Here is a 72,089-nt window from a genome sequence, read left to right on the forward strand (position 1 = left end):
CCCCTGACTCCCCCCTAATACAAAATGAGTGGTTCTCCTCTCCATCACCTCCCCCCGCTTATTCACCGATCGGCTGACTGGGGAATAAATTTTTCCTCAAAAACTGGACAAAAAATAATAATAAGCGCTCTTAACCCCCCCCCCCCCCCCTTCCGCTTATTCACCGACAGGCTGAGTCGGCGCTAAATTTTTCCTCAAAAACTGGACCAACAAAAAAAATGTGCTCTTACCCCCCCCCCCCCCCCCCCCCCGCTTATTCACCGACCGGCTAAATCGGAGCAAAAGAAATTCCTAAAATCTGGACCCCCCCCCCAAAAAAAAAAATGTGCTCTTACCCCCCCCCCCCCCCTCCCCCGCTTATTCACCGGCTGAGTCGGCGCAAACAAAAAAAATCTCAAGATTTGGGCCCCCCCCCCCCTGTCGTCGGATGGATCCGCCCCTGGGGGGGGGGGGGGTCCTCGGTGCAAGACCAATGCAACTATCCCCATTTCTTTTCAATCACGGTTATTCCCCCATAAAACTGGAGTAGGCCTTAAGTAGGCCTTAATTTGAATTTATAATCATTTGGCGTCTTGTGCATATATAATCTAGAATAAGTATGTGCGCTTATCAGTCTCAATCTCATTTTACGAGTTCGTGGCTCTTCTTCTGAATCTTGTCATTACTAAAAACGTAAAACTGCCTATAAAATATTATGTGCATGTAAGTGATGATCTGATATAATACATTAAAGGAGAATACATGAGCCTTTCAATAGTATTTATGAATGAAATGATAACGTTTGCCCTGCAATAATCCCGAGGCAAAATTATCAGCTTATCATGGGTGCCATCAACTATTTGCAATCTTTGAAGAACGTGCTGTTTCATAAAACTAAAATAAATTTTCATGTTTTTACCTTTCAGGATAGGATTTATTTTTATGGCTATTGGTCACATATTGTTCTTCAAACTGGCAGTAATATGTTTTTTTTCTATTATTGCTACGATAGTTCAATGAAATGAAATGTTTCTGACAAACTACATGGGCGAGGATGTTGTCAAAATCGAGGATTTTTTTCTCAAATTTTGATCGAAAGACAAGGATTTTGAATCTCTCAACATGTTGCCAATCGAATGATTTTAAAGTATATTTCTTTTCTTAAAATCCCCGGCATTAAACACATTATATTAATGATAAACGGAAACGCAGTGTGTGCAAAAAATTGTGCCCTCTATACTCGTGCATCTAGTATATTTTTAAGGCTCTGAATATAATGAACCAAGCAACAACATGTGGAATGATTGTCGCAAAAGGGTCATTTCGTTATTCCTAATTACATCTACAATAATATCAGAGAGTAATATACTTACACTACTTCGAGCTTTCGTCGATAATTACTGACACGGTGTCAATTACCCCATAACTAAAATGGTTACAAGATTCTAAACTGAAATATCAAATGAATTACTTACATAAAATCAAACCTCAATCTCTCGTCTGAAGAAGCAATGCAGCAGCTAGATAGCTATTATGCAACTGTAAGGATTCGTACATACAAACAGCTAGCTGTCTGTCCAGAGAGGTGGGACTCACCTGGTATGTCTTCCTTTCGAGGCGATTATAGTATTACGTAATATTTTATGAGCACTTGCAAAATTTATGATTCAATTGTCAGTGCCTGGACTATTTCCGCGAACCCCTATAAAGCTGTGAAGATAACACACCCTTATCACACAACACGCAACGCTAAACACAGAAGACATATAATTCTCTACCCTATGCAGATCTATGTCGTATAATGGAAAATGACCAGTGTGGTATATGCATAAAGAAACAGAAACTACTTTTCAAGTGATGTTTAAAATCTGTTACATTTTAGCAACACATGAAAAGTAGTTTCTGTTTTGTTACATTTTAGCAACACATGAAAAGTAGTTTCTGTTTCTTTACATATATCACACTGGTCATTTTCCATTATACGCCATCTGCATTGGGTAGAGGCAAGGACTGTCTAGACTGTCTAAAGTTTTCGATAATTTTCCCCAAAAAAATCAAGGTTAGAGTTTTTTGGAAAATTATCGAAAACTCAAATTAAAAATTACTTTCATGAACAAATAACTATTAATGAAAAAGCATTAGTATATAGGTTATTTCACTGAAAAAAAGCAAAACTTTGTGATAAACTTCATGTTAATTTCAGGCCACTACATAATATACATAATGCCTATATCAAACTTCGGTGTGATGGTAAAGAGTACAATAGTAAGGTCATCACGACAAATACATCATGCGGCTATTCAGTCTCATAACATAGCTAGTGGATATTCTCTATATCTCTTTCTCTCTCTCTCTCTCTCTCTCTGTGCACTTCTCTCTTTTTTCCCCCGCGCTGCCTTTCTCTTTATATACCACTGTCTCTCTCTCTCTACTTCTCTCAGCCTCTCTTGTTATGTGCGTGTCTGTGTGTGTCTCTCTCTCTCTCTACACGCCAGAATGGATACATTTCAAAACACATTTACTCTCGATAAACTTTATTCAATTGTAAATCCTTTGACCAGTCTCGCTATCTAATCTTTATTCTATAGCAGGCGCCTTTTTTTTTTTTTTTTTTTTTTTTTTTTTTTTTTTTTTTTAAATAAAAAAAAAAAAAAAAAAAAAAAAAAAAAATTAATGCCATGGCTGACCTAAAAAAAGTGACCTTACCCCCCCCCTACGGAGCAAAATTTCAAATTTTCAAATTTCGACCAAAAAAAAAAGAAGAAGAGTGTCCTCTTTTTATTCACCATGCCAAATGGGAATACTAACATTACATGTGAAAAGATGGGTATAAAACTGCAACATATAAAAGGTGCATCTAAAAACTCTGTATACTGTATATCAACGAATTGTTCTAATTAATAAATTAATAAATTCAACAAACAACAAAAAACACTTTAAGGAAAAAGTCTTGAAGTACATTACGAAGTAATCGCGAAAATAGAGGAGGGGGGCTAAATCAGCCTCCCCCCCCCCCCCCTCGTCATTTTAAGGTTAACTCTCTCACCGCTTTCTTACCTTTCCTCCATTTTCCTTTCTTCTTTTTTCTTCCTTTTTCTGTCCTTTTCTTTCCCTTTTATGTTTTGTTTTCTCTTTTTTTTTTTGCTATTCGATCTGTGGGGTGAGCGCCCATTTGTGCCGTTATAAAGCTACGCCATCGGTTCGTTGTACAGCAAATTTCCAATTTGATAACTTCATTATTTTGGCTACAACTTTCCACTGCAATTCATAACGCTAATAATGTGTGTTCGATATACGCTGATTAAAATTAGCATGTGGAGAGAAATAGGGTTTATATTGAAGATAAACGATAGAAGGGTTGTTGTCCAGAAGGTCCGCAGAATTTCTTACTGAAAACAATATAGGCTAGGCCTATATTTACCATGATGCACGTCGTCGGATAAACAAAATCTAATCTTATACATAATATTATTTTAATTGTCTTAACAATTAATAAACATGATAAAAGAAGAAAATAACCATCTGTCGATATATGGGAGATGTTAATTCGTTTTGATATGATAAGCCATCACATACGTACATTTTAGAAGAATATGAATAATGCACTTTAAAAGCTGCATGGTCGAGCAAAATGTACTCCATAGATCGTATATGCCCCAAACGCGAAATTACAAGTTCTCAATTAATATAGGCCTAGTCAGAAAATACTCTGTTAGCTAAATATTTCTATGTAATTGGTTCTTTATTGAATTGAATTAAACTGATTTGAATTTCATATCATTAAAGGTAAAGACCAGTTATGGTCGCATGCGATTGCATTGTGAAAGAAACGTTGTGGAATCGATCAGAAAAGGTTGATCATCTAGCATCTAGCATCTGCATGGTTCTGGAATCATCAAAATGATAAGAAATTTGGCCCATTCTTCGTAAAGTTACAAGCACTATACACAGAAAGATGTATATGGGACTACCCTATATCTCTCACAGACCATGAGAGAAACAAATTTACCAAATATATGGATTAGTAGGCGGTTTCCCGGCAATTTTTTAATCATCATGTATTAGTCAAAACATATTCTTTCACATGATTGGTAATGAGAGCTTCCATTTCATTTTTTGAAATTGGGGCATTTCCAATACTGGTCTTTACCTTTAAATTTGAAAAATGGTAGAAACAGGCAGAACAAGGAGAAGTACAAAAATCGGTAATGTACTCACGTTATTTTCGTCCAATCAAGCTAGATATCTTTGAGGAATGTGATGACGGCCTATTTACTCAGCATCCCAACGGTTCTCTTTTAGTACAGGTAGGTTATTCAGTCTCAGCAAACCTCTCATATGCATATAATGTACCAGCATAAATTAATGTGAAATCAAAAACTCACATATCCCTGGTGAAATATAAAGCCCAATACCAGGGTCGCTGCCATAAAAAAGTATCACATCTCTTTTGACAAGGCCGTGCAGCTGGTACAGCATTGATAAAGATTTTCATGCACACGAATGTGCCCGACCATGGACCTACTATTATATCGGTGTGTTAATGTTACATTGTAGCGATGGCGGTTTAATCATGGACCTACTAGACATGGACACTATAGTAGGTCCATGGTTTAATCATTACGTTAGATGGGGATTGTAAGTGGTCAAGATTATAGATATACGATACAATCAATCATCAGCATTGATCGAAAGTGCGTAGTCTGCAAACACAGACTAGAATTCGAAACTTAACGAAATGACATGCGTACCCCCTCCCCGAATCCGCCTGTATACAAAGTGTAATAACCCCTTGAATTGGTCTGGAGTCAGCTGTAAGTAGGAAAGGCCTATGGACCGACGGTGGTTGACTCTGGTTTGGTCCATCCCATTCAGGCCGCCTGGTCGGGTGCAAGACTGTATATGAAATGTCATTATGTTGTTCAATAATTTGTAAAATTGTTTTGTTTTGTCTTCCTTTTGTTTGTTTATTTTTCACTTTTTCTGCTTAGTTCCTTTATGTATCTATTATATTTTTTAAAATATCATTCTATTATATTTTATTTATTAATCAATTTTAATCATTTTTTTATTATTCTTATTAATTATTTATTCATTTATTATCATATTAAGATTATTAGCATTATTACATTTAAATATAACCCAAACTGGTTTATTACTTTAACCCTAACCCTAAATTCGGAACAATATAACTAATTCAACTAATGACTAGTAAATAAACCTATTGTTTCTTGGAATACCTATAAGTTTCCTCTGCCTGAAAGCGTACGTAAATGGCAGTAATTCTTTTGTTCAATCGTTAACAGGACATGAAAGTGACTCTTTTCACTACATATTATGTCCGTCTGATGACGCTGTAAGGGTGTCATGCTTCGAAAGTGCCAAGTTAATGATTAACTACCTAGGAGCAGCTCTGACAAATAGTCTTAAACTTGGATCATGCAGACCCTAGTTTCGACACTGTGGTTAATATTATGCCACGTACCATAAACCGTAGCCTTTTGACAAGGCCTCGTGACTCTAAGCGGCTGAGATGAGTCTAGATACCCGGAGTGAACGCGCGACCGAGTGACGGAACGTCACGAGGCCTTTTGGAAAGTGGGTTTCACTGCTGTGCATGAATTATTCATAGATACATATTAACATGCCAATACGCCTACTTTGGATTTATTGACCAATCAGAACGGCGATCTCCCAGTTGGCTTCGTTCGTGATTCGTTCCATGTAGAGGTCAGTGGTCTTAGCACGTACGTAATAGTTCATAGCATATAGGTCCATGTTCGCACTACGTAGAGTTTACTGTGTGTGTGTGTGTGTGTGTGTGTGATGGATACTACTATGCTGACGTCGTGCGAGGATACGTTCGCTGATTGAACGCTCCATTTTCTGGAGCGAATTCTAGTCGGAAACAATGGTTAACATAAGAAATCCAAATCAGATTGATAAAGGCCACTAGGATGGGCTCCTCGCTCTCGCGTTCACTTGGGTTTTCGCGATTAGTCTCGTTTTAGTCGCTCGGCGTCTATCAGACAAGTGGCCTTGTTTAAAGGCTACATAAACCGCAGTCCGCCCAACAAAGGATTGTGCTTGCACACTGCACTGCTTATCGGTCTTTGCAGTTTTGCAGGACTGGAACAGCCCTCCACCCCTCCACCCCCCAAAAACCTAAAAAGTTATGACAATAATAAGCTGTTAAACAAGACTAAATTTCATTCTTAATCCATATTCTGCCTATTTTGTCAAGATGACAACGGATGTAGGGCTTACTGCCGTTTTAAAATGAATAACTCTGTTTTTGATCAAAGTCCGTAGCGCAGATGTCTGCATCCCATATTTTATCAATAATCCTGATAACAAAACGAGTTTGGCAGCTTAATACCCCTTTCGCAAGGTTATACTTATATATTTTTATAAACAGAAATATATAACTTATCTCAGAAACATACTTCATGTTATAATCTTTTTATAAATATGTATATATATATATATATATATATATATATATTAATGAAGACTCTTATATTACCACGGTTACATGAGGGTCTGTGACTTCATAGCCTGAACCATTCTTTGACTCAATGTTGTTGTGGTTAAGGATAATGATAATGTTATATGTAATGATGATGATAATGATGATGATATTGATGATGACAATGATGAGGTTGAGGCCTAAAAAAAAAGATTTTGTATTGCCCTTTAGGTGCCAAAACATGGGTCGGTCGTTCGGAAATCTTTTTGCTTTTTTAACTTCCTCTTTAGGCTTATATCTTTAATTTTGAATGCTTTAATACATTTTTTTTTCTCTAAAAAACGGTAGTTTTTTTTTTTTTTTTTTTTTTTTTTTATTTTTTTATAAAGCCTACCGGAGATTTAATTAGGCCTGATTGTGATGATGATTATGATGGTGATAGAATGATGGTGATGGTTAATTAAAGATAATGATGATTATAGTGATGATGATCAGTGATGAGGTCAAATGATGATCTATGATGGTGATAGTGATGGTCATGTTTAAATGAAAGTGATGATGATTTGATGATAATGATGATGGTGTTGAGGTTAAATGGCGAAGATCAGTACCGAATTTTGCAGTTTTAATCTTAATAAACCCCACCACCGCGACCTCCCCGTAGGCCTACTTGCTGAATGCCGACTTATTGATTGATTGATTGATTGATGATAACGATATAGGACATGGTGATCGTGATGGGTGGTAGATCATTTCATGCCATCTGTTTGGGGTTCCGTTACCATGGTTATTGGTGAAGAGTCAGGTACAGTTTATGTCATATAGGATATAACCTGGCAGGATATATAACTAAACCAAACGCGAATGTATAAAAGCGACGACATTATGGAATTAAAAAAAATGTAAAGCTTGACGGGGAGAAAGCACATTCTTCCATTCCATGACATTGACATTGTTTTTGTTTCTAACTGGCACAAGTCATCAATAGATCTAGAAATGTGATAAGGAGAAAATCACTCTAACAAAGTAACGCCATACGATATATAAGGACTAATAATCACTTGATTATGTTTATTACTTATGAGTAAATGATTATTAGATCATATGGATATATAGTAAACAAAATTGGCATTGTACAAACTGGGCATTAGACCGACTGGCAATTAAACCAAATTGGTAATAGACCTATTAGAGATTAGACCAAATTGAAATTAGACCAAAATACAAATGATTGTTAGACCATGTGGATAGTAAACTGACTGGGTGTAACCCTTACGAGAATAGACCAGTTGTGTAGTAGACGAACTGGCTGTAGACCAAATGGCAATTAACCGTCTACATGTTCTACATAGTCCCCCCCCCCCAAAAAAAAAAAAAAAAAAAAAAATGAAGAAAAAAAATGAAAAATGAAAAATGAAAAATGAAAAATGAAAACAAATTAAATATGAAGAAAAAAAACCTATACACAAACACACGGTTACACATACCACACAAACCTATCTACACTTGAATAATTAAATTGCATAGAAACACTTTGTGAGGTTCATTCTGTGTCCGGACGCTTAACTAAATTGAATTATAGTCTTTAGAGAGAGAGAGAGAGAGAGAGTGAGTATGCGAACTGGCTCAGCGGTATAGCATTGGTTCATCATCTAGTGGATTCGCTGGTGCCCTTCGCATTCGGAACTGTCGCGTCGGTCCCCTGGTCGCTTACAGTAACACATACATAACACAAATATGCTTTCTTTGATAACAGTCAGGTAAAATAAACCATCAAACAAAGTTTAAACAAAAGCTGACACTAAAGACTTATGCATTTGAATTTAACGAAAAATATGCATAACAGAAACATCACTATAATTCCCTACAGTTTTTTAATTTACAATATTGTCCAGCTAATCTAATGAAAGATTTATGAGATATTATGTGTAAAATTCTTCAAAACTGTTTGGATGACCCACCTGTCTGGACACACGACATTAAAATAACTCTGATTCTGAGAAACATCTGCCTCTGAGAAAATGAGATTCATTGACAATTAAGCAAAAATAGCGCTTCGATTGGCACGTTGAAAAAGTCATACCTACATAAAATGAGATATATATGTCTGAATCTTGTAAAGAGCAATTTACTTACAAAAGTAGGCTTAGCAGATATTTTGTTTTCCTATGTCCTCGGTTTATGAGATGCAGAAGAAACTCCTTTCAACCATGTGCCAGTGGCGCACGACGTGCTGTATCCGCTCTTGTGCCTGACTTGTGGAGCCACTTAACGCGCGCGCAAACTGAGCATCGGCATTGTCACACGTTCATGACGTCATACAGTGGGGTAGTGTGGCACTGATTCCGGGGGGGGGGGGGGGGGGGGGGATCGGAAATAATAGTGGATGAAATACAAAAAGGCAGTGCCATATAATGAGGAGAGAGTGTAGAAGGTTTGCTATCTTATGCATTTAATGTTCACTTTCTTCTTTTCTCATGCTCTTTCATCTTTTCTTTCATTTTCTTCTTCTTCTTCTTCTTCTTCTTCTTCTTCTTCTTCTTCTTCTTCTTCTTCTTCTCATTTATTGACACATTTTTTTATTCGATGCAGGGGCATGTGACATCATAAGAGTGATGAATTGTGAGAGCTTGTTTTCAATTGATTATAGTCATACCCTTGAACAGCTTAAAGGGAGTGTAGCCTGACGAGACTATATACGTGTCTTTCCCGTGGCCTGACTCTGGGCCAATCGGGTATACGGACGACGCGAAACCGAAACGTGAGGAGAACTTCGGTTTGTTTCGCGAATGCAGACCATGTAGCATGGGTGTCGATCCCCGGGGGGGGGGGGGGTGGCCTGTACAATCACCCCCCCCCCCCAAATAATTCACCATCAAAAAAAAAAATCAAGAGAAAAATTAATGATGAGAGTAGTTAATGATTATTACTCGCAAGATGACCATCAATATACACATTTTGCTATCATATTTTTTCATTTTCTCTATCTCATTATATACGAGGTAAATGAGACATCAGTATATGAGACAAGAATAAATTGAGTTATCGCTCATAAGGCTTCATCAGGATTATTGATGAATTTATTCAATTTGTTCAATCAACAGCATCATAGAAATGCAGTGCGCCAAATGCAAAGACGCAGCGTTAAAAAGCGACGAGCTAAATGTTGAGCGCGAAGCGCAAAAGTAGCAATCTGCATTGCACATCAGACAATCCTGGACAGTGTAAGCATAGATGAACTCTGTGACAAATTCGTGATGAGATCGGAGACAAGGAGAAAGCTTCCGCGCTTTGCGCAGGAGCAGGGAAACTGAATTCAGACAAGGATTTAGAGTCGAGAACGGTACAACGCATCGTCTCCTTCTCTAATAATTTAAAGAAACGTCAAAGCTTCCGCGCTCCGTACGCGGGAGGGGGGGGGAAACTGAATTCAGACAAGGATTAAGAGTCGTGAATGGTACATCGATCGTCTTCTTTCTTTAATAATTTAATGAAACGTCAAAGCTTCGGCGCTTCGCGCGGGAGGGGGGAGGAACTGAATTCAGACAAGGATTAAGAGTCGAGAATGGTATATCGACCGTCTTCTTTATTTAATAATCTAATGAAACGTCAGAGCTTCCGCGCTACGCGCGTAGGAAGGGAAACTTAGTTAAAACATTAAGGATCAATAGTCGAGAATGGTACATCGAATCGTCTTCTTTCTTTAATAATCTAATGAAACGTCAGAGCTTCCGCGCTTCGCGGGGGAAGGGGGAAACTCCCCCTCCCTGCACCCAACCCCCTAGGAAACGCGCTTCGCGTGCTCACTACCGCCCCCCCCCCCCCTAAAATGAAATCCTGGCTATGCGCTTGGGGAGGGGGTGCAACCTGCCACACGCTTCTACCTCTTGGTTGCTTTGATCCATTACCGAAAATATTTTGGCACCTATCATCCCCCCCAACCATGGATACAAATCGACACCCTTGCCATGTAGAGATTAAGTCGCTGACTAACGTAAATCAAGTCCATTCATTTACGTTCAGTTGTCCAAAATGAGACGTAGATGGCGTTAACCAGTATGTGCCAAGCTGTGAACACAATATTGTGACGGCACTCGCGGCATGATGCTCTCCAACGACACAGCAGCTGAATATGCCAATGCATACATTAACTCTATAATGTAATCTTTCTTTTTCTTTTTCTTATTGAATTGAATAGAATTGAATTTATTTGAATTTGAATTGAATTGAATTGAATTGAAATTGAATTTGCATCTCTTAATTTTGTCTTAATTTTCAGCTGTAAAGCCTACTTTACAGGTGACAAAGTAAACATTTTGGCTTTCTCAAAGGCTTAATTCTCATATGTCAGTTATATTGATCAAAATAATGCTTGTGATCTAAAGGTTTTAAGTCAATAGTATCTTAGATGAGGACGAGTGGCGGATCGGGGGAGGGTAGCATTTCGGGTAGACTGCCACACGAAATTTTAATCACCAACAAATAGGCCAACAAAATCCCCTTCAGTCTTTTATTCAGTTCCCAAACTGTCGGGTGTAGTGGTTTATTCACTTGACTCCCAATGCAATAGTTTGGGGTTCGAATCCCAGCCTAATAGTTAACGTCCATTGGCAAGAAATTAATCCACATTTGACAGTCTCCATCTATGTGTAAATGCGTACCTGGCAATTGCTGAGTGTAATAATTATTATGCATAATTGAAGGCCTTTGGCAAGAACAGCACAGATGATGAGGCTAGTTCCATGGGTAAAACAAATTATTATTATTTTAGAATTCACGCGTTGTACCTATCCACTTTATGAGATATTTATTGTTAAGTTCATTAAAGCGGGACTGCACCACTTGTAGCTACTTCCGCCCTCTATATATTAGCCAACAATGCCTAAGCGGTACCCGTTGATCCCTCATGGTCCCTTTTTTCTTATGTTAATTTAGAGCTGATTTGATGAGATAATCACCTGCCAGTGACCACACAGGGAGGTCTAATCCCTCCTGGCCAAACTAGTGCAGATAGGCTTAAAGGTAAAGACCAGTATTGGTAACGCCCCAATTTCAAAAAATGAAATGGAAGCTCTCATTACCAATCATGTGAAAGAATATGTTTTGACTAATACATGATGATAAAAAATTTGCCCGGAAACCGCCTACTTATTCATTTATTTGGTAAACTTGTTTCTCTCATGGTTGTGTGAGAGATATAGGGTAGTCCCGTATACATCTTTCTGTGTATAGTGCTTGTAACTTTACGAAGAATGGGCCAAATTTCTTATCATTTTGATGATTCCAGAACCTTGCAGATGCTAGATGCTAGATGATCAACCTTTTCTGATCGATTCCACAACGTTTCTTTCACAATGCAATCGCATGACCATTACTGGTCTTTACCTTTAAAGAGAAGGTTGAGTTCTGCATGGGAAGAGGTGAAAAATAACTTGTGAATATTACTCATTCTTATTATGCAAGTATGGAAGAACATCAGTTAAGACATGTTCCCTGAAAAGCATGGCTCTTCAAATGCTTTCATATTCTAAATATGCATGTAACATCGTAAAAATCGGGGGGGGGGGCGGCTTTTTACGCCACGTGTTCGTGTAGTCCCATATACATCTTTCTGTGCAAGTGTTTGTAACTTTACCAGGACTTGGCCAAATTTCTTATCATTTTGATATTTCCAGAACCTTGCAATACACACAAATTCTTATATGCTAGCTAGATGATCAACCTTTTCTGGTCGGTTCCACACCGTTTCTTTCACAATACAATCGCATGACCAGAACTCAATTTCATCTTTAAGTTATTGTTCCATATATCACATTTTCCAATACAGGGCCCTGTCTTATAAAGAGTTACGGAGTGATCCGAATCAATCGCAAGCACTCTAATCTATCGCAAGTTTGCAGTCTCTTATCTCTTATGAACATAATTAGGTGCGATTGATATAAATCGCAAATTAATCGCAGCTGTTTATCAAACGGGGACCTGGTTATAGAAAACAAAAAGTGATTTAACGGTAAGTTGTGCAAGAGTAACCAGGGGGGTGTTTCACAAAGATCCTAAGTAGAACTTAACACTAAGTTAGACTTAAAAATTATGGACAGCCATTGAAGCCTTAAAATGAAATACATTCAAAAGCAGAAATTCAAGTATTTTAGACTTTTTTTATAACTTCCACATCAAGAACATGAAATCTCCTTGATGATAGAAAATATGAATGATTTGAATCAACATGTTATGCCTTTCAAAATAACTTTTACAAAATATTTTCAAAGTCGCTAACGGCTTTCCATAATTTTTAAGTCCAACTTAGAGTTAAGTTCTACTTAGGATCTTTGTGAAACACCCCCCAGGACAGAAACCATTATGCAGAAGTAATGAAAACGGTGTATTCTTATGATGATATAATCCGATAGCATAAATCAAATATTTCAATTTATCAAAGGAATGATAATTAAATATTCATTTATAATTAAGGAGGAAAAAGTCAAGAGCTTTCCAATCTATTTTAAAAAGATTTCCTCTCTGGGGATTGTAGTCCAACTTTCCCCTTGTTTTGAGAAGAAATAAACACAACAACAATAAACGCCTCTCCCATCTTGAATCAGTCCCATAAGAGGAGCTTTCCTCACTCTATTTAACTGATTGTTTGAAGTGACCCCCACCCCCTTTGGACAAGGCTCGTATGTAATGTGCTACTTTAATTATAATCTCTGCCAGTTCCCTTTTCGGGTCAGCATATAGTACCTTGCTCGCAGACCTATCTAAGTCATATTAATTATAATTTGACTAAGTTTGTTGAAAGTCCATAGGTCAATCGTCATAATATTACGTAACCAGCTGATGATGTGCTCTTCTAAAAATAAGATAATTAAAGCTGGAAATAGTAACGGCCCAGTCGTCAAGTCTTCAGGAAACTCTTGTTTTTGCGCAACGATCTATTTAGCAAAGATATAAGCTCGTAAGTATTAGGCCTACATCATTTCATTATTTCAGAGAGCATTGCTTTTTTTTTCTCGAGTACCGGAACGGAATAAAGTTTTACCTACCTATTAAATGTGATTTATAACGAAGTAAGATACAATGGCCGATCACAGGTAACGATGCGTCATCGTTAAATACGGTTCACGATAACCTCATATAGGCCTACATGCCAGGCGCGGATCCAAGGGGGGGGGGGCTTGCGACGGGTCCGCCCCCCCCCCCGCTTATTCGCCGGCCGGGTGATCAATTAATTCGCTTCTGCTAAATATTTTCTCAAGAATTGAGCCCCCCCCCCCGCTTATTCGCCGGTCGGGTGATCAGCTGATTCGCTACTGCTAAATATTTTCTCACGAATTGAGCCCCCCCCCCCCCCCCCCCCCTCGCCTCCGACTGGATCCGCCACTGCTTTACATGCGCTACGAACAAACATATTTCGGTTAGGTTGCGAAATAACGACCTTTGTATAATTGACTCATTATTTACTATATATTTACCAGCATCGTTGTCATCGCCTGCTTATATTTATTCGATCCTTACAGTTCAGTTACAACGTTATGTGTTCGTTTTCGCAATAGGTGTCACTGCTCCGCTTTTAAAGATCACTTCTAAAATTACTAGCACGAATTTGATCCGATTTTATTTCTAATCTAAATTATTTTGATTACTTCGCTTTTCAGGAATTACTGTCAGAATTATTTGTTGTAATTTGAAAATAATAGGGAAATATTTCCACAGCTGAAAGGCATGGAGAAGGAGAAATCGAATGGTGTCGGACCGGCAACCGACGTCGAGTTCAAACCGACATCGATGAATGGGAAAAACGGAGCAGTGAACGGGAAGGTCAATGCGGACGTCAATGGATCGGTGGTCGAATCCAAAAAGAATAACAACGGGGAGGACGATGGTGATGATGGAAAGTAAGTGAAGATAATTTGCATTAACAATAAGGAATTTTAAAATAATGTACCTTTTTTTAAAAACAATTTATTTTTTCCATATTTTCCCCTCCACAGGGATTTTATTGATTTTCATTTGAAACAAATTAACAAATATATATTCAAGGTAAGTTACCTTTATAACATAAATACAATTGGCTTCTCAATATACAAGTATGAATGAACTGTTGAGTGAACAGAAAACTAACAAATCAATAATTCATTTCTGATATGCATGGGAAGAAAAGAAATACAGAAAAATATCATTTTATGTAAACAAATTCCTAAATTGAAACCATTTTCTGGTGAATTTATTATTTCTACAATTCGAATTTGCAATATACATTTCGTTTTTGAAGTAATTTATAAACAAAACTCTAATATTATCAAAGTCGGGCAATTGTTTCTTTATTTTGCAAGTATACACCATCTGTCGCACCACAATCAGTATACAATTCAAAGCATAATTATTTGAACCTCTTAAACCAATAATTTATCTTGTAATGAAAATGTTAATTTGCGTACATTTACATAGCAGATGTATAACTGTTTCAATCTGTTCATTACAAAATGTACATTCTTTTCTTGGGACTAAATTCATTTTAAACAGTAGATCGTTCGTATATAATATGCGTTGCAAAACTTTAAACTGAAACCATCTTAACAAATTAATGATTAAAAATACTTGACTGGATTTTCTCGATGAGATTCCAATCTTTAACCCACTTTGGTTAAACATTATTTCCGATGAGTAATGAAAGTCTTATAATATTCGTGAATATGCTATTTAGATTTTGTTTCTGTCATAAGGATGTAAGCCCATAATATTTTCCATATGCAAGTATTACAAATAAAATGTGAATTTCCAACGCTCTGAACAGGAAACGGATTTGAGCCTTTATAAAAACACACCGAACTTTTTGAACGTAATCATGTACGTAATGGTTGTTAGGAAAGGTTTATTATCGCTGGGTCTACAACCAGTTCGTCTACTACCCAATCGGTTTATTCCCACAGAAGACGTATTGGAGATTAGACCATATGACTATTAGCCTATAGTTATTAGACCAAATGATAAGTAGACGAAATGGTTATTAGACCATGCAGATACGCTATGAACATGACGGACAAAGAAAGAGGACAAAATATACAGTTCCTCATTTTACCCTCAACAATTGCTGTGGTAGACAAAGGAACATCCCTTCACTGCTATTGTAAAAATGTGTAGCTAGAACAGGTGTCACATGCATATTCACCTGTTCTACACATGTTTTTACATAAGAGCAGTGAAGTTCCTTTGTCTACCACAGCAATTGTTGAGGGTAGATCGAGGAACTGTATATTTACTCCTCTTTCTTTGTCCGTCATATTCATAGTGATAGTAGGTGGACTGAGTGTAGACCATTATGGGAATAGACTTATTGGGTAGTAGACGAACTGGCTATAGACCAAATGGCAATTCATCCTTAGGAAAATTGTCATTGAAATAATGTAAGATATGTAGGCCTAGCTATACTCTAAAGGTGACCTTCTAAAGGTTTTGCAGTGCATGCTGCATTATAATGAAGCAATGATATCAGCTTTACAAATATTATTAGTAGAGGTATGACGTGCATTTCTGTATTTTTCAAGTTCTAGCGACTAAGAAAATAAATTGTATGTTTAACATCAACGATTTCCGCATTTATTCTTCTTTTTTCTCGGGGTCAAAAATAGGGCCTACACTTGGGCTGTGTAAAATTTTACCGAATACTGCGAAAATTCATGTATTGTTCATTCAATTAAATCGATATACATTGCCATCCCTACCCCCCCCCCCCCCTCTCTCTCTCTCTCTCTATTTCTCCCTCTCTCTTTCTATCTCTTGCTTTCTCTCTCTCTCTCTCTCTCTGACTTGCTTTCTCTCTCTCTCTCTATCTCTCTCTCTCTCTCTCTCTCGCTTCTCTCTTCTATCTCTCTTCTACCCCTCTTTCTCTCCAGAACTGAGGAGCAAGAAGAGGAGAAACCCAAAGTTGCACTGACGAGACTGGTATGTTATAACTCACGATCATTACCAAATTATAAATGTCCAAAATAATTCTCATTATTCAGGCAAATATCACAAGGACGTTGATCCTGATGGTGATGAGGTTAGATTCCCTCTTCTCAATAATTTTTAAACCTTTAAACCCTGTATCCTAATTATTTAAAGCGTATTGTTTTAAACATTATAATTATGCCCCAATTCCGGTGCTGGATGAAAGCCCCCCCCCCCCCCCCCTCACTTGTACCTTGTAAAATCATGTCCCTAATAGATGATCACAGACTTAAGCCATAGGTCCATGCTCTAATTATGCAAAAAGTGAACAATTTTCTCGTAGTTTCGCTACGCGACATCGCTGGACGGGTTCCTCATGCTGATCGGTTCGCTGGCCGCCATCGTGCACGGCTGCGCCTGGCCCGTGCTTAACATCGTCTTCGGCGAGCTCATCGACAGCTTCACCGATTTTGCCAAAAACGACACCAACGCAACGACGTCGCCGACAGCGTCATCGAACCCCACTCAGGACTTCGATGACCAGATGCAGTTGTATGCCGTAATCTTCTCTCTCATAGGGGTAGCGACCGTATGCTTTGCTTATCTACAGGTGGGATATGCTATCTGTTCCTTGATTCTTCTGTTTATCTGTTTATCCATCTCCTTTTTTACTCCTTTGTTCATTCATTTCTATAGATAGGCCTTTTCTGCCGTTGTGCAGTGGTGCATCTAGCAAAGGGCGTAGTCCCTTAATAATAATTTTAAAAAAACCCATCAAAGATAATCAATATAATCATAGACAAGGTTTATTGCATTCAATGGATTGCTTTACTAGTTAAGACCCTCTTTTAGTCCAAATAAGGCCCACATTTTGATTATTTGAGACATTATAAGCATGAATGTGAAGTTTTCTAGTAAAAGGTTAATGCATAAAGCACATTTCAATTGACATTTTCTCGTGTTTTCCTTAATTGTGTATGTTGCACAGTTTGATTGTTTGTTTTATTTGTTAGTTTGTTTTTATGTCTGTATAAATCATCAACATGTAATTCATGTGATGTAATTCAGGATATAAATACGGCAGATAATCCATTTTGTTTTATCATTTGATATCATTTTCATTTATCAACATTGTGATCATATATATACATTTGGTCTCATTTTCTAGAATTCTTTGTGGACACTGGCTTGTGAGCGTCAGATTTACAAGATTCGAAAAGCGTTTTTTGACGCCATTCTGTATCAGGAGATAGCTTGGTTTGACGTACATAAAAGTGGAGAACTCACCTCAAGATTGGCCGAGTAAGCTTTCAACTCTTATCCTCTTCTGTTTTATTCCCAGCAAATTTATCGCAGCCTTATATCGTCACGAATACATTGCCTGCCTCGGGTTTCTATAATAATCAGTGTATGCATTTGTTGTTGACATATGAGTCAGATATTCCCATTCTAATAAATCATCAAAAGTTTGTCATATATTTGTGAACACATTAATGCTCATTCTCATTTGAGAATCTATATCCTCTTTTGGAACTTGATATCTTCTTCAATATGAATATCTACCTGTTTATGTTTTCTAATACAATGATATTGGACGTATGGGGAAAGTAAAGAAACCCCCTGAAGACCTAATAATAATCAGATCAATCTATATCTCGTATACATGTATATAGCGCAGCCATGTTCCATTAGTCTGCCTTATGCAATATATATTTTGCTCTGCCCATAAGCATTGAGCACTGTACGGAGGAATAGACCAAATCTAAGTATATATATATATATATATATATATATATATATATATATATTTAGTGTACAGTGTAGGGCATTCTTATACTTTTTCGTTTTTCTTCTCTTTGTAATTAACACTCCAACAATTCGATTATTCTGTTGTCATTTTTCTTCCAGTGATATGGAGCGAGTGAAAGAGGGACTAGGGGACAAAATCTCAATCAGTTTGCAGTATGTCGCGATGTTTTTCGCAGGTAAATGCATTCATTTAAAAATAAATATGAAGTAAAGCATTGGTGACGATGCACATTCAAATGAATGAATGAATGAATGAATAATGTAGAAAACAGCCGAAGATTGTACAGTTTAACTTGTCAAGAATACGTTAAATATAGGCCTCTTTATATTTTTCATTGACATTCAACTAATTTAAATGATGTGCACTTTGATATTCAACAAAAAGGAAAATTCACTCATGCATATATCCCCCCTGGGGTTTATAATGTAATTCGTGGGTTCGAATCCCGGCCGCGTCATACCAAAAGACGTTAAAAGATGGGAGTTGTTGCTACCTTGTTTGGCGTTCAACAATAAGGGGATAGAGCAACGTCGATCTGGCGCTGCTCAGTGGCTGCCGGGCTCACGATCAATTGGGCAAAAAGAATTTCCGTTTCGGTTTAATAAAATTTGGAGTGGACTATTAGGCTATTATTATTATTATTTATTATTATTATTATTATAAACGGTAGATGCTGTAGTGTATCAAATATGTCCAGCGATGGAGGGGGCGTTATCGGTTTATTGCCGTTTGTTCTACACCCGGTTTGTCTAATACGCAATTAGTCTATTCCAATATGTTTACACCTAACCCATCCACTATCCGCATGATCATTTAATCCTAAATAATAATTATCATCAAATGATTATCAGATCTGATGGACGGTAGACGAAATGGCCATTATAAAAACTGGCTTTTAGACTTAATGAACTGTTGACCAACGGGGAAGTAGACTAATAGGAGATATGGAAACTAGACCAAATGACTATTAGTATTTACCTCGGCGACAGAAATGGCACTATTCCTGCAACCTCGATCCATAATTTCAACTAGAGCCTCTCACAGTGCATGGCATATTTGTTTAGTATTAGCCTAAATAGTCATTAGACCAAATGATAAGTAGACGAAATATGATCACCCCCCCCCCCCCCAACAAAAAAAACCCCCACCAATAACAACAAACATTCTTCTCAATATTCCTCTTAGTTTGTTTCTAACTATGTACGCTTCGTATGATAATGTTCTCTTTCTTTGTTTGTGTAATTATTTCTTTTTAACGCACTTTGTATATTACGAAAAGGCGCTTTAAAAACGTCACGTCCCCTCGTCTCTATCTTCCCTATACAGTGCGTTTCAGAAAAACGAAACCAAGAATTATCGATGTTTTATCATAACTTAGTCACATTTATAATTGGTAAATGACACATATTTGTAAAGATTAGATCCTCCTCTTTCATTTCATGCAACTCATATAATACATATTCCACGCATGAGGGATTAAAATTTGGCGGACGGTATCTGAATTTCAAGGAGAAAATCACAGTTCTAGAAAAATGAGTTTCTACCCTTTCATATGAGACCTCAATCAGGAAAAATGAGCAAGGAATGACAAAGTTCTGTTTGTTTGAAATAGTGCTTGCATTTCCATAATTTTATAAAACGAATTCGTTTTCAATGGGTGCCTGCCGTAGCAACAAACAGAGTTGACAAAAAACTTAACTCCATTTCGTTGACAATCAGCCGAAGACGAAAGACTTCATGCATGACTGATTATCAACGAAACGAATTTTCTCAATTCTGCATGTTGCTATGGCAGGCACCCACTGAAAACGAATTAATGATAAAACATCGATAATTCTCGCTACCCTAAATAGGTACGAAAATCTCGAAATTCGCGAGACGAGGTAATTTTCACTCTCTCGGGACGTCACTACAACTTCCGGTATAGAGCCCCATCCCAAGTCACGGCCTTCATCTACCCCCATTTTTCAGGGTTCTTACGCTTGAAATTATGAGCCCAGCACTGTGCAGCCTCACAAAAGAAAACCATCGTCACTGATGTCAAAAGACGCAAAAAACAACGAATGAAATGTTCAAATAAACGTTGAAATATTTGCGAAAAAAAAACAAGACCGAGCAGACGACATATTCGGTGCATACACGTTGTGTGGCGACGGCGTTTTACGTTTGCGCTATCGCGCCTAGTAATATAGCGCCTGCACAGGAAGCTGCAATGTCGAAAAGCTATCCCATAATGCAATGCGCGTTTTCAGGATTTTCCCCGGATCTCGGCAGAATCGCTATTTGGGGTAGCGAGAATTGTCGGTTTCGTTTTTTCTGGGACGCACTGTATATCTCTTTTCTTCATTCTCCCGGGGGTATACATGCCCCGGTGCCTCCTGTTTCTCCATCACTGCCCAGATGCATCCATCCTTTAAAGGGATAGTTGAGTTCTGTTTTCAGACCGAAAATCCCTTAAAAGTGCATGGTTATTGCTCTTATTTTTATCTATGACATTTATAGTGCCCTTATAGAACCTAAACTTGCTATGAAGGTCATTTTAGACCCCAAAATGTTTAGCCAATACGATCATACCAATTCAGCTCCACTTTAAAAAAACACGGTGACCGTTAATTAATTATTTAATTAAAAATAACAATACATGAGCAGGCTAATTGTGTGTAATGTAAGCAACACGGAAATGCCAACAAAAAAACAAACATCGGCATTGGCTGAAATACGACGTAAAAGGCGCTATTTCGTTCTTTTTAACGGTTTTTACAAATTTTTCAAAATATCTAATACATGGTGGTACACAAGTATTAGAAATCGTTATATTTCAGCCGTCTCTGAACCGATTTTGATCAAACAAAGATGATTTTGTCATTTAAATATTATGTTCTTTAAAATTTGACACTCAGTTTTTCATTATCTCACACAAAAAATATTTTGTGTAGTGTCCTCTGCAACATAGCTCAACCTTTAAGTTCTGTTAGCAAATAAGAACACGGATTCAATACCCGCATGCAGTTGAATTCTTATCTTCCGCGACTTGTTGATTTTCCGCCAAAGGTGCACACATTCCCACTATATATATACAACGGTAGCATATTACACATGACCTTATTGACAATATAGGGGCGTAACTAGCATTTCAACTGGCCGGGGGTTGGGAGGGGGGGGGGGCCGGGGGTCTGACCATATTGCAGAAAAGTTAGTTAAAAAGAACTATACTAGAAAATGTAGCGTCATTTTTAATTTGTGTCCAATTTGTCACTCAATTCAACGAAGAATAAGCACGCACGGATTAGTAATCAGCTTTTACGATTTGCCGACATGTTCATTAAAAGACAAATTAAGTAATTTTGCAGACAGAAAAAAATAAAGGGCCGTGTCCCTATATAGAAAATGGTCAGCTAAGTTGTTAAATTGTTTTTTGTTTGTTTTTTGGTTTAATGGCGAATGTCCGTCGGTGAATGCATGATTTTTATCAGGCAGTACTCAAGATGCCAAAGTCCGTTTTTTATTGACATGATGTTCCATTTTGGCCATCCTGATCTCAATGAGTATGACATCATGTCTATAAATAGCTAAGTTGTTCAATGGTTTTTTTTTTTTTGGTTATGTTTATTCCTTCATCTTTCCCTTTGCTCTCACTTTTTTGTTTATCCTTCGATTGGGGGTGGGGCACGTGCCCCCCCCCCCCCCTTCCCGTGCGCCACCGTAGCTACGCCATCATTCATCCAGAGTTTATATTTGCTATTTATGGACATGATGTCATTCTCATTAAGATCAAGATGGCCAAAATGGAACATCAGTCAATAAAAACGGACTTTGGCATATTGAGCACTGACGACAAAAACCGTGCATTCATCGATGAACATTCGCCATTAAACCAACAACAAAAAACAACAATTGAACAACTTAGCTTTTTATAGACATGATGCCATTGTCATTGAGATCAGGAAGGCCAAAATGGAGCATCAAGTTAATAAAAACGGACTTTGGCATCTTGAGTACTGCCTGAGAAAAATCATACATTCACCGATGGACATTCGCCATTTTAAACATAAGAACAAAAAACAAACATTGAACAACTTAAGCTATGGTCACAAATCAGAGCGGCGACCGACCGATTAGTAGCCTACTCGGTCGCCGCTGGAATTCAGGCATCGCCCAGCGATTTTTGGAGAAGTCAAGCCGGCTGTAGAGCCCCAGCGATGCCTGGGCGGTGCCCTGTTGATTTCCCGTCGGTCGCCGGTCGATTTTAGGTCAAAACTGGGCTAAATCGCGGAGCTTTTCCACGCGGTGTCCCGGCAGTGACCGACGGGGACCCACCGATTCCCGAACAATCTCCCACCGGCCGCCGGCTGGTTTAAAGATATTGCAGGGCGGCCGGCCAGTGATCGGCGGGGCTCCAAAATACGCTCGGTGCCCGGCCGTTCGCCACCCGGGCACCGAACTAGTCGAGCGTTCGCCGCCGAGCGATTTAGGTAAAAAATTGAAGCCGCTAAGTCAAAGGCTGCCAACCGATTTTGGACTCGCCGCCCAGTGACCGACTGATCTCCCAGCGGCAACCGGGCGGTGACCTACACACAGAGAAAAGTAGATGTAAATTGACTCCCTATAGGGAGTAACTGCTTGTCACTAAAATGACACCCCTCAGGAAGTAAATTTACTCCCCAATTTATTAATTTCTTTTTCTTCATAAGAAGGTGTAAATTTGCACCCCAAGGTTATGATTGTACTCCCTTTATATGAGCGACAGTGTTTCCAAAATGGTCTAATAATCATTGAATCATACCTAATGATAACAATCAGGTGATTATTACAGTGTACATGAACCTGTGTCCGTTTAACTTTAAAATGCAACATTTTCACGCTCTTAAGGGGCAGTACTATACCCCCCGCCCTCCCCCTGCCTGGCCAACCTTCCCCCTCAAATAATTTCCATCTAGTACAGTGTTTTTTACCGGAGTGCCGCAATATTGCTCTAAGGGTGCCACGAGAGAAAATAAATAAAACAAATTATGAAAACCGAAGCTTGGAAGCCGCGAGAGTATATAATTGTAGGGGGAAACAGCTTTTTCAGGATAAATATAGAATCTTTCTTTCTCGCTAGCTAAATTTAGAAACAGGATGATTTCAGGCAGCCAACTTTCATGAATACCTCAATAAGTGGACAACGAGGTGCCCGAATATCCTTCTATCTTACATCGAGGTACCCAAATAGGCCTAGGCTTACATTTTTTTTTTTGGAGGGGGGGGGGGGGGGGTTTGCTCGCCTCGCTTACTCGCAAAATTTAAAACCAAATATGCTGGTACGTGTGTATATAGCAAAATAGTGATGCAAAGTGAATTTTCTTAAAGTGTTGCCGTGACTATAACAAAGATGAAAAACACTGACCCAGGAGACTAAAACTGGTGCCTCCCCCAATGACTGAGCCCTCGCTACGCCACTGCCTGGAGGATTCTGTTTACGTGTCATGTGCAAAGGTCCGCAACTCGCAATATGAAATACTCTAAATGAAGAGTCCGAACTTTTTGTGAAGCTCGATGAAATAATAAAGGCACATCAATAGACGTAGAAAATTCGAAGTCCGTTGGTTTAAGCAATCGACTGGAAATGCAGTGGGTGTGTCCAGCTGTAATCTTCTCTCCATCTCAAAAATTCACCTACACACAAAATGCATGGTCGTGTTCACACGTTCCACATTTCATCCTTTCACGCCGTCTCTTTCAAGCATATAAAGATGCTTCATGTATATTGATGATAATCAGTATTTACTTTACCTCTTGCTCTGTCCATCCCATGAACCAGGTTTTGCCATCGCGTTCTTCAAGAGCTGGGAGTTAACCCTAGTACTCCTCTCCATGACACCCCTCATAGCCATCGCTGGGGGCTTCATGACATACGTAAGTCTCCTGGTTTCTCTAGCTCTTCGGGGTACGTGGTGGGGGGGGGGGGATGGGATGGGGTTCCCAAAAGCTTTCTATCATCAATGAAGGCCATCATATTGAACAATAAATGTTTCTTAAAAAAAAAGTTAACGATGAATTTCTGTAAATCATGATAAATTAATTGATTAATAAATTTCAAATCAATGCCAAGACCTCCCCCCTCCCCACTCTCTCTCTCTCTCTCTCTCTCTCTCTCTCTCTCTCTATCTCTCTCTCCCTATCCCCTCCCACATCTCTCTTTCCCGCTCTCTCTCTCACTTACTCTCCATTCTTCACGAAACAATAATGTAGGTACTGACATCATTCTCGAAAAAGGAGCAAGAGTCATACGCCGGGGCTGGAAGCGTCGCCGAAGAGGTTCTCTCCTGTATCAGGACTGTCGTAGCATTCGGAGGAGAACAGAAGGAGGTTGCCAGGTAACCACTAACAAAGGGACGGCGGCTCAACTTCAGAGGGGGGAGGGGGGCTAAGGAGGAAGAAAGAGAGGATACAGAGAGAGTGTGTGTGTGTGTGTGTGTGAGAGAGAGAGAGAGAGAGAGAGAAAGGGAGAGGGAGACGAAAAATGAAAAATATATGAAGACTAATCTGCATGTTATTTATCTATCAATACCCAATATACCAATGGCCCCGCAATTTTCCTGGCGCTGCACTAAGACGCCGGTCGTGGATAATAAAGAAATATTACTTTCACAAAAAAAAAGAGACAACTTCATATCTGTTTGTAATACTCAAGAAGAATATCATATTACTAATACTGGCAAGGGATTTTCTTTTACCATAACATGAGAATGAATGAAAAACAATCCGCATTATGTTACAACCTGTTTTGTCCAAATTGGACTGAAGAATAAATCTAGTGACACAAACATGACCGAGTTCTCACTGGATTTTGAAATTTAATTTGAGTTTATTTATTTTACAAGCTCGAATGTATGCCAGAAAACAAACAATATAACAGAATGGAGAATATTACATCTGGAAACAATATAATTAATATTGAAAAAGTTTAGTTACATGATTGACAGCTGAACACATTTGACAGTTTGAAGATTAATGAAGGTAAGAATGTTTCTATGTGACATGTGAAAATGAGTGACTTGTAATGCTAAGCTTCTCTTACATGTAAGATCGAAATGAAGAGAAACAGAATCTGGATAATGATAATCTTCATTATTTCATTGTGCATGTTGCGGTGGTGGCACTAGGCAAAATGACATGAACATGTCATGTGACAAGCCCATTCACTTCAGATCCTCTTTCGATCATTTGACGAAAAAGCACCTATCCAAAATATTAAACAAGAAAGCCTAATTTGAACAATCAGAATAAAACTCCGATTTCTCTCTTAAACGTCAGGTACGAGAAAGAGCTTCATACAGCCCGTGATCTGGGGGTGAAGAAAGGAGTGACAACTGGGGTAGGAATGGGTGTCACCATGCTCATCCTCTACGGTTCCTACGGCTTAGCATTCTGGTAAGGATTTATTAAAATGACTTTATTTTTTGTTGTTGCATATTTACAATATTACAATCTATTGGCGGAAGAAGGGTATTTGGTAAAATATCCAATATCCGCCCATTTTTATAATCCCTTAATCGATGATCAATATGTTTTAATGTTGAACTAGTTATGCCCAGTTTCTATTTTCTCATTACAATGAGGGATTCGTGATTTAGAAATAAATCAGTACACCTGTTACTACGAGTTTGTATAGTGTTATTTAAAAGAGAAGCCAACCCTAGTATACAGTTGGTCTTAATAAAAGCAGAAAATGAGAGGAAAGTTTGAGCAAAATCCGATGAAAAATAATAAAGTTATGAATGTCCAAAGTTGTCATCTGTGAAACACTAATTGGCAATACTGTGACGTATCTTGTGAGGTTTTCCCCAATTAGTTCTGTGCAGCTATTTCATTTTCTTAGTTATTGATGACGAAATGGATTCGTTTCATTCATGGGTTGTATAGAAACATCTTTGCAATGATTATATTTAGTATGCATGTACGATTGAAAAATGTCAAAGGGAAAATAGACACTTCTGATGTTTTTTAGTACAGAGCAAATGGGAGGGAACCTCGCAAGATACGTCTGAACAGTGTTGCCAATTCGTGTTTCACAGATGACAACTTAGAAAATTTTGCTCCAACTTTCACTGAACTGTTTGTCTCACTTTTTGCTTCTATTAAAACCACCCTAATATCAGGCTGGACTTCCCCTTTACTAAAGAGAACACGTTGACCAAAACCACGTATAGGCTAACCTGGTGCCATGGATCTGACATTCTATATTTTTGATTGTCACCATTGTGACGGCTCCCGTTGATGCATTGTGTTGCACCCATGATAACTCAATGAAAATCTCATCATTACAGTATACTATAATGTTATATATGCGATATGAAAATTACATAGAAACCTCCTCGCTGCCCATGTATTAGGTGACAGGTGGCATGAAGTTCTCAATATTCTCGAGATCAGCCTTTCCCCTTCTCCAGCCCGTCATGAAGGTGAACGTGGCTATAAAGTTGTGTATATAGATTGAAGACGAAACAAAACAACTAGATAATAATTATATAAAGCAGTGTAGTCTTTGAATCCCGTCTAAACACCTTCTCAAATCATAGTTTTTAGAGGTTGGCCTATTTGTAATCAAGCTCATCTGAACATGCAAACTTGACTAGACAAGACCATTTCATCACAGGATATAATAATACTTCTAAGCATTTGACCTCTTCCACCTACCCACAGGAGTCTTAAAACAATACTAAATCTTGCTTACAATTCATTTTGGAGTATTGATCAAGGAAAATCATGTGTTTGCTTTCGTAATGCGAGTTCATAAATAAATTTTAACAATTCGGTGAATCAATTTACGACAAATTGGGCACTTCGCATCATCTCTTGATTGCAGAATCAGAGAGCAATTATAACATGTGTTTGCATGTCCACAAGGCAGCAGGGCAGTGTCCCTATCACAATCTAGACAAATACTGCAAGAAGTATCTATTTCCTCTCTTTCCAGCTTGGCTTGGGCATCCTCAAGAGCTCTTTGTTTAGCAGTAAGTGCAGCTTCGATCGTACCAAGTTTTGTTTCTGTTGCTGTGAGTTTCCTCTTTGTTTGCAGTGTTTCAGTCTTCTTTTCGGAAATTTCGTCTCGAAGTTTTTTCATTGAAATTTGAGTCTCAACGTCGAGTCTCTTCTGCGTCGCATTTATTTTAGCAATTCTATCGTAGAGTTCTGCGTTCTCCTGCGCCAGTTGATTATTTGCATCTTTTGACTTGACAGATTCGGTCCGCAATTTTTCCAGATATTTCTGGGTTTTTAAGAGTTTCTTGTTTGTTTTCCATGTTTCAGTCTTCTTTTCGGAAATTTCGACTCGAAGTTTGTTGATTCTTTCGCAGAGTTCTGCGTTCTCCTGCGCCAGTCGACTCTCTGCATCTTTCGACTTGACCAATGCGGCCCGCAATTCCTGCAGATTCTTTTGGGTTTCTGTGAGTTTCCCATTTTTTCTCAGTATTTCAGTCTTCTTTTCGGAATGTTCCCTTCGGGTCTTAAGCTTCAGTTCGGAGATTTTTTCTTGTGTATTACTATTATTGACTAAGGCATTATTTTCACAGACTCTCGCATTCAACCGATAGAGTTTCAGTTTAGTCTCCAGATGGCTACAATATTCGATTCGTGACATAACTACCAAACCTCGAATACAAACTTCTGCAGAGCATAATCGCTTTTGGAGGAAAATTGACCAAACAAACCCAACCGCGTAAACCATATTGAGGCTCCATGATGAATTAGGAAACATGTACTGCGTTATTACCATCATTGCGTATATAGACACAGTATCTAGCAAGGATGTAGCCATATTTATTTTATTTGTATGCGTTCTATCCAGCCAGATTAAAGCTGATCTGAGGCATATCTCGAATTTTGCAAAGCGTTTCTTAGACTCTTCCTATGTCTTTCATTGGATGATGCCAAAGATGCCTCACTATGAAATAACGGATTTAGTCATTCGGTGATGATAATACTAGGAGTTGTATTTCAGATGTTTCACTTAGATAATGGAATATTTTCGAGGCATCTGGACCAGGTTCTTGGTAATAGCGAAGCATAATAGTTATACACACTGACTTCCCTTTTCCATTATGTTGTTCTCCTTTACATCAGGCGAGTTCCTCTCTAGTCTTAAAGATGCCATCCATTGACGTTGGCATGGTGACAGCAGGAATAAAAGTACTTGTTCGTTATCCAACATGCAGCATGGCACACCATTCTAGATTATATAAAACAAAGGATTAAAAATCAAATGTTGGCCTTTGCATCACTCAATATTAACCTAATTTTCGACAGCTATCTTCTTTGCCCACCTTGGTTCTATGTGGCCCATGCAGGATCATGACCCCCCCCCCCCACCAATAAAAAAAGAGCAATGATTTATTCATTAGGGATACAATTATCCATGTCTATCGGTGGCTCGGTGGTAGAGCACTAGAGCAGTCTTATAACCGGGAAGTCCCGGGTTCGTAACCAAATATGGGTGCTAGTGCTCTTTTGGTAAGTCAATAATCCTTATCGCCGAAACCCTATAAGAAGCTTGAGTTCTGGGAAGAGGTGAAAAATAATTCATGAGCGTTATCATTGTATTATGCCAGTGTGGAAGAAAATCAGATAAAAAATGTTCCCTGAAAAGCATGGCCCTTCAAATGCCTTAATATTCTAAATATGGCATGTAACATCATAAGAATCGGGACGGATTTTTATGCCACATGTTCGTGTAGTTCCATATTCATCTTCAGTGCTTGTAACTTTTCCAAGACTGGGCCCAATTTCTTATCATTTTGATGATTCCAGAACCTTGCAGTACACCAATACTTATATGCTAGATGATCGCGTCACCTTTATCTTAAAACCCGTAGCCTTCACTGGTCGCTTATACTTACAAGCAAACACGGCTTTTCTTAGCAGTCCTGTAAAACAATCCATCACTATCAAACCAAGTGAAACCAAACCATGCTTGTATGAAACATAACCATCTATTCTGAAGCAATTATGATGTACTGCACATAATAATTGTACACGTCAACCCATTTCAGTTAGGCCTTTGAAACTCTCCGATTTGGGGAATCCCCGTGTGTCCTTCGCTTTCACAAAAAGAATTCCAAACAATCAATATCCAGACAGGACTTGCAGGGTCTAATATTCACACACTAATCGATTCACGCTGAAAGATAATACACTTGTCACCTATTACGCTTACCATGTAGATCAAACTCGAATGTTATGCTCTAATATATACTGCAGCTGGCAGGCGCGTAGCCGGGGGGGCGGTGGGGGCGGTCCCCCCCCCCCCCCCCCCCAAAAAAAAAAAAGAGAGAGAAAGAAGAAAGGAAGAGGACGTAGGAAGAAAAAGGATTAAGAGTCGAGAACGGTACAACGAATCGACTTCTTTCTCTAATAATTTAATAAAACGTCAAGGCTTCCGCGCTTCGCGCGGGAGGGGCGGGGGAAAACTGAATTCAGATAAGGATTAAGAGTCGAGAACGGTACAACGAATCGTCTTCATCTCGAATAATATAATGAAACGTCAGAGCAAATCGGTCAATGCGTTGTGATTTTATACCATTTTTTTTTATATCGCAAAATTACCGAAAAACCTGCCAGAAATGGTCAAATTGGCAAAAATGGCATAATTCGACAAAGTTGACCACTTAATTCATCACTTTCTGGGACACAAATAATAAATAAAATTATCAGACACTAAAATATCATCTTTGTGGTAAAAAATACAAAAAAGAAAATTTATATATCTATTACCGTTTTGAAAACAGAAGCCAACAAAATAAGTCATTTTTGCCATTTTTTGCGAATCAGCAGATATAAAAAAGTTGTGAAAATAACTAAGTCCGCCTAATTAATATGCGTAATCAAATGTGTAATCAAATCAAAACCGAACATGATACATCAGTGAAACCTTTGCATATCAGACAGGTATCGAAATATATTTCATTTGAAATTTAAACGAATCATGAATATTCATCAAATAAGCAAATTAGGTCATTTCAGCTAATTATATATTCGCGCACTCATCATGCAAATTAGGAAAGTCAAACTGTTCATTTGGGGGCATTTTTAAAATCATATATTCATAGATCATATTTACATCAAATATTAACCTTATATTCCAATTATATTTGCAATGCCAATAAAATATGGCGATGGAAATTACTTGGATCACCGTAACAGCTATTTCCTCATGTGTTTCACAAATTATTCAGAAAAACTGATCATATGATAAGAATTTGTAGACTTTCAGCTACATCACAGTATATTTGCCTATTTAAAAGATGTCAGATTTGAGGATTTATGACGATTTTCCGAGAAACCATTCAACAGGCCATAACATTCCACAGGGACTGAGTTTCAGAGTAGCAAAAACGTTGGTGATCCCAGTACAGTTGTGGCTACCTTGAGTGTAAATAAAAAATGATTCAATGAGTGAAACACATGAGGATATTGCATTTTTGTAGGGGAGTTTTATACATTGAGGTGCATTTTCACCACGCAGAATAGCAGTGCGAGTCAATGGGCGATCAGCGGGCCATGTCACACATGGCTGAAAAGACAATATTCTAATTAAATAATTAACATATTTCCCACATGCCTATAAAAATGAAACTACACAGAATTGTAGTTAAAGGTATGCTTAAAATATATGTGAAATAAAAATTGAAAAATATTGTTTAGATTTTTTTAAATACATTTACACAAATTGCTTTTTCTTCCAACTGACTGCTGTTGTGTGTGTGTGTGTTCGCGGGGAAGACTGTTTGCACAGGCAGTGTGATCACCCGAATAATAGTCGCATTCTGTGCCTCGATACTTTGCTAAAATGATTTGAAAATGCGTGAAAGCGTCGACTTTTAGGTTCTTTCTGAATTACAGCGAAACCTATTTGATGTTGGTGCTTGAAACCGATTCAACACAGGACAAAGGTTCTTTTTTTTTCTCTTTTTTTCCTAGTTAAAATAACATTATAGGCGTACGTGTCCTTCATTCTTGTCGACTATATATAATAAAACACAATATTCTTTTCGTTGCCATGATGAATGTTAACATAGATCTCTCTCTAATTCTCTCTCTCTCTCTCTCTCTCTCTCACACACACACATACTTACGCGCAAACTTTTCCCCCTGTAATTTTGATTTTGATATAATTCCATATCAAAGCAATACAAAAATTCTTTTCGTCATAATAACGTAACTAAAATAATGTAATACATGTGCAATTCATTAATTACGATCGAACATCAAATCGAATGAAATCAGTAATAATATAAAACAAATTATACCTCACTCTCTTACTACCGAATCCACTATTCGCCTCAAACACACACACCCTCTCACATACATAATGATCGCTTGAACACATATTCATTTGAATTTCTCCTTAAAATTTTTCTTTTGAGGTCGCCATCCTAGTCAAGCATCGCTTACGATGGCGTTCTCTAGCACTTTTCCACAGGTAGTTAGGATAATTCTTTAAATTCGTAATACTATACTATAGAACGTAAAGTTCGTCGTTACATATATTTGTAAATCATCTTTTGACATGAAGTTATTATTGTTCGCATATTTATATCATACCTTCTGTTTACATGTTTTTTTTCTTCAGATATTGTATTTTGAAAAATGCAAAAAGAAAAGCAAAGAAAACTAGATTTGTAATACTTGTTTGGTACAAGTATAGGTGGGCTGGTCCAGCTAACATTTTAGACAAAATGAAGGGCACATTTGAGATAGCTAATTGTCTCAGCTACATCATACTCGAAGTTCAGCGTAAATGAAGCTAAAATGACGTAGATGTTGCCCGCGAAAGACGGGAATGTAGAATCGAGTTTTGAGAAAAAGTCATGTCCCATAGAGAATACACGCAAAATGTGAAAAATTGACATGCCTCCTTTAATCGCAAAAATACGCCATGATACCTTTGTCAAAATGAAGAATAGTACTTACTGCATTTGTAGAAATTTGTCTCAGCTAGAACATATTAAAATTTGGAAGAAAATTGATCAATATTTACAGAGATACAATCAATTTTCCATAAATATGCTGACGTCATAATATGCAAATTGGAATTTTGAGTTCGGAGGCCATTATGATGACGTCATGAGTTAATTGAGGGTCAAATGAGACATGAAACAATATTTCCGAATCATACTCTTTTAAAATATGAAAACGAATTGGGGTCACCTTGCATCCTAAAGAGCTACAATGGATTTTGTATAGGCGTGTTTTTGCCCATATATGCTATGTATTACAAGAGCTCGCGCGCATGGAGATTTATGTTAAACGGTCGATCATTCCGTTATTAATAGTCATAAAGAGACAAACATGGTATCAATATGTTTGTAAATATATGTGGTATATTATGAAAGAAAAAAAAAAGGCAATTCAATGTTGTGCAAAAGTTTTACGCGCGAAAACGCGCGCGCATGCTCGTACGCGCGATTTTTTATAAAATGCTTAGAATGGCCTAAAACGTATGCAAAATGATTTTCAGACGATTTTGAGCATTTCAAAATTTTGCGCGCGCATTGACGCGCGGACGTACGCGCACGCGCGCGTTATTTGACCTTTTATTGACCGGACGGATATTGACCTTGATCATGATAAATATGAACGAGAAATACCTTTTGGTTATGAAGATATGATCATGAGTTGATTTTCGTAAAATTTTACAAAATGGCGCCTAGATGACGTCATCAGTGAAGGTCAATGTTGAAAACGTTATTGTGCTTTGTACATATGTCTATACATATGTGTGCCAAATTTCTAGGCATTTGATTGAGCCATTTCCAAGTTATCTTGTTCACAAAAAAGTGGTTAGAAATAAGAAAAATATATAACTAGAATTTAATTCGTCACGAAGACGAATAAGGTGGTCTGTCTAAGTCTTATGATAGATTTGAGAATGGGACAAGTTATATAGACATGTAAACAATGATGATCATGATGAACATGGTGATGATCATGATAGTAAAGGTGATGATGATGATAATGATAATGTTATATGACGATAAAAACGATAATGTTAATGATGATGATGAGAATAAGCATGATCCTGACAACTGATTAAAAAAAATGAGGAAATATTTAGATAGCAAATAGTCTCAGCTACAGCATACTAAAATTTGGGAGAAAACTGTTGAATAACAACCGAGATACTGGTCAAAACACCTTGTCATGCAGATTCATGTTTTGAAAAAAGTGACCTCCCATAGACATAACACGCAAATATGACAAATTATGCATTGTCGCCTTTAATCGAATATTTAATTATGATGACGTCCTCTAAATGAAAAATAAATGGCATATTTCTGATAAAGAATTATCTCAGCTACAACATATCAAAATTTGGATGAAAATTGATCAATATTTACAGAGATACAATCAATTTTCCGTAAATATGATGACATCATAATATGCAAATTGAAATTTTGAGTCCGGAGGCCATTATGATGACGTCATGAGTTAATTGAGGGTCAAATGAGACATGAAATCATATCTCCAATTCATACTCTATCAAAATATGAAAACAAAATTGGGTTCATCTTGCATCCTAAAGCGCTACAATGGATTTTGTATAGGCATGTTTTTGCCCATGCATGCTATGTATTACAAGAGCTCGCACGCACGGACATTATCTTAAACGGACGCTCATTCCGTTATTAATGGGCAGAAAAAGGTGAACAAGGTATCAAAATGCTTGGAAAAATGTGAAAAATATGATGACATAAAAAATTTGGCGATTTTATCTTGCAAAATGCCATTTCGCGCGAAAACGCGCGCGCATGTGCGTGTGCGAGTTTTTTTGCGAAATGCTTAAAATGGCATGAAACGTATGCAAAAAAAATTTGAGACAATTTTGAGCATTTTTATTTTTTGCGCGCACGCTGACGCGCGGACGTACGCATGCGCGCGCGTTTTTTGACCTGAAATTGACCGGACAGATATTAACCTTAATCATGATAAATATGAATAAGAAATGCCTTTCCGTTATGAAGATATGATCATGAGTAAAAAGTACCCCAAAAAACACAAAATGGCGCCTGGATGACGTCATGAAGATTTGATGACCTTAAAAATGTTTCTGTCACGTCTCATGACAATGACCTATGACTGTGCCAAAATTGAACGAAATTTACCAAACCGATCTTGAGTTATCCTGTTCACAAAAAAGGGGGTAAAATAAATAAAAATAAAGAATAAATAAATAATAATAAAGAAGAAAGAAAATTCTGACGAAAACAATAGGTGATCTGTCGGAAACGACAGACCACCTAATAAATAAATAAAGGCAATTCTAACGAAATTATAAGGTGGTCTGTACGTTATACAGCCCACCTGATAAAATCAAAATCCCAAACAACGCCACTACCATCCACAACTCTCCCATCTTCACACATACACACTCGCACAAGTATATACACCACAATAACATAACGTCACAAGCAAGAACTCCATCACACCACAACAGCCTCCCACCCACACCCACACACGTAAACATAATTTACTTGTCACGATCGTAAACTGTATATATACTTTATATCAAGCTATGAGAATTACATAGAGACCACCTCGCTCTCCAAGAATTAGGCGACTGATTGTATTTCATATTCTCGAGATCAGCCCCCCCCCCCCCCGCCCCCCCGCTCCAGCCCGTATGAATATCATAATGGCGTTATGAAGGTGAAGGCGGCTATTAGCTTGTGTATATAGATTGGAGACGAAAAAAGATATAGATAGTAGTACGAGGCAGTGTCTTCTTGGAATACCTTCTAAACACTTTGATTTATAGTTTTGAGAGGAAGGCCTATTTGTAATCACGCTCATTTGAATATGCAGTATTAACAAGACAAGACCATTACATCACAGGATATAACAATACTTCTAAATAATATTTACCCATAACCCACTAACCAATACAGTGTTAAAAAATTAATACCAAATCATGCTTACAACTCATTTCGAGTATTAATCAAGCAAACTCGTGTACATGTACAAGCTTTCTTTATACGAGTTCATAAATAAGTTTTAAGAATTTGGTCAATCAATGTTCGACAAACTGGGCACTTCGGATTGTCTCTTCTGTAGAGAATCAGAGAGCAATTGTAGCATGTGCTTGTGTGTCCGCAAGGCACCAGAGCAGAGTTCTTTTCGGAATCTAGACAAATAATGCAAGAATTATCCGTTTCCCGTCTTTTCATCTTGGCTTGGGTATCCTCGAGAGCTCTTTGTTTGGTAGTTAGTGCAGCTTCGGTCCTACACAACTTTGTTTCCGTTGCAGTGAGTTTTGCTGCAGTGTTAACATCGAGTCTCTTCTGCGTCGCAGTGAGTCGAAGGATTCTTTCGTTACCATCTGCTAGCATTTGCGCCAGTCGACTCTAGTCTCTGCATCTTTGGACTTGACCAATTCGGTCCGCAATTTCTCCAGATCCTTCTGGGTTTTTGCGAGTTTCCTGTTTGTTGTCAGTGCTTCAGTCTCCTTTTCGGAACGTTCCATTCGAGACTCAAACTTCAGTTGAGAGATTTCGTCTTGTGTTTTATAGACCAAAGCATTACTTTCACAGAGTCTCGCATCCGACAGTTGGAGTTTTAGTTTAGTTTGCCAATGACTATCACATTCGTTTCGTAACATACCTTTCAAATCTCGGATAATTTTCTCGTTTTCTTTTGACAGTAATCTCTGCTTTTCATCGAGCTTGATTTTATTTTCTCTGAGTTTAACTTGTTTCAAGTATAGTCGCTTTAGGAAGAAAACTGACCAAACAAACGCAATAAACAAATTGCCGCTCCATGATGGATAAGAAAACATATACTGCAACAGTACGATAACCATTGCGTACTTAGACACATTACGTATCGAGAGTGTATAGCCATATTTGTTTCTTTTCTGCGTTCTATCCAGTCATATCAAAGCTGGTCTGAGGCATATCTCGAATTTTGCAAAGGGTTTCCTAGACTCTTCCAATGTCTTTCATTGGATGATGCCAAAGATGCCTAACCATGGAACCACGGATCTAGTCTTCGGTGATGTTAATTCTAGGAATTGTCATTCAGACATTTCACCTCGGAAATGTAATATTTGGGCAGCATGTGGACCAGGTCCTTGGTATTAGTGAAGTCTAATAGTTATACATAATGATTTTTGTTCTCCATTGGAGAGCTAAAATGTTTTCCTCCTTACGTCAGATGCGTTCCTCTGTAGTCATAAATATTTCATCCTTTTTAAGGTGCCCGATGACAGCAGGGTTGAAATACTTTTCGGTTATCCAGCATCCAGCAGGTAACACCACTCTAGATTCTAGTAAGAAAAGAAGACAAGGATTACGATTAAAGTGTTGTTCTTTGCATCACTCACTATATATTCTTTTCGACAGCTATATTGGTTCTATGTGGCCCATGCAGGATCATGATAAATAAGAACAATTCATGTGGAATGGTCTTTTCATCAAGGCAGTTAATGCACGGGTATTTAATAGGGGATATTTGCATTTATAGTTATTTCAACATACTCCAACAGGTCTTTCTGTTATCTTCACTAATTTAATCACATGAACAATACAATGTACATCTTTTATAATCGTATTTACAAGACTTTATAACGGAAATTATTTAGTAAACTTGATGAAATCTACATCTCACTTCGACAGTTTTATCAAAAATAACGCTTGTACAGCTCAAATATGAGAATGTGTAGATAGATATTTGTTATTTTGTAAATAACATTACACGGTATTTTAAACTTCTTCAATACCCTACCAATTAACAGTAAAACTGGAGACGATGGCTCAGTATTAGAGCAGTCTTGTAAACGGAAGGTCCCGAGTTCGTAACCAAATTTGGGCGCTAGTGCCCAAAGGTTCGACATTAATCCTCATTACCAAAACAATCGGAGAGAACTTAAAGACGTAAAGTTCTCTGGTTTCTTATACTTACAGGCAAACACGTGCTTTTTAGCAGTCCCGTAAAACAAACCATCACAATCAAACCAAACCAAACTTTTTATAAAGCATAACAGTCCATTTTAATTAGGCTATTATAATACACTGCACACATGTGCTGTACACGTCTTCTTATTTCATTTTGCTCTTGCCCTTATTTTATTATTTTAATATCTTGACAACAACAAATTACAAGAAGAAAATTGTACAAAATGAATAATGTTTTACGTACTTTGATGTGTTCTTCTGCACGTCTTTTCACCAAAGAGAAGAGGAAGAAAAAGTATTAGGAGTATAGTTAACGAGATCATGGACGATATTTTCCACTATAGTTTCCTGTGCCTCGATACTTTGCCAAAATGATTTGAAAATGCATGAAAGCGTCAACTTTCAGGTTGTTTCGAATTACAGCAAAACCTATTTTAAGTTGGTGCTTGAAAATGATTCAAATAGGACAATGGGTCTTTTATTTCCCTTTTTTCTGTTTAAAATAACATTATACGCTTACATGTCCTTCGTTCTTGTCGACTTGATATAATAGAAAATAGGCCATTCTCTTCATTACCATGGTGACAATTTAGATAGATCTCCCCCTATCTCTCTCTCTCTCTCTCTCTCTCACTCACGCTCTCTCGCTCTCTCTCTCTCTCTCTCTCTCTTCTCTCTCGATCTCTATCTCTATCTCTTTCTCTCACATCCTACCCAAGGCCTCACACCCCACCCACACAAATACACGAAACACCATACACAGCAAGGTGACCAGGGGGTGTTTCATTAAGCTGTGCGTAAAGTTAAAGGTACTTTGTAACATTGTGATGGTTGATTTCACAAATCTATTGAATTAGGATGTAAAACACATACAATTACGTTTGTATGTATTGACTATCCAACTAAAATGCACCAAATCCGAAATTAATTGACTTTACGAACGATTTGAATATGGAGAGCCAAATGGGATTCCCAAAGTTTTTCCTGTCATTTTAACAAAGTTTGACTGTTTTCCTATAATCTCTATTAAATCATAGCCCAAAATACACTTTGCATTAGAATGTTTTGTTAATTATAATAAGGTTAGTCTACATTTGCATATTTCAACTTTAGCTTATGCAATTAAAAGGATTTCAGAATCCCATTTGGCTCTTCACATTCTAGTCATTCGTAAAGTCATGCGTGACTTTACGTACAGCTTTATGAAACACCCCCCCCCCTGCTCACAATCATATTCACTTTAATTTTGCCCCCCCCCCTCCCCCCTCCGTACACATAGTCCTGGTACATTAGTTTCAACGAAATATTTTGGGCCCCTATACAATGTAAGCTTCTTTCAATACCTTCACTAAGGTCTCCCCGATATTGGCCAAAAGGTATGATGAAATCGACCGTGAAGCCGTACCTTGCAAGATACGTCACATAGTTGCCAATTCGTGTTTGATTAATCGCAACTACAAAAATCACAACTTTCTGATTTTTTACAATCGGTTTTAGCTCACACTTACACTAAACTGTTCGTCTTAATTGTCCGTTTCGATTAAAAGCCCACCTTCGTATAGGTCTGGAGTTCCTCTTTAATAAACATAATAAGTTGACCAAAACCACGTATAGGCTAACCCAGGGCCATGGATCTGAAATTCCTCCAGTTTTTTAATATTTTTTAGAAATCCTCATCACCAACGTCGGCTCGGTCATGTTGATGCAATATGGTGAACTCATGATAACTGAATGAAAACATCGTCATTAAATTATACTATGTTATATTTTAAAATCACATAGAAACCACCTCATTGCCTAAATATTAGGCAATATTTTCAATATTCTCAAGATAAGCCCCCCCCCCCTTTTTTTTGTTGTTGTTGTATAGCCCGTACTTGCGTTATGAAGATGAAGGTGGCTATAAACTTGTGTATAACGATTGAAGACGAAACAAAGACTATGCAATAATACGAGGCAGTATAATCTTTGAGTACCTTCTAAACACCTCGAATTATATTTTTGAGAGGTAGGCCTACTTGTAATCATGATCATCTGAATATGCAGTCTTGACAAGACAAGACCGCTACATCACAGGATATTTGAAATTGAAATTTGAAATTTATTAACATTTATTTTCTTCTTAACGGTACAATGTGAAACACTATGTATATACAAATTATTATGTAACAATGATTGCAACATAGAGAATACAGTAAATAATTCAGATAACAGAATGAGGCGAAAACCCGAAAAGCATAGATTGTGTCCGTAACGCTCATAATAAATTAACACAAGTTAATATTGAGAGAACAGTATATAAAGATATATCTAAGTAATAACCTACCCCACTGAACCAAATAGTTTTACAACAATACCAAAGAATGCTTACAACTCATTTCGAAGTATTGATCAAGGAAAATCATGTGTTTGCTTTCGTAATACGAGTTCATAAATAAATTTTAACAATTTGGTGAATCAATTGGCGACAAACTGGGCACTTCGCATCATCTCTTGAGTGCAGTGTCAGAGAGCAATTATAACATGTGTTTGCATGTCCGCAAGGCAGCAGGGCAGTGTCCCTATCGGAATCTAGACAAATACTGCAAGGAGCATCTGTTTCTCGTCTTCTCAGCTTGGCTTTGGCATCGTCAAGAGCTCTTTGTTTAGCAGTAAGTGCAGCTTCGGTCGTACCAAGTTTTGTTTCTGTTGCTGTGAGTTTCCTCTTTGTTTGCAGTGTTTCAGTCTTCTTTTCGGAAATTTCGTCTCGAAGTTTGTTCATTGAAATTTGAGTCTCAACGTCGAGTCTCTTCTGCGTCGCATTTATTTTAGCGATTCTATCGTAGAGTTCTGCGTTCTCCTGCGCCAGTTGACTCTCTGCATTTTTCGACTTGACCCATTCGGTGCGCAATACCTCCAGTTCTTTTTGTGTGTTTGAGAGCGTCCCGTTTAAATTCATTATTTCAGTCTGCTTTTCGTCAAATTCGGCTCGAAGTTTGTTAAAGTATATTTGGTTCTCAACCTCGAGTCTCTCCTGTGCCGCAGTGATACTAAGGTTTGCTACAGAGAGTTCTACGTTCTTCTGCGCCTGTCGACTCTCTGCATCTTTTGACCTGAACAATTCGGTCCGCAATATCTCCAGTTGGTCATGTGCTTCTGAGAGTTTCCTGTTTGTTTTCAGTGTTTCTGTCTCCTTTTCAGAAAGTTCGACTCGAAGTTTGTTTAAGTAAATTCGGTTCCCAAAAAACAGGTTAGTGATTTCGTTTTGTGTTTTATGGACTAATGCATTACTTCCATAAAGCCTCGAATTCGACAGTTTTAGTTTCATTTGAGTCTTTCGATGACTATTCCATTCGTTGTGAAACCTACCTTTCAAATCTGAAATCTGTGCAAGTAGCCCAAGCATTGTTTTTTCGCTTAAATCTAGAGGCATTCTCTGCACTTTCAATTTCTCCGGTTTTGGGGGAAGTAGTCGCTGCTTGTCTTTATTATCTCTGAGTTCACATTCTGTCCAGTACAGTCGCTTTAGGAGGAAAGCAGACCAAACAAACTCAACTAAGAAAAACAAATATCCGCTCCAAGTTGGATAAGAAAACATATACTGCAATGGTACCATAATCATTGCATAGCTATACACATTATGTATCGAGAGTGTATCCATATTTGTTTTATTTTCCTGCACTCTATCTAGTCAAAATAAAGGTGATCTATCTTGGACTTGGCAAATGGTTTCCTAGACTCTCCAGACGTCTTTCATTGGTTGATGCCAAAAATGCCTCACTGTGAAACCATTGAGTTATTCTCTGGTGGTGATAATTCTAGGAGTTGTAATAGACCTGTTACTTGGGGAAAAATAGAATATTTCGCATCATCTGAACAAGTTTCTTGGTATAAGCAAAGCATACTAGTTATACAGAATGACTTCCTTTTCCATTAGAGATCTAGGATGCGTTTCTCCTTGACGTCACACGGGGGTTTTCTCTCTCAGGTATTCAGCATCCAGCATGTCACACCATTCTAGATTACAGAAAGAAGAAGAACGAAAAAAGGATTAAAAACTTAATTTTGTCCTTTGCATCACTCAATATTAAACTCTTTTTTTCGACAGCTTTCTTTTTTATCCACATTGGTTTTATGTGGCTCATGAAAGATCACGAAAAGAAAAGAAAAATAACGAGCAGTGGTGTATTCCTTAGCGATATTATTATCAAGGCTGTTAATGCAGTGGTATCTAATAGAAGATATGCATTTACAATTTTTTCAACATACCGTTACAGGTCATTCCGTAATCTTGAGAATTTTAATTCACATGAAAAAAGACATGTTCATCTTTGGAATCATATCATAAGTCTTCATAACCAACACTGTCAATCACCTCGTAACTTCATCTCAAACTATTCATCAAACAACTCAAATATCAGTAAACATAAGTATTGTTACTTGTTTATCACATTCCACGTTTTATTAAATTTCGTCAGTACCCTGAAAACGACCAGTAAAACTAGACACGATGGCTCAGTGGTAGAGCAGTTTTCGTAAACGAATCTATGCGCTAGTGCCTATCAGTTTGGTATTAATCCTCATTACCAAAACCATCGTAGAGGACTTAAAGATTAAATTCATAGACAATCAAAAATATGTCAACTAACGTATCACCAGAAACTGGAAAGCTAACAGATGGCCATCGTACAAGTTTTAGGTCAACTAATATCGGGTGATTTATACAAATACAAAACAACCACCTCCATAGCAGCTGGGATATACGAGAGATTCGCCCGAAAAATGTTTTAATGACGTCACTATATGGACCAACACTGCCCAAGCAGACGACATCCCATGAAGAATGAACATAATTGAAAAGCTATTATTTGTCAAATTATAATGAGTTTAGTGTATATAAATGTAAAGGCATGTCAAACCATTCAAAAGGGGTTATGACCCGATTCTGATAGCTAATTTTGTTTTGCTTGTAAATACACAGGATAGGGGTTAATTAACAATCAAAGAAAACAGACTTTCGAATTGAAAACCCCCGGAATGATATTAAGGACGGCATTTGCTCCCTCTTGAAACGCCGGACATACCGCGTTGTGTGCAGCTGAATATACAATGGCGTCTTATTTTGTTTACAAGCGACAGATTCCTTTATTTTTGTATCGCTGCATTTGTCATCAAAATAAAGCCATGCGCGGGGTTTAGAGTGAGGCGATAGATCTTACATTTAGCCTGACGGTAGTGAAGTAAGAGAAAGAACTCAAGAGAAGATGAAAACACAGGCAATGAAAATGTGTGAGATGTCATGGGACATCGTCTGCTTGTGCAAATCATGTCCATACTGTGATCTCACACATTTCAGCAGGGTTCGGAGAGCCCTTCAGGTGCTATGCCAGGGCTGTATTTAAGCGTTTTGTAATTTATAATAATCATTACTTCGAATGTTTCCAAGCATTGAATTTTGATAACATTGTCGAATCAAAGTTTCAACTTTGCAAAAATGCAAATAAAGTAAGTTTTTAAAATCAATGAATATCTACTTTAAGGCCCCTGGTTGCTAATACTTACAAGCAAACACGTGTTTTCTCAGCAGTCCGGTAAAACAAACCATCACTATCAATCCAAGTGAAACCAAACCATGCTTGTATGACTATGAAGCACAACTGTTGTACACGTCATCACAAATCACTTACGCCTATGAAGCTCTCCGATTTGGGGAATCCCACTCAATGATGCCGTCGCTCTCACACAAACAATTCGAAACCATCAATAGCCACACAGGAATTGCAGGGTATACTATTCACACTCCGATACACACCCACTGATACACAATATCATTTTCACTTACTTAGTTTACGATGTATAAAGATCAAACTCGAATTTTATGCTCTAAAATAAACTACAGCTGCGGCCATGTAGATCATGAAGGCCAATGAAACTGCATGGTGAAAAGCGAATGTATTGTGATCAATTGAAAATGCTGGCTTGGAGAGAAAATATATATTGCTTGATCTTAGAAGTTATATGAAGATATACTACTCGCTTTTGCTGTTCTTTTCTCCTTCCCATTGTGCTCTTGCCCTTGTTATATTATTTTAATATCTTGACAGCAATAAACAACAAGACAAATATCGTCCAAAATTAATAATGTTTCACATACTTTGTATTTGTCCTGCACGTCTTTTCAACAAAGGAAATCTACTTTCGAAGTAGCGAACGCGATCGTGGACGATATGTTCTGCTATAGCTGTGCCTCGATACTTTGCCACAATGATTCGAAAATGCATGAAAGCGTCAACTTTTAGGTTCTTTCCGATTTACAGCGAAACCTATTTGATGTTGCTGCTTGAAACCGATTCAACACAGGACAAAGGGTCTTTTCTTTGTTTTTTTCTATTTAAAAATAACATTATACACGTACGTGTCCTTCGTTCTTGTCGGCTGGATATAATAGAAAATAGGCCATTCTCTTCATTAACATGGTGACAATTTACATAGATCTCTTTCCCTCTCTCTCTCTCTCTTTCTCTCTTTTTCTCTCTCTCTCTCTCTGTCACACACATTTACAGACAAACTTTTCCTCCGTAATTTAGATTGTGAAATAATTCAATATCAAATCAATTATAATAATTTTTCAAAATACTGTACTTTTTCATTATAATAACATAACTGAAATAATCCAATACATGTACTATTCATAAATTACGTTCGAAGATAGAAAATGGAAAGAAATCAGTAATAATACAAAAACAAATGATATCTCCCTCCCTTACTACCCAATCCACTATTCGCTACAAATACACACACACCTTCTCACAATATACACTGACAAACCCATATACACAAAGATCGCTTGAATATATATTCATTTGAATTTCACCTTAAAGTGATGGTTCAGTTCTGTTGCAGAGGGCGCTACACAAAATATTTTTTTGTGAGATAATGAAAAAATGAGTGTCAAATTTGAAAAAAACATACAATTTATATGACAAAATCATCAGGTTCAGAGACGGCTGAAATATCCATAAATATAACAATTTCTAATACTTGTGTACCACCAAAATATTAAATAATTAGAAAAAGCCGTTGAAAAAACAAGATAGCGCCTTTTACGTCGTAATTAAGTCAATGTCGATGTTGGCTTTTTTGTTGGCATTTTCGTGTTGGTTATATTACGCACAACGAGCCGGCCCATATATTGTTATTTTTTATTAAATAATTAATTAACGGGCACCACATTTTTTTTGAAAGTGGAGCTGAATTGGAATGATCGTATTGACTAAATTTCACACATTTGGGATCTGAAATTACCTTCATAGCAATTAAAACACGGAAACACTATTACTCTTCATGAAAGTACATTGTATAGATACTTTATATATTAAAGATAAACTTGAGTTCTGGTAAAAAAAAAAAAAAATTAATTCTCACAGAATCAAACGAAACTTACAATGAATGTTCAAGATTACAAATAAATGACATGTGCCAAACAATTTTGGAAGAAAATGTATACTGGCAAGCATACAGACAAGGAAATCAAGGTAGTACCAGCCCCGACACCATGTGTGTTGACCCATACATAGCTTTCTGTGTACAGTGCAATTACTTTACCAAGACTCGGTCAAATTTATTATGATTTTGATGACTCCAGAACCTTGCAGGGCACACCAATACTTACATGCTACATGATAAACTGTTTCTGATCCTTTCCATACCTTTTCTTTCACAATGCAATCGCATTACCAGTACTAAAGTTTATCTTTAAGCTATGACAATTACATACAGACTACCTCGGTGTCCAAGAATTAGGTGACTGATGGCATTTTCAATATTCTCGAGATCAATCCTCCCCCCCCCCCCCCCCCCCCCGCTCAAGCCCGTATGAATATCATACTGGCATTATGATGGTGAATGCGGCTATATTAGCTCGTGTATGTAGATTAAAGATGAAACAAAAATTAGATAGTAGTATGAGGCAGTGTCTTCTTGGAATTCCTTCTAAACTCCTCGATTCATAGTTTTTAGAGGAAGGCCTATTTGTAATTACGCTCATCTGAATATGCAGTCTTGACAAGACGATACCATTACATCACAGGATATAAGTATCTATTAAAGTAATTGACCGATCCCACTAACCCATAGAGTCTGAAAGCAATTTCAAAGCATGCTTACAACTCATTTCGGGTACTGAAAAAGAAAAATCATGTATTGGCTTTCCTTATGCGAGTTCATAAATAAATTTTAAGAATCCGATCAATCAATTGACGACAATATGGGCACTTCGCATTGTCTTTTCTGTAGAATTCCAGAGAGCAAGTGTAACATGTGCTTGTGTGTCCGCAAGGCACCATAGCAGTGTTCTTATCGGAATCTAGACAAATAATGCAAAGATTATCCGTTTCCTCTCTTTCAAGCTTGGCTTGGGCATCTTCGAGATCTCTTTGTTTAGCAGTAAGTGCAGCTTCTGTCCTACCAAGTTTTGTTTTCGTTTCTGAGAATGTTGCTGCAGTCTCAGCATCGAGTTTTTTCTGCGTCGCATTTATTCTAGCGATTCTATCGTTAAGTTCTGCGTTCATCTGCACCAGTCTAAACTCTGCATCTTTAAACTTTACCGATTCGGTCTGCCATTTCTCTAGTTCCTTCTTGGTTTCTGAGAGCTTCCTTTTTGTTTTCAGTGTTTCGGTCTCCTTTTCGGAAACTTCGACTCGAAGTTTACTCAAGGACAGATGTGTCTCAACGCCGAGTGTCTTATACTTCGCAGTGATTTTAGCAATTTTATCGTTAAGTTCTGCGTTCTTCAGCGCCAATCGACTCTCTGCATCTTGCGACTTGACCAATTTGGTCTGCCATTTCTCTAGTTCCTTCTTGGTTTCTGAGAGCTTCCTTTTTGTTTTCAGTGTTTTAGTCTCCTTTTCGGAAACTTCGACTCGAAGTTTATTCAAGGACATCTGTGTCTCACCGTCGAGTGTCTTATACGTTGCAGTGATTTTATCGATTTTATCGTTAAGTTCTGCGTTCTTCAGCGCCAATCGACTCTCTGCATCTTTCGACTTGACCAATTCATTCCACAATTTCTCCAGTTCCTTTTGGGACTCAAACTTCAGTTGAGAGATTTCGTCTTGTGTTTTATAGACCAAAGTATTACTTTCACAGAGTCTCGAATCTGACAGTTGGAGTTTCAGTTTAGTTTGCCAATGACTATCACATTCGTTTCGTAACCTACCTTTCAAATCTTGGATAATTTTCTCGTTTTCTTTTGACAGTAATCTCTGCTTTTCAACGAGCTTGATTTCATTTTCTCTGAGTTCAACTTGTTTCAAGTATAGTCGCTTTAGGAAGAAAACTGACCATACAAACGCAATAAACAAATTGCCGCTCCAGGACGGATAAGAAAACATATACTGCAACAGTACGATAACCATTGCGTACCTAGACACATTACGTATCGAGGGTGTAGCCATATTTGTTTTATTTTTCTGCGTTCTATCCAGTCAGATTAAAGCTGGTCTGAGGCATTTCTCAGATTTTGCAAAGGTTTACCTAGACTCCTCTGATGTCTACTACTGGATGGTGCCAAAGATGCCTCACAGTGGAATAAAGGAGCTAGTCGTCGCTGATGATAATTTTAGGAGATGTCATTCATAAGTTTTAGTTTGGAAATGGAATATTTTTGCAGCATCTGGACCAGGTTCTTGGTATTAGGGAAGCATAATAGTTATACAAATTGAATTCCTTTTTCCATTAGAGAGCTTGGATGTTTTCCTCCTTGACATCAGACCGGCTTTCTCTAGTCATCAAGTTCCTATCCATTTCACGTTGCCATGGTGAAGAGGTCAGAAGAAATTGTCGGGTATCCAGCATCCAGCATGTCACATCTTTCTAGATTTAAAAAAATAAAAAAAATAAAAGATACAACATATATTGTCGTCCTTTGCATCACTCAATATATTACATTATTTTGTACAGCTATCTTCTTTGTGCACTGGTTCTATAGGGCCCATTCAGGATCAAGACAAAACAATAAATGTGCAATGGTATTTTCATGAGGGATATTATCAAGGCTGTAATGCACGGGTAATCACGAGGGGACAGGCATTTAAAACCATTTCAACAAACAATTACAGGCCATTTTGTAACTTCAAAAATTGTTATCACATGAAAAATGAATTTTTCATCGTTTATAATGGTATCTACAAATCTTTGAAACCTTAATTGTTTAGTCAACGTACTCGAATCTTATATCACATTCCATGTTATATCAAACTTCTTCAATACCCTACCAATTAACAGTCAAACTGGGCACGGTGGCTCATTGGTAGAGCAGTTTTGTAACCCGGAGGTCCCGGGTTCGTAATGTTACATTTACACTATGTTCCCGGCGGCCACGGCAATCACGTTTGAGGCCACCATTTACGAAACGGGATGGACGTAAGACAACGCGGGGGGGGGGAGGGGCGGAATGGGCAAATTTGACAGACTGTGATTGCCGTGGATGCCGGGCCAATTTTTTAAACTGTCAACAAATTTGTCACTGCAGTCACGGTGTGGATGAGAAACCTAGTAGGCCATAGTAAAACGGGGTGAACGCAACTAAACGTGACAGTAGAGGCGTTCCGTAGTGGGACGGGAAGCCTGTGTATTCCCCGGCATTTCACGGTCCTTTCAAGTGTTGTCACGTTCTGTCGCGTTAGGGTGCGCGTTTAGTCCAGGTTGTTCCACGGTTGCTGCGCATTTTGTCCTGTTTTGCCACGTTTTCGCCACGTTTTGTCACGATTGTCACGGCAAGCTAGGGTGTATGGTAGCTGTTTCGTCGCGTTCAATCACGGCGCGTTCCGGCGTGTGACGGTTTGACGTGTGGCAATCTTCAATCCATATGAAATGATAATGGGCATCCACCAAGGCTATGAATGGGATACTGAAAAAAAACTTTGTAGTTGTGGTACAAGGAGCCTGTGTTGGGTGACTTGCTGAAGTCAATACGCTTCCCGTCCAGAGCTCCCACCGCATGAGGCACATTCAGCTTGTCTTCATACTCCTGGGAAAGGGCTCTCCACTCATCGGGCGTCACAGGAACGGCAAACACTTCGTCCTTGTTGGCTTCCTCGATGGCTTTGCACATTTCTGGCACCCTATGGCAGATGGCTGCTTTACTGCACCAGAACGCATAGAAGTGTGACGAGTAATTGTCCCCAGTGGCCAGATGCTGACCGCTGGTAGGGCAGAGCGGAAGTTCGTGTCCTGTCTCTTGATGGCTGGTGTTACTCTTTCCAGGATATCATGGCAGAGCTCTGGAGGCATCCTCAGATAGTTCTGGAAAGCGTTGTCATCTTCGTTGCGGAGCTCTCTGGTGAGAAATGAAGAGTAGTGGCCCAGCTGCCGCCTTCTGTCTTCCGATAGCCTGCTGAACTCTGGCCTTCTCTCTCTCTGTACAACTGCTGCTGGCCTTCTTCTTGCTGACGCAAAGACTTGATGTATGCACCCAGCAAACATGCAAACACAAAATCTTCTCCATCTTGGGAATTCATGATGTTGTCTCGTCGAAATCTCAGGATACAACGATTGCTTTTGCTTGGGAGGCCTTCTTTTAATACCGTGTGCACAAACGTGCTCCAAAACTGCCCGGCACCCACGTTTCATTCACAGAAAGCCTTGACAGAACGTGAAAAACTCGTCAAACCTTGATCAAAACGTGATAAATATGAGGGACCCCATCAGAACGTGACGGGCCGGGGGGCAACGTACTGGCATCCGTGGCAGCTAGACCGGGGCCGAACCGTAGTGCACCTTTGAGCCTCCAGGACTCAGAAGCCCCTTTCCCCGCACGGCCCGTCACGGATACCGTGAAAGTCCGTGAGAAAACTTGACAAGACCTAACAAAATTTCAATACAGAGAAAAAATGGCTGAAATCCCACGGCGCACTACGTTCAGGGCGAACGGGGCTGCCGTGGCCGCCGGAAACATTGTGTAAACGTAGCAGAACCAAATCTGGGTGCTAGTGCCCAAAGGTTTGACATTAATCCTCAATACCATAACAATCGGAGAGGACTTAAAGACGTAAATTTCCCTGGTTATACTTACAAGCAAACGCGTGTCTTTTCAAGCAGTCCCGTAAAACAAACCATCACAATCAAACAAAATTAAACCAAACCGAACTGGTATAAAGCATAACAATCTATTCTAATCAAGCAATTATAATAAACTGCACACATCTGTTATACATGTAATCCCAATTCACTTACGCCTATGAAACTCTCCGATTTGGGGACCCTCTCCACTTCGTGTGTCAATCGCTTTCACTAAAAAAATCGAAACAATCAATATCCACACAGAAATTGCAGGGTATAATATTCACACACCAATACACACCCGCTGATAGACAATATCACTGTCCCCTATTAAAGATACTATGTCCCTTTTGCAGCCAACCTCAAATTCTGTAGAACTATGCAGGAATTATGAATATGTCATGTATATCCTATCTGTGAAAACGTTCAGTTAGCAATGTCCTAATACTGAAATTATGCAAGGAAACCCGTTTACTTGCTAGACTTCACTGTCAGTCACCATTGTAAGTATTGAGTGACTGACTGGCTTTTTCTTCTTCTTTGGTAGAAGAAAAACATAAAATGATGTGTAAAGAATTAGTCTACTACAATAACCCACTTCTTGTAATGGCTCAAATTAAACTGATTGAATCTTTGCGCAGCATAAAAAAGTACGACCATGCTGTACAATGGTCTGAAAATCAAGACTATTACTTATTGGCTCTATAGCTCCTAAGTCGATTTGACAACTAATAGTCATTATTTTCCCACCTAAAGACATTTTCAAGCCCCATTTTTTTTTAGGGGAGTTCTAAAATAGTATTATCTTTCAAATGCCATTGAAATGTAACCTTTTCATTTTTTGGCCTGAAAAAGGGACATAGTACCTTTAAGCTTACAATGTATATAGATCAAACTCGACTATTATTGTCTAAAATTTACTGCAGCTGCTGCCATGTAGATCATGAAGGCCAATGTCACTGTATGCTGAAAAACGAATCTATTGTGATTAATTATAAAGTCTGGCTTGAAGAGAAAGTATATATTGTTTGATCTTAGAAGTTTTATAATGATATACTACTTGCTTCAGTTGTCCTTGTCTCCTTCCCATCGTGCTCTTAATTGCCCTTGTTTTATTATAACAAAAGAGAACAAGAGGAACATCGTACATAATATAGTATTAATGACTGCTTTGAGAGAAATAGTATAGTATTAATGACTGCTTTGAGAGAAATAGTTGTTTTTATACGCTCAAGGGAAGGTTAGAATTGTGCTATTGCCCGAGGCGTGCCGAGGGCAATAGCCCAATTGTAACCTTCCCTAATATACAGTGAACCCAAGTATTGTATATTATTCGTTACCTGGAAAACAAAGTTACTGCAATAAAGAGTAACCTTCCCGAGAGCGTATAAAAACAACTATTTCTCGAATATTAAAGCAGTCATTAATACTTTTATATGCCGAAAACAAAAGAGTCAACTAATGACACCACCTTGGCCTTTCTCTAGTTTATCTGCACGGTCGTTTTTTATGAGTGTATCTTTGAGAATAGACTAGACCCTAGATCTAGATTCTAATCTAAGCAAGATAGTTTTACAATTTGGGGGTGGGCCGGCCCTGTGGGAAATATGGAGAAGAACCTGCGCTTTCATATGACACCTCACTTATTGGGTATCACCTTCAGGATCACAACAGATAAAGGTTTGAATCTCGAATTGAAAAAAAAACCTTGACTTTTTTTGCATGGACGCGCAATGCACGTAGACTGCATACAGACTGCATTGCGTGCAATCTCTATGGGAAGAATTTTTGTACACAACATCGGGAGCGCGATCAGACACCCTGACTAGATCTATTTTCGTCTACGTCTATGCTGGTACTCAATTTTCAGCAACTAAAAGAACATGTTTATGGATAATTTCACGTACCCTTTTTGTTGTTCTTGCTATCAGCGAGTCTTGCATTTGATAAGTTGAAATCTTGGGAGAGTTTCTTTAGCCATTTTTGTCTTGTTTGGAATTGTCTTGTCTTGTATGAAAATACCGACCAATTCTTCGCACACGTACGGTATCCTCGATCGCTCAAACCAATTTCACCAAGACTGAACTATTTTTCCGGTAACCATGGTAACTGGGATTTTAGAACTATTTTTTAGAACTATTTTCCCGGTAACCATGGTTACTGGGATTTTAGAACTATTTAAAAAAAAGTATTACATGGGTTTGGAATTTTACCGGGAATTTTACAGGAATAGTTAACGTTTATGAATGCAATTTCGACCAATCAGATGGCTGGATTTCGTAAGTGAGGTACATAATGTATCATGTTTCACATACCTTGATGTGTTCTTCTGCACGTCATTTCACCATAGAGCAGAGGAAGAAAGAGTATTTAATAGGAGTTTCGATATTCTGTTTCATACATCCACTTTCGAAGTAGCCAACAAGATCGTGAACAACATATTCTGCAATAGTTGTATTCCGTGCCTCGATACTTTACCAAATGGAGTTGAAAATGCATGAAAGCGTCAACGTTTAGGTTTTTCGAATTACAGCGAAACCTATTCAATGTTGGTGCTTGAAAACGATTCAACACAGGGCAAAGGTTCTTTTCTTTCCCTTTTTGGTATAGATAAAATAACATTATACGCCTACGTGGCCTTTGTTCTTGACGACTTAGATTTACGTAGATATCTTTCTCTCTCTCCCTCCCTATCACTTTCTCTCTTTCTCTCTCTCTCTGTCACAAACACTTACAGGCAAACTTTTTCCTCCTTAATTTAGATTTTTATATAATTCAATATCATAGAAATTATTACAATTCTTCAAAATACTATACTTTTTCATCATAATAACATAACTGAAATAATCCAATACATGTACTATTCATGAATTACGTTGGAAGATATAAAATGAAAAGAAATCAGTAATAATATAAAAGCAAATTATATCTCCCTCCCGTACTTCCCAATTCCACTATTCGATGCACCCTCTCGCAGTATACACTCACAAACCCATATACACAAAGAATGCTTGAACACAATTCATTTGAATTTCACCTTAACATTTTTATTTTGAGGGCGCCATCCTGGTCAAGCGTCGCTTACGACAGCGTTCTCTAGCACTTTTCCACAGGCAGATAGTTAGGTTAATTTTTTAAATTTGTAATACTATACTATAGAAAGTAACGTTCGTTGTTATATGTATATGTCAATCATATTTTGACATGAAGTTATTATTGTTTGCATATCTATATTATACCTTATATTTACATGTTCTTTGTTATTCAGTTATTGTTTTGAACAAATGCAGAAAGAAAAGAAAATCAAATCAAATCAAAATCCCAAACAACGTACGCCACTACCATCCACAACTCTCCCATCTTCACACATACACACTCGCACAAGTATACACACCACAATAACATAACGTCACAAGCAAGAACTCCATCACACCACAACAGCCTCCCACCCACACCCACACACGTAAACATAATTTACTTGTCACGAACGTAAACTGTATATATACTTTATATCAAGCTATGAGAATTACATAGAGACCACCTCGCTCTCCAAGTATTAGGTGACTGACGGTATTTTCAATATTCTCGAGATCAGCCCCCCCCCCCTCCTCCGCTCCAGCCCGTATGAATATCATAATGGCGTTATGAAGGTGAAGGCGGCTATTAGCTTGTGTATATAGATTGGAGACGAAACAAAAATCAAATAGTAGTACGAGGCAGTGTCTTCTTGGAATACCTTCTAAACACTTTGATTTATAGTTTTGAGAGGAAGGCCTATTTGTAATCACGCTCATTTGAATATGCAGTATTAACAAGACAAGACCATTACATCACAGGATATAACAATACTTCTAAATAATATTTACCCATAACCCACTAACCAATACAGTGTTAAAAAATTAATACCAAATCATGCTTACAACTCATTTCGAGTATTGATCAAGCAAACTCGTGTACATGTACAAGCTTTCTTTATACGAGTTCAAAAATAAATTTTTAAAATGTGGTCAATCAATGATCGACAAACTGGGCACTTCGGATTGTCTCTTCTGTAGAGTGTCAGAGAGCAACTGTAGCATGTGCTTGTGTGTCCGCAAGGCACCAGAGCAGTGTCCCTATCGGAATCTAGACAAATAATGCAAGAATTATCCGTTTCCCGTCTTTTCATCTTGGCTTGGGTATCCTCGAGAGCTCTTTGTTTGGTAGTAAGTGCAGCTTCGGTCCTACACAACTTTGTTTCCATTGCAGTGAGTTTTGCTGCAGTGTTAACATCGAGTGTCTTCTTCGTCGCAGTGAGTCGAAGGATTATTTCGTTACCATCTTCTAGCATTTGCGCCAGTCGACTCTCTGCATCTTGGGACTTGACCAATTCGGTCCGCAATTTCTCCAGATCCTTCTGGGTTTTTGCGAGTTTCCTGTTTGTTGTCAGTGCTTCAGTCTCCTTTTCGGAACGATCCATTCGAGACTCAAACTTCAGTTGAGAGATTTCGTCTTGTGTTTTATAGACCAAAGCATTACTTTCACGGAGTCTCGCATCCGACAGTTGGAGTTTCAGTTTAGTTTGCCAATGACTATCACATTCGTTTCGTAACATACCTTTCAAATCTCGGATAATTTTCTCGTTTTCTTTTGACAGTAATCTCTGCTTTTCAACGAGCTTCATTTTATTTTCTCTGAGTTTAACTTGTTTCAAGTATAGTCGCTTTAGGAAGAAAACTGACCAAACAAACGCAATAAACAAATTGCCGCTCCATGATGGATAAGAAAACATATACTGCAACAGTACGATAACCATTGCGTACTTAGACACATTACGTATCGAGAGTGTAGCCATATTTGTTTCTTTTCTGCGTTCTATCCAGTCATATCAAAGCTGGTCTGAGGCATATCTCGAATTTTGCAAAGGGTTTCCTAGACTCTTCCAATGTCTTTCATTGGATGATGCCAAAGATGCCTAACCATGGAACCACGGATCTAGTCTTCGGTGATGTTAATTCTAGGAGTTGTCATTCAGACATTTCACCTCGGAAATGTAATATTTGAGCAGCATGTGGACCAGGTCCTTGGTATTAGTGAAGTCTAATAGTTATACACAATGATTTTTGTTCTCCATTGGAGAGCTAAAATGTTTTCCTCCTTACGTCAGATGCGTTCCTCTCTAGTCATAAATATTTCATCCTTTTTAAGGTGCCCGATGACAGCAGGGTTGAAATACTTTTCGGTTATCCAGCATCCAGCAGGTAACACCACTCTAGATTCTAGTAAGAAAAGAAGACAAGGATTACGATTAAAGTGTTGTTCTTTGCATCACTCACTATATATTCTTTTCGACAGCTATATTGGTTCTATGTGGCCCATGCAGGATCATGATAAATAAGAACAATTCATGTGGAATGGTCTTTTCATCAAGGCAGTTAATGCACGGGTATTTAATAGGGGATATTTGCATTTATAGTTATTTCAACATACTCCAACAGGTCTTTCTGTTATCTTCACTAATTAATCACATGAAAAATACAATGTACATCTTTTATAATCGTATTTACAAGACTTTATAACGGAAATTATTTAGTAAACTTGATGAAATCTACATCTCACTTCGACAGTTTTATCAAAAATAACGCTTGTATAGCTCAAATATGAGAATGTGTAGATAGATATTTGTTATTTTGTAAATAACATTACACGGTATATTAAACTTCTTCAATACCCTACCAATTAACAGTAAAACTGGAGACGATGGCTCAGTATTAGAGCAGTCTTATAAACGGAAGGTCCCGAGTTCGTAGCCAAATTTGGGCGCTAGTGCCCAAAGGTTCGACATTAATCCTCATTACCAAAACAATCGGAGAGAACTTAAAGACGTAAAGTTCTCTGGTTTCTTATACTACCAGGCAAACACGTGCTTTTTAGCAGTCCCGTAAAACAAACCATCACAATCAAACCAAACCAAACTTTTTATAAAGCATAACAGTCCATTTTAATTAGGCTATTATAATACACTGCACACATGTGCTGTACACGTCTTCTTATTTCATTTTGCTCTTGCCCTTATTTTATTACTTTAATATCTTGACAACAACAAATTACAAGAAGAAAATCGTACAAAATGAATAATGTTTTACGTACTTTGATGTGTTCTTCTGCACGTCTTTTCACCAAAGAGAAGAGGAAGAAAAAGTATTAGGAGTATAGTTAACGAGATCATGGACGATATTTTCCACTATAGTTTCCTGTGCCTCGATACTTTGCCAAAATGATTTGAAAATGCATGAAAGCGTCAACTTTCAAGTTGGTGCTTGAAAATGATTCAAATAGGACAATGGGTCTTTTATTTCCCTTTTTCTGTTTAAAATAACATTATACGCTTACATATCCTTCGTTCTTGTCGACTTGATATAATAGAAAATAGGCCATTCTCTTCATTACCATGGTGACAATTTAGATAGATCTCCCCCTATCTCTCTCTCTCTCTCTCTCTCTCACTCACGCTCTCTCTCTCTCTCTCTCTCTCTCTCTCTTCTCTCTCGATCTCTATCTCTATCTCTTTCTCTCACATCCTACCCAAGGCCTCACACCCCACCCACACAAATACACGAAACACCATACACAGCAAGGTGACCAGAGGTGTTTCATTAAGCTGTGCGTAAAGTTAAAGGTACTTTGTAACATTGTGATGGTTGATTTCACAAATCTATTGAATTAGGATGTAAAACACATACAATTACGTTTGTATGTATTGACTATCCAACTAAAATGCCCCAAATCCGAAATTAATTGACTTTACGAACGATTTGAATATGGAGAGCCAAATGGGATTCCCAAAGTTTTTCCTGTCATTTTAACAAAGTTTGACTGTTTTCCTATAATCTCTATTAAATCATAGCCCAAAATACACTTTGCATGAGAATGTTTTGTTAATTATAATAAGGTTAGTCTACATTTGCATATTTCAACTTTAGCTTATGCAATTAAAAGGATTTCAGAATCCCATTTGGCTCTTCACCTTCTACTCATTCGTAAAGTCATGCGTGACTTTACGTACAGCTTTATGAACCCCCCCCCCCCCCCCCTGCTCACATTCATATTCACTTTAATTCTGCCCTCCCCCCGTACACATAGTCCTGGTACAATAGTTTTACAAAAAAACTTGTTACGATCTTATCCTGCCCGATGTTGATAGTTTTTACCTATATAATGTAAGCTTCTTTCAATAACTTCACTAAGGTCTCCCCCGATATTGGCCAAAAGGTATGATGAAATTCGACCGTGAAGGCGTCATTGCCTTAGGGGAACCTTGCAAGATACGTCACATAGTTGCCAATTCGTGTTTGATTAATCGCAACTACAAAAATCACAACTTTCTGATTTCTTACAATCGGTTTTAGCTCACACTTACACTAAACTGTTCGTCTCAATTGTCCGTTTCGATTAAAAACCACCTTTATTTACGTCTGGAGTTCCCCTTTAATAAACAGAATATGTTGACCAAAACCACGTATAGGCTATTAAACCTGGGGCCATGGATCTAAAATTCCTTCAGTTTTTTTATTTTTTGGTAATCCTCATCGCCGACGTCGGCTCGATCATGTTGATGCATTGTGGTGAACTCATGATAACTTAATGAAAACCTCGTCATTAAATTATACTGTATAATATTTTAAAATCACAAAGAAACCACCTCATTGCCCAAATATTAGGTGACAGATGGCATATTCAATATTCTCGAGATTAGCCCCCTTCCCCCCCCCTTTTTTTTTGGGGGGGGGGGGTAATAGCCCGTATGATTACGGTACTGGCGTTATGAAGATGAAGGTGGCTATAAACTTGTGTATAACAATTGAAGACGAAACAAAAACTATGTAACAATATGAGGCAGTATAATCTTTGAGAACCTTTTAAACACCATGAATTATATTTTTGAGAGGTAGGCCTACTTGTTATCATGATCATCTTAATATGCAGTTTTGACAAGACAAGACCGCTACATCACAAGATATTTCAAATTGAAATTTGAAATTTATTAACATTTATTCTCTTCTTAACAGTACAACGTGAAACACTATGTATGTGTAAATGATATATAACAATTATTGCAACATAGAGAATACAGTTAATAATTCAGATAACAGAATGAGGCGAAAACCCGAAAAGCATAGATTGTGTCCATAACGCCCATAATAAATTAACACAATTTACTGAGAGAACAGTTTATAAAAATACTTCTAAGCAATAACCTATCCCACTGAACTAAATAGTTTTACAACAATTATACCAAATAATGCTTACAACTCATTTTGAAGTATTGATCAAGAAAAATCATGTGTTTGCTTTCGTAATGCGAGTTCATAAATAAATTTTAACAATTTGTTCAATTAACTGGCGACAAATTGGGCACTTCGCATCATCTCTTAATTGCAGAATCAGAGAGCAATTATAACATGTGTTTGCATGTCCGCAAGGCAGCAGGGCAGTGTCCCTATCGGAATCTAGACAAATATTGCAAGAAGTATCTATTTCCTGTCTTTCCAGCTTGGCTTGGGCATCCTCAAGAGCTCTTTGTTTAGCAGCAAGTGCAACTTCGGTCGTACCAAGTTTTGTTTCTGTTGCTGTGAGTTTCCTGATTGTTTTCAGTGTTTCAGTCTTCTTTTTGGAAATTTCGTCTCGAAGTTTTTTCATTGAAATTTGAGTCTCAACGTCGAGTCTTTTCTGCGTCGCATTTATTTTAGCAATTCTTTTGTAGAGTTCTGCTTTCTCCCGCGCCAGTCGACTCTCTGCATCTTTCGACTTGACCAATGCGGTCCGCAATTGCTGCAGATTCTTTTGGGTTTCTGTGAGTTTCCTATCTTTTCTCAGTATTTCAGTCTTCTTTTCGGAAAGTTCCCTTTGGGTCTTACGCTTCAGTTCGGAGATTTCTTCTTGTGTATTACTATTATTGACTAAGGCATTATTTTCACAGACTCTCGCATTCAACCGATAGAGTTTCAGTTTAAGCTCCAGATGGTTACAATATTCGATTCGTGACATAACTATCAAACCTTGAATAAAAACTTCTGCAGAGTATAATCGCTTTTGGAGGAAAATTGACCAAACAAACCCAACCGCGTAAACCATATTGAGGCTCCAGGATGAATTAGGAAACATGTACTGCGTTATTACCATCATCGCGTATATAGACACATTACATATCGAGGGTGCATCCATTTTGTCATTCTATCCAGTCAGATTAAAGCTGATCTGAGGTATATCTCGAATGTTGCAAAGGGTTTCCTAGACTCTGCTGGTGCCTTTCATTAGATGATACCCAAGATGCCTCACCATAGGATCACGGAGATAGTCTTCTTTTGCAGCTTCTGGACCAGGTTCTTGGAATTAGCGAAGCACAATAGTTATACACATTTAAGTCATTTTCCCATTAGAGAGCTTGGATGTTTTCCTCCTTGACATAAGAACGGTTTTCTCTAGTCATAAAGATGCCATGATAACAGCAGGGTTAAAATTTGCTTGTCGGTTATCCAGCATCCAGCAGGTAACACCATTCTAGATTCTAGAAAGAAAAGAAAAGAGGGATTACAAATTAAATGCTGTTCTTTGCATCACTCAATATAGATTTATTTTCTCGACAGCTATTTTCTTTGTCCATATTGGTTTTATGTGGCCCATGCAGGATCATGATAAATAAGATCAATATATGTGCAATGGTCTTTTCATGAGGGATACTACTATCAATGCTCTTATTACACGGGTATTTAATAGGGGATATGCATTTAAAATTAGTCACCGTACTCTTACAGTTCTTTCTGTCATCTTCATAAAGCTAATGATTAACTTTATGAAGATGACAGAAAGAACTGTAAGAGTACGGTGACTAATTTTAAATGCATATCCCCTATTAAATACCCGAAATGTGATCATCACATTTCAGATATAATGTACATCTTTTAGGATCTTATTTACAAGTCTTCATAACGGTATTAAATTGTTTAGTCAACTTGCTAGAATCTTCATACGGCCATTTTGAATATAACATTCCACGGTGTATTAAACTTCTTCAGTACCCTACCAATGAACAGTAAAACTGGGCACGATGGCTAAGTGGTAGAGCAGTCTTGTAACCGAGAAGTCCCGGGTTCGTCACCAAATCTGGGTGCTAGTGCCCTTTTGGTAAGTCAATAATCCCCATCACCGAAACCCTTTGCGATGACTTAAAGATGAAGTTGAGTTCTGGTCATGCGATTGCATTGTGAAAGAAACGATGTGGAATCGACCAGAAAAGGTTGATCATCTAACATATAAGAATTTGTGTGTATTGCAAGGTTCTGGAATCATCCAAATGATAAGAAATATGGCCAAGTCTTGGTAAAGTTACAAACACTGTACACAGAAAGATATACATGGGACTACACGAACACGTGGCGTAAAAATCCTACCCTGGATTTTTACAATGCTACATGACATATTTAGAATATGAAGGCATTTAAAGAGCCATGCTTTTCAGGGAACATGTCTTATCTGATGTTCTTTCACACTCGCATAGTAAGAATGATAACGCTCACAAATTATTTTTTACCTCTTCCCAGAACTCAACATTCTCTTTAAAGCTGTAGCGTTCCCTGGTCGCTTATACTTACAAGCAAACACAGCTTTTCTTAGCAATCCGGTAAAACAAACCATCACCATCAAACCAAATTAACCAAACCATGCTTGTATGAAACATAGCAGTCATTTCTGAAGCAGTTATGATGTACTGCACACAATTATTGTACACGTCATCCCATTTCAGTTAGACCGTTGAATTCTCCGATTTGGGGAATCCCCGTGTGTCCATCGCTTGCACAAAAAGAATTCCAAACAATCAATAGCCACACAGGAATTGCAGGGTATACTATTCACACACCGATACACACTCACTGATACACAATATCATTGTCACTTACTTAGTTTACCATGTATAAAGATCAAACTCGAATTTTATGCTCTAAAATAAACTGCAGCTGCGGCCATGTAGATGATGAAGGCCTATGAAACTGCATGGTGAAAAGTGAATGTATTGTGAATAATTCTAAAGTCTAGCTTCAAGAGAAAATATATATTGTTTAATCTTAGAAGTTATATGATGATATACTACTCGCTTTTGCTGTTTTTCTCCTTCCCATTGTGCTCTTACCCTTGTTTTATTATTTTAATATCTTGACAGCAATAAACAACAAGAAAATCGTCTAAAATGAACAATGTTTCACATACTTTTTCAACAAAGGAAATCCACTTTCAAAGTAGCGAACGGAATCGTAGACGATATATTCTGCTATTATAATAGTCGTATTCTGTGCCTCGATACTTTGCCAAAATGATTTGAAAATGCATGAAAGCGTCGACTTTTAGGTTCTTTCAGAATAACAGCGAAACCTATTTGATGTTGCTGCTTGAAACCGATTCAACACAGGACAAAGGTCCTTTTCTTTCTCTTTTTTTCCTAGTTAAAATAACATTATAGGCGTACGTGTCCTTCATTCTTGTCGACTTTATATAGTAGAACACAATACTCTTTTCGTTACCATGATGACTGTCAACATAGATCTCTCTCTAATTCTCTTTCTCTTTCTCTCTCTCTCTCTCTCACACACACACACACACACACACACACTTACATGCAAACTTCCCCCTGTAATTTTGATTTTGATATAATTCAATATCAAAGCAATACAAATAATACTTCAACATACTAATCTTTTTCATAATAACATAACTGAAATAATCCAATACCTTTTCTATTCATACATTACGTTCGAAGATAGAAAATGGAGAAGAAAAAAAAATCAGTAATAATATAAAAGCAAATTATATCTCTCTCCCTTACTACCCAATCCACTGTTCGCTACAAATACACAAACCCTCTCACACAATACACTCACAAACCCATATACATAATTATCGCTTGAACACATATTCATTTAAATTTCACCTTAAAGGGATCGTTTAACAATGTTAAATGTTATCAGTGTCTGTGATATGGTGTAATATTGAAGCCCTAAAAAAATTGCGCTTCAAAATGATCAAGAAGTGCCTCAAAAAAGTAAAAATCTTTGAGTGACCAGTTTTACCATACTCGTTTTCCCCAATAGACTGTAGTGTTATGAAAACCGTCAGGTGAACGGTTTTCAAAATTTGTAATTCCAATCATAAATATCTTGATAATCAGACAGGCGATCAGCTTGTAAAAGTCATGGGGTTCCTGACTGACCTAAAGGTTTATAATTATCATTGCACCATGAGCTAAATCCAGAATTTTGTTTCAGAATCTGAGACAAAGTTACCGGATCCCTTTAAGATTTTTTTGGAGGTCGCCATCCTGGTCAAGCATCACTTACGATGGCGTCCTCTCGCACCTTTTAACAGATAGTTAGGATAATTCTTTTAATTCGTAATAGTATACTTTAGAAAGTAAAGTTCGTTGTTATATGTATATGTGAATCATATTTTGACATGAACTTATTATTGTTTGCATATTTATATCATACCTTATGTTTACATGTTTTTTTAAAATTCAGTTATTGTATTTGGAAAAATGCAGAAAGAAAAGAAAAGAAAATCAAACAAAATCCCAAACAACGCCACTATCATCCGTAACTTACTTACCCTCACACGTACTCATGAACACTCACACTAGTGTACACACCACAATAACATAAACTCACACGCAAGAACACCATCGCACACTTTTTTTAACGATCGGACACCCCAACAGCCCCCCCCCCCCCACACACACACACACAAGAAAACACCATTAACTCGTCATGAAATTACATATACTTTATTAATATAAGATATGACAAATACATAGAGACCACCTCGCTTTCCAAGTATTAGGTGACTGACGGTATTTTCAATATTCTCGAGATCAGCCCCCCCCCCCCCTCCTCCGCTCCAGCCCGTATGAATCTCATACTGGCGTTATGAAGGTGCAGGCGGCTATATTAGCTTGTGTATATAGATTGAAGACGAAACAAAAATCAAATAGTAGTACGAGGCAGTGTCTTCTTGGAATACCTTCTAAACACTTTGATTTATAGTTTTGAGAGGAAGGCCTATTTGTAATCACGCTCATTTGAATATGCAGTATTGACAAGACAAGACCATTACATCACAGGATATAACAATACTTCTAAATAATTGACCTATAACCCACTAACCAATACAGTGTTAAAAAATTAATACCAAATCATGCTTACAACTCATTTCGAGTATTGATCAAGCAAACTCGTGTACATGTATAAGCTTTCTTTATACGAGTTTATAAATAAATTTGAAGAATTTGGTCAATCAATGTTCGACAAACTGGGCACTTCGGTTTGTCTCTTCTGTAGAGTGTCAGAGAGCAAATGTAACATGTGCTTGTGTGTCCACATGGCACCAGAGCAGTGTCCCTATCGGAATCTAGACAAATACTGCAAATATTATCCGTTTCCTCTCTTTCAAGCTTGGCTTGGGCATCGTCAAGAGATCTTTGTTTGGCAGTAAGTGCAGCTTCGGTCCTACCAAGTTTTGTTTCCATTGCTGAGAGTTTTGCTGCAGTCTCGACGTCGATTCCCTTCTGCGTCACAGTGGTTCTAGCGATTCTAACGTGGAGTTCTGAGATCATCTTGGCCAGTTGGCTCTCTGCATCTTTCGACTTGACCCATTCGGTCCGCAATATCTCTGCTTCGTTCTGGGTTTCGGAGAGTGTCCTGTTTATATTCGTTATTTCAGTCTCTTTTTCGAAAAGTTTGACTCGAAGTTTGTTAAAGGATAGTTGGGTCTTAACGTCGAGTCTCTTCTGCGTCGCAGTGATTATAGCGATTCTATCGTAGGTTTCCGAGTTCATCTGCGCCAGTCGACTCTTTGCATCTTTCGACTTGTTCAATTCGGTCCGTAATTTCTCGAATTCTTTCTCGGTTTCTGAGATTTTCCTGTTTGTTTTTACTATTTCAGTCTCCTTTTCGGAAAGTTCCCTTTGGATTTTGATCTTCAGTTCAGAGATTTCTTCTTGTTTTATATTGACCAAAGCATTATTTTCACAGAGTCTCGCCTCCGACTGAGAGAGTTTCAGTTTAGTTTGCCGATGACTATCACATTCGTTTCGTAACCTACCTTTTAAATCTCGAATAATGTTTATATGTTCTCTAAGTTCAACTTCTGTAAAGTATAGTCGTTTTACGAGGAAAAATGACCAAACAAACTCAACTAAGAAAAATAAATTGCCGCTCCAGGATGGATAGGAAAACATATGCTGCAATATGACCATAACCATTGCGTATATAGACACCTCACATATCGAGGGTGTAGCCATATTTGTTTTATGTTTTTGCATTCTATCCAGTCAGATTAACGCTGATCTAAGGCATATCTTATTTTTTTGTATTTCATTGAATGAAACCACGGAGCTAGTCTTCGATGATGATAATTGTAGGAGTTGTCATTTAGACGTTTTACTTGGGAAATGTCATATATGTGCAGCATGTGGACCAGGTTCTTGGTATTAGCGAAGCCTAATAGTTATACACAATTTTTTTCCTTCCATTTGTAGAGCTAAAATGTTTTCCTCCTTACGTCAGACGTGTTCCTCTTTAGTCGTAAAGATGCCATCCTTTTTAAGTTGCCATGATGAAAGCAGGGTTAGAAGTGCTTTTCGGATATCCAGCATCCAGCTTGTCACACCATTCTAGATTCCAGAAAGAAAACAATCCATGATTAGAATTTATTTTTTCCTTTGCATCTCTCAATTTAAACTTTTTTTTCGACAGCTTTCTTTGGTTCTTTGTTGCTCATGCAGGATCACGATAAATAAGAACAATAAATGTGCAATGGTCTTTTCATTAGGGATACTATTATCAAGGCTGTTAATGCACTGGTATTGAATAGGGGATGTACATTTATAATTATTTCAACATACTCTTACAGGTCATTCTGTCATCTTCAGAAATGTATTCACGTGAAAAATATAATGTACATCTTTTAGAATCGTATTTACAAGACTTTATAACGGTGTTTGTTTAGTCAACTTGCTAGAATCTTCATTTTCCTTCAACATATTTATCAAAAATAATGCTTGTACAGCTCAAATATGAGAATGTGTAGATAGATATTTGTTATTTTGTAAATAACATTACAGGGTATATTAAACTTCTTCAGTACCCTACTTATTGATAGTAACACTGGGCACGATGGCTCGGTGGTAGAACAGTTTTTTGACCGGGAGGTCCCGGGTTCGTAACCAAATCTGAGTGCTAGTGCCCAAGGTTCGACATTAATCCTTGACTTACCAAAACAATCGGAGAGGACTTAAAGACGTAAAGTTCCCAAGTTTCTACTTATAAGCAAACACGTGTTTTTTAGCAGTCCCGTAAAACAAACCATCACAATCAAACCAAACCGAACTTGTATAAAGCATAACAGTCCATTTTAATTAGGCTATTATAATATACTGCACACATGTGTTGTACACGTCATCCCATTTCACTTCGTGAGTCCATCGCTTTCATAAAAAGAATTCGAAACAATCAATATCCAAACAGGAATTGCAGGGTATAATTTTCAAACACACCGATACACAACTTCTGATAGATAGTACCATTGTCACGTATTTAGTTTACCATGTGTATCAAACTCGAATGTTATTCTCTAAAAAATACTGCAGCTGCAGCCATGTAGATCATGAAGGCCACTGTCACTGTATGGTGAAAAGCGAATCTATTATGATTACTTTCATAGTCTGGCTTGAAGATATATATATATATATATATATATATATATATATATATATATATATTGTATAGATCTGGAAGTTATATGATGTCATACTACTTGCTCTGGCTGTTCTTTTCTCCTTCCCATTGTGCGCTTGCCCTCGTATTATTATTTCTATATCTTGACAACTAAAAACAACAAGAAGAAAATCGTAGATAAATAAAATATGTTTCACAGGCCTAGATGTCTGTTCAACAAAGGAAATCAACTTTCGAAGTAGCGAACGAGATCGTGGACTCGTGGTCGATATATTATGCTAAAGATGTATTCTCTGCCTCAATACCTTGCCATAATGATTTGAAAATATTCAAAAGCGTCAACGTTTTATTTTTCCGAATAACAGCCTGTTTCATGTTGGTGCTTGAAAATGATTCAATACAGGTCAAAGGTTGTTTTCTTTCCCTTTTTCCTTAAAACAACTTTTTGCGCGTGTGTGTCCTTCGTTCTTGTCGACTAAATACAATAGCAAAAACTTGTTCTCTCGATGGACATGATGACTGTTTACATAGATCTCTCTCGATCTCTTTGTCTCTCTCTCTCTCTCTTTCTCTCTTACACACACCACACACACACACACGCACACGCTCTCTCTACATATATTTGTATCTGTGTCTCTCAGTCTCGTTTTTCTCTCTCCCTCTCCATCTTTCTATCTCTCTCTCTCTCTCTCTCTCTCACACACACACACACACACACGCACACTCACACACGCCCACACCCACATAGACACACTTTTGTCCGTAGTTTTTGTTTTATATCATTAAGTATCAAAATAATACAGCTAATATTCTAAAATAGAAATCTTTTTCATCATGATAACATAACTAAAATAACTTTTAAAATATACAATTCATAAATTACGATCGAGAACAAATTCGAAAGAAACCAGTACTAATATAAAAAAAATAAAAAAATGAATAACTTCCTCCCTTACTACCCAATCCACCATTCGCTAGGCGCACACACACCTTCGCACACAATACACTCACACACAAAGATTGTATAAACACATTTTCATTTAAATTTAAAAGGCCGCCATCCTAGCTTTGCTTACGATGGCGTTTTCCTGTACTTTTCCACAAATACTTTATAGGATAATTCTTAAAATTTGTAATTATAAAAATATTAAGTTCCATGTCATATGTATATATGAAACATATTTTGACTTAACGTTAGTATTGTGTGCATATCTATATTATACCTTACATTTAAATGTTCTTTGCTATTCAGTTATTGTTTTTGGAAAAATGATTAAAACAAAAGAAAATCAAATTGAATCAAAGTCCCAAACAACGCCACTGTCATGCGTCCGCACCTCAATCCTCCTCACACGTACACATGCACACTCAAATACATGTACACACTGGTCACAATAAAATAAACTCTAACGCAAAAACACCCTCACACCCCCCTCCCCCCCCCCCCCCACACACACACGAAAACACCATTAACTCATCAAAGTATATTTTATTTAATATATGATAATTACATAGAGACCACCTCGCTGTCCAAGTATTAGGTGACTCATGGCATTTTCAATATTCTCAAGATCACCCCCCCCCCCCCTCTCCAGCCCGTATGAATATCATACTGGCGTTTGTAAGTGAAGGAGGCTATAATTAATCTTGTGTATATATTATAAAATGAAGACGAAAGAAAACTAGATAATAGTACGAGGCAGTGTAGTCTTCGAATACCTTCTAAACACTTTCACAACTAAATACCAAAGCAAGACCACAATTTATTTCGAGTACTGATAAAGGAAAAACATTTGTATTAGCCTTCCTTATGAGGGCTCATAAATACATGTTTACAATTTGGTCAACCGATTGACGACAAAGTGGGCACTCCGCATTGGCACTTGAGTGCAGTCTCTGAGAGCAACTGTTACATATACTTGCATGTCCGCAAGGCAGAAAAGCAGTGTCCCTATTTAAAACTAGACAAGTGCTGCAAGGATTAACTGTGTCCCATTCTTTCAGCTTGGCTTGGGCATCTTCAAGAGCTCTTTGTTTGACAGAAAGCGCAGCTTCGGTCCTACCGAGTTTTATTTCCGTTGCTGAGAGTTTTGCAGTCCCAACATTGAGACTTATCTGCGCCAACCGACTATCTGCATATTTCGCATTGATCAATACGGTCTGCAATATTTTCAGTTCTTTCAAGGTTTCTGAGAATTTCCTGTTTATATTCAGTATCTCAGTATGCTTTTCGTAAAGTTCGGCGAGAAGTTTGTTGAAGGATATATTGGTTTCAACGTCGACATTCTTCTGCGTCGCAGAGATAGTAAAGTTTCTTACGTAGAGTTCTGCGTTCTTCTGCTTCAGTCGACATTCTGCATCTTTCGAATGCACAAATCCGGTCCGCAATTTCCCCCAGATCCTTCTTGGTGTCTGAGAGTTTTCTGTATGTTATCAGCATTTCAGTCTCTTTTTCGGAAAGATCCCTCGGGCCTTTATCTCCAGTCCAAAGATGTCTTTTTTTTTTTTTTTTTTACTAAAGCATAACTTTCACAGAGTCTCGCATCCGACTGATATTATTTCAGATAAGTCTGCCGATGACTATCACATTCGTTTCGTAACCTAACTTTCAAATCTCGAATAATGTTTTTAGTTTCTCCAAGTTCCAACTTATGTAATGTATAATCGCTTTAGGAGGGAAAATGACCAAAACAAACTCAAGAAAAACAAATTGCCGCTCCAGGATGGTTTTTATTATCCATCCTGATGCGGCAATTCGTTTTTTATGATGTACATCTTTTAGAATCGTATTTACAAGTCTTTATAACGGTAATTCAATCTGCTAGAATCGCCATCTCCCTTCACCATTTTTTTTTATTAAGAATAACATTTGTACAGCTCAAATATGAGAATTCATAGATAAGTATTTGTAATTTTGTATATACATTCCACGGCATCTGTCAATGACCAGTAAAACTCGGTACGATGGCTCAGTGGTAGAGCAGTCTTGACACCGGGAATTCCTGGGTTTGTAACCAAATATGTTGCTAATACCCTTTTGATAAGTCAATAATCCTCGTCGTCGAAACCCTGTGAGATGACTTAAAGAAAAGGTTGAGTTCTGGGAAGAGGTGAAAAATAATTTGTGAACGTTATCATGGTATTATGCAAGTATGGAAGAACATCAGGTGAAATATGTTCACTGAAAAGCATGGCTCTTCAAATGCCTTAATATGCTATGTATGGCATGTAACATCATTACAATCGGGACGGATTTTTATGCCACATTTTCGTGTAGTCCCATATACATATTCAGTGCTTGTAACTTGGCCAAGACTGGGCCAATTTTTAAAAATCATTTTGATGACTCCAGAACCTTGCAGTACACACCAATACTTATATGCTAGATGATCAACCCTTTCTGATCGATTCAAAAACGTTTCTTTCACAATGCAAGCGCTTGACCAGAACTCAACTTTATCTTTAAAGCCGTAGCGTTCCCTCTTTGAAATAAGAAATAACAACCATCCAATATCGTCAAAAAAATGTAATAAAGCGAATATTCTGAATGCGCTAATTATCTTCAGGAATAATGATAAATTGGGTTATCTCCTAAACTTCGCTATTTTTACTGGACTACTACGGAATCAGATAACCAGGTGAATGCATGACTATACGTATCACTCTGAAGATTATAATTTATTTCTCTTGTGCATACAACGTATGAAAATACTTTTAGGAGTGATATTGTATCTTGCAAAATAAATATAAGATGTACTTAAGGATACATTTGAATTCTGGTGATGGGATTGCATGGTGTTTTTCTTCAATTTTAAAGTTCATTTTTCCCACATCTCATTAAAAAAAACAGCAAGTACATTTTACTACATTAAAAATTACGCAGTAAAGGACTAATACATTTAGTAAATTTATAAAGTGCATGTGGGGGGGGGGGAGGGGGAATCAGCACAAGCTAAAAAGCCTATCAGTGGCTAATTCCCAATTATTTAAAATGTTATAGGTAAATGTTACTATTACATCTAAAAATAATAATACATACAGAAGTACAAACATAAGGAACAATTAATTATTTATATGGTTTCTTGTCAGTTCCCAAAAGATCATTTCTGTATTTGCGTTTGACTTGAGTGACTTGAGAAAGTGACTTTGATTTTGGTTCAACTCGTTAGGCAATTCATTCCAGCTTTTTTCTCCAGTAAGAGTTATTGTTTTGCGTGAATAATTATACTTGTATGACAGCAAATGTATGTTTTTGATAAACGGGTATTGTGACCGTGAATTGCACAATTGAAGTAAAAAGAACAATAAATGTTTGGGGTAAAAGGTTGTTAGAATACGAAAACATAAAAACTGCAATCTGAAATCTATTTATTTCCATTACTTTCAAAATTTTGAAGAAAAACAAAATCAGTTTGGGATAGTAGTGGTACATTATTTACGATACGAATAGCACGTTTCTGTATAAAGACTATTATTCTATATAATGAATATAATGCACAATTGCCCCAGATGATATTGCATTAATAAAATGTAATATGAGATAAATTTTATGTGTTCTAAAATTTTATTAAAATTCTTTGGGGAATTAGCTCTTTGATAGTCGACTCAATACTCTGATAGTCCAACATTGGCATCAGTATGAAGTCCAAGAAATTTTGTAGGGTTTACTCTATTTATTTTTATTATTACCAACCAAAACATTTAAAGCATTCTCACATATTTTCTTGTTTTTAGGCTTGAACAGCATATAACATGTCTTTTCAAAATTCAGGGCTTATTTAATTAATTACCAGAGATTAAAAAAAAAAAAGGTTGGTATATATCATCAGCAAAAATGATTAAAAAAATCTTGGACTCACACATTGGAGGTCATTAATACATATAAGAAAAAAAAGAGGACCAAGGACTGATTCCTGGGGTACGCCTACATGCATGGACAACTCATCCGACGTATAATTGTCCATAAAAACTGAATTGCTCTCCGAATACTAAAAAAAGTGTTGAACCATTGCCGTAGTATTCAAGCTTTTGAAATAAAATATAATGATCTATGCAGCCAAATGCTTTTGACACATCTAAAATGACTTCCCCCGTTTCAAAAACTTCAGATATCTTATTAACAAATTTTATTAAGGCCATATATGTTGAGTGGCCTTTCCGGAAACCAAATTACCTTTGATATATTATTTTGAACTTGTCAAGAAAGGACATTTATCTATATGAAACCAATTTTTCAAAGGTTTTTGAAAACATTGATAAAAGAGAAATGGGCCTGTAATTATTCAACTTGTAATGTCCTCCTTTTTATGCACTGGTATATTTTTTTGCAGAGAAATTCCCTTTTGTAATGATAGATTGAACATACTGCACAATGGCTTTAGAATAAAGACATCAGATTGCTTAAATACTCTAGGATGGATATCATCTAGGATATTCAGCCTATTTGTTGTCAGGCTCTTGTATGGTGAGAAAAGGAAAATGTGAAGGTTGAACTAGACAAAAACCACTTCCAAGACGTCCGTGGCCTCTATTTTCTGCAGTTTTCCCAATTATTTGCGTCAATACAGTCATGTTGCAACGTGTGATAACCGCCCTCTGCGGGGTAGTGTTGAAAATCGTACTCCAAGCCAAGCCAACTACATGCACATGTACAGTATAGTCAAATACAACATCTTGTCAAGATGTTTGGCTATTGTGATTTTATTCTTCTGATGTGTTGTGTTTCCTTAAAGGTACAATGTCCAAATTGCAGGCCAAACCACGAAAAGGTTAAATTCAAACGGCATTTGAAAGATAATACTAATTTAGAACTTCCCTTAAAAAAAATAAGGGGGGGGGCTTTAAAATGTCTTTAAGTGGGAAAATAACTACTATTAGTTGTCGAATCGACTTAAGAGCTATAGAGCCAGTAAGCGATAGTCTGACTTTCGGACCATTGTACCGAATGGTCGTATGTTTTATGATGCGCAAAGATTCAATCAGTTTAATTTTGGCCATTACAAGAAGTGGGTAAATGCTAATGTACCCTTTACAGCTCATTTTATGGATGTTATTACCAAAAAAGAAAACGAAGCCAGTGACTCAATAGTGTCTGACATTGAAGTCTAGCAAGTGAACGGGTTTCCTTGCATAATTTGAATATTAGGACACTGCTAACGTTTAAATTTCACAGATAGGACATACATGACATATTCATTATTCCTGCAAAGTTCTACATAATTTGATGTTGGCTGCAAAAGGGACATAGTATCTTTAAAGACCCTTTTAACCTCAAATTTGACTGACTGTCATCAACCTAAATTGTGTTATCCACGAAGTACGTGTTTACACTAAAAAGTATGCAAGTTTTACACACACGAGTGATTCTTCATCAACACGGCTATCGTAATTTTAAGCCCGACTCTCTTATACATTCCTCTCTCTCTCTCTCTCTCTCTCTCTCTCTCACTCTCTACTCCCTACTCCCCTTCTACCCCCCTCTCTCTCTCACTCTCTTCCTACTCCCCTTCTATCTCCCCTCTCTCGCTTTTCCCTCTCCTAATATACCCCTTTCTCTCTCTCTCTCTCCCCCTCTCTTTGCCCTTCTATCTCACCCTTCTCTCTCTCTCTCTCTCTCTCTCTCTCTCTCTCTATCTATCTCGCTTCTCCCTCTCCTAATATACCCCTTTCTCTCCCCCCCCCCCCCCCCCTCTCTCTCTCTCTCTTTCTCTTTCCCGCTTCTCCCTCTCCGTATATACCCCCTCTCTCTCTCTCTCTCTCTCTCTTTCTGTCTCTCCCTCTCTTTCCTTCATCTCTCTGTATTTGTCTCCTTGTTTTTGTGTACCTCTGTCCATCTTTCTTTCGTATTGGCCCTCTTCCCTCTTGTCCCCTCTCTCCGTCTTTTCAACATTTTCTGGATATACCAGTCATGACTGTAACCCTCTTATTTCCTTGTCATTCATTCACATTTGGAAAAATGATCCTATAGTTTTTATGAAAAATATTATTACCCTTCATATTATAATTACAACCGTCGGCACATGTCGATGGGAGGCAGACAAAGAGATAAAGATTCCACAATGTGAGTTTATAGTGTTTATTTTGTTTATTATTCTGGAAAGAAAATCTCCATACTTTAAAGGTACTATGTCCGATTTGCAGGCCAAAAAATGAAAAGGTCAAATTACAACGGC

The 72,089-nt window shown here is 37.6% G+C and overlaps 3 protein-coding genes across 4 annotated transcripts in view; 1 reads left to right on the forward strand and 2 right to left on the reverse strand.

Annotated features, from left to right (window-relative positions):
* LOC115918687 (ATP-dependent translocase ABCB1-like) overlaps nucleotides 1-4,360 on the reverse strand; it is a 49,233-nt gene extending 44,873 nt beyond the window's left edge. The window contains exon 1 of one of the 2 annotated variants that reach the window (XM_030987027.1): nucleotides 4,198-4,360. The gene's annotated coding sequence lies outside the window, so the exon portion shown is untranslated. Of the gene's footprint in view, nucleotides 1-1,454; nucleotides 1,546-4,197 lie in introns of those variants that run through there. The other variant, XM_030987025.1, reaches the window with a different exon arrangement.
* A 9,613-nt stretch (nucleotides 4,361-13,973) lies between these two features.
* On the forward strand, nucleotides 13,974-25,605 carry LOC100893868 (ATP-dependent translocase ABCB1). Its single transcript, XM_030987603.1, has 8 exons — nucleotides 13,974-14,343; nucleotides 16,342-16,390; nucleotides 16,722-16,988; nucleotides 17,547-17,680; nucleotides 18,287-18,363; nucleotides 23,989-24,083; nucleotides 24,420-24,544; nucleotides 25,485-25,605. Exons 1-8 carry the CDS (start codon nucleotides 14,171-14,173, stop codon nucleotides 25,603-25,605), a joined length of 1,041 nt encoding a protein of 346 aa, XP_030843463.1. The 5' UTR covers nucleotides 13,974-14,170.
* A 10,768-nt stretch (nucleotides 25,606-36,373) lies between these two features.
* On the reverse strand, nucleotides 36,374-46,038 carry LOC115924704 (WEB family protein At4g27595, chloroplastic-like). The gene is made up of 3 exons (XM_030987459.1): nucleotides 45,506-46,038; nucleotides 39,701-40,209; nucleotides 36,374-36,489 (listed from the first exon to the last, which is right to left on the reverse strand). The coding sequence occupies exons 1-3, from the start codon at nucleotides 46,036-46,038 to the stop codon at nucleotides 36,374-36,376; spliced, it is 1,158 nt and encodes a 385-aa protein (XP_030843319.1).
* Nucleotides 46,039-72,089: the final 26,051 nt, after the last annotated feature.

Source organism: Strongylocentrotus purpuratus, unplaced genomic scaffold (assembly GCF_000002235.5).
Source record: "Strongylocentrotus purpuratus isolate Spur 01 unplaced genomic scaffold, Spur_5.0 spur5_scaffold_16, whole genome shotgun sequence".
In the NCBI taxonomy this organism is placed as follows: Eukaryota; Metazoa; Echinodermata; class Echinoidea; order Camarodonta; family Strongylocentrotidae; genus Strongylocentrotus; species Strongylocentrotus purpuratus.

Coding starts and splice junctions, on each gene's coding strand:
- LOC100893868 (XM_030987603.1), top strand. CDS start 14,171: ATGGAGAAGGAGAAATCGAATGGTGTCGGACCGGCAACCGACGTCGAG. Junction 14,344..16,341: donor GACGATGGTGATGATGGAAA/GTAAGTGAAGAT, acceptor CTTTCTCTCCAG/AACTGAGGAGCAAGAAGAGG. Junction 18,364..23,988: donor TGTCGCGATGTTTTTCGCAG/GTAAATGCATTC, acceptor CCCATGAACCAG/GTTTTGCCATCGCGTTCTTC.
- LOC115924704 (XM_030987459.1), bottom strand. CDS start 46,038: ATGTCCTTGAATAAACTTCGAGTCGAAGTTTCCGAAAAGGAGACTAAA. Junction 40,210..45,505: donor CTCGAAGATGCCCAAGCCAA/GCTTGAAAGAGA, acceptor CGAATTGTTCAG/GTCAAAAGATGCAGAGAGTC. Junction 36,490..39,700: donor AGAAACAGATGCTCCTTGCA/GTATTTGTCTAG, acceptor TTTTCTTACTAG/AATCTAGAGTGGTGTTACCT.